Genomic DNA, 70055 nt, shown 5'->3' with positions numbered 1-70055 from the left:
ATCCAGGCCTGAGGAACGGGCTGGGCTGGTGGTGCAGGAGTGTATTCGTCCCTGGTGTAAGTATCTGCGGATGCGACCGGACCCTCTGGGCGTCCCCAGGGGCATTCACGTTTAAAGTGACCGGGTTGTCCGCACTGAAAACAATTTCCTGGTGGCTGGGGTTGCCAGGACCCTCTCCCCCGAGCACCCTGAGATCCCCTGCCACGGCCACGGCTCCTGCCTCGAATACCACCGCGAAAAGCTAAAGCCATCAACTTATATTCTTCCTTTTTCTCTTTCTTTTTACTACTTTCCCTTTCTTTCTCCCATGCAAAATCAGCTACATCCAACACTGAAGTGACTGACTCACCTCCCCAACCAGGGCGAAACTTTAAGAAATAATCCCTTACAGGGGGCACTGACTGATTCACAAAAAATGAAATAAGAGTAGGGTGGTCTGCTTCTCTCTCAGGATCCATCTGAGTGAACATTCGGGCCCCCTCCAATAGCCTCGACCAGAACTTTCTGGGTGGCTCATCAGATTCCTGCCGAATCTGCATGAACTTAGCCTGATTAGGCGAGCGGCGAGCCATTTCTTTGAGTCTCTCTAACAATCGCTCTCGATCTATCCGCAGCTGATTCAGCCTTGGCTGATTCCAGTCTAGGGGATTCCAGCCAGCGGCTTGATCCCGCCTATCCATCCAAGTGGTATTAACCACATTGCTATCCCCCCATGTCCTTTCTGCCATCCACAATCTACTACGTTCCTCTCCGGTCAAAACTCTGCTTAACAACTGATCTACATCCGTATAAGTAGGATTATGACTTAAAAACAATCTTTCTAAAAGTTCAATGATCTTTCGGGGATTTTCCCCAAAGGACCCTGACAACCGTCCCCATTCTTTCAAGTCCCATTCTAGCCATCCTTTATATTCCACAATATTGGTATGTTGTATCTCGCCATTATTGTTCACAAAAGGTTGGTCGTGCACCTGTAAAGGCATTTCTCTACTCACAAAAGTTTTGGCAGGGGCAGCCTCTTGACTATCCTCAGGAGAGGGGTGTGCACCCTGCTGCATCTGCTTGATCTTTTGCCTAGTAACTACTCCTCCCGGGGTGTGCTCCTCCATTTCCTCCTTATCACCCTGCAGAGATTCCAATTTGGAGTCCTGCAGATTCCCCTCTGCGCCCTGGAGAGAGTCCCCTTGCTGAGGAATAGGGGCAGGTGCAGTGGGGACCAACTGACGAGTTAAAACACGCCGTGGTTTACACCCTTCATCGAAATAACATGGAGGGGGTTCACTCTCGGAAGAATACCTGACTGCCATAATCTTTAAAGATTTCCACAGCTCTGCTGCTGTGTCCCAACAAAACCAGTAACATAACTGTCCCGGATGGTCTTTTTCGATCTGGCTCCTTACTCCTCTTAAGGCAGCCTGTTCGAAAGAGCCATACGAAGGCCACCTCATCTTCGGGTCGGCCAATACCGCGGTATACCCAGTCCAATTCCTTACACACAGTGTGTACAACTTCCTCCTAGACATTCCTGTCTGTACTGGGAGTTTCCCTTCAATCCATAACTTATTTACAATCCCCAGCGGACTCTCAAGAGGCACGCTAGTCCCTTGACCCATGGTGTCTGACAGGAGCCCTCCAACTGGCGTTTATCCTGCTGTCCAGTACACAACCCCTCAATATTGAATTGGCTGGGAGAAATCTCCCGTGGCGCCTGCCAATTCGTATATGAGTGGTCTGACCACTGGACAGAGGCACCGCACCAGAAGGAATCCCGGACGAGCCCCCAAATTGTTAGGTAAAAAGCAAGTCCTACTCACCTCTCCAGCACCCGAGTTAGTGCGGAGTTGGTATAAGGCTCAGAGATCTGTCAGAGACCAGACAACAATTCGTTGATCAACGGGCTCACACCATCCTTAGCTTAAGAGCCAAGCTTTGGAGTAAGTGTGGCAAGTTTATTAGGGGTGAGCATCAATGTTTATACACAGAAGTAAACAAAGTGATTAACAGATCATAATGGTCATGCATAATCAATCAAGATTCTACAGGACAAAACAGGTTAAAATGTAAATTGGAGAAGACAAAAGAGGAGATGGCTACTTATGGCTACTTATTGGGAGGGGAGGGGTCATGAGTAGTTCGCAGGTCAGAGTTTTTTGATTAAAAGTTTCAGACAGAGACATGAAGTCTGAGTTAAGTTTCAGTTCATAAAAAGTTCAGACTCAACACTCCCACAGTGGGAGCTGCAGAGCACTCCTCCGCAACACACACACACACACACACACACACACACACACCGCTCCTGGTGTTGGGAGGGGAACAGGTGAAAGGACAAAAGAAACAACAGACAAAGAGAAAGGAGGAAGGGAGGGATGGAGGAAAAGGTGAAACCAAAAGGACAAACCCTAATGTCCCCAGTGATTCTAAGGGACAAAATCCCAGGTGTGGAATAAAATTCTGCCTCCTTAAGCTCGTGTTTTCCATGCCTAGAATTCAACTGTCACCAGATGGATCAGACTGAACAGGATTCAAACCTCGAGGAGGCTCTTACCTTCTAAACAGGGACGGCTGTTTTCTAGTAAAATCAGGAAAAGGGAAGGAGAAAACTCGAAAGAGGTTCCTCCTGGCACTCATGTACGTGAACCCGAATACTCTCTCAGTCCTCAAAGAGAGACCTGGAGAAGGAGACTTGCTGAAGCAAAGCCACAGGGGTCTCTGAGGTTTCCCTGGCCCCTCACCCCTCTCCTGCCTGGCTGATGTCAGCATCTCTCTGTGAGGTCACCACCTCCCCACCACCTTTGACCAATAGTCTGAGGTCCTGCAAAAGGCCTTTGTGATGTCACTGCCACACCCCTCCATTGCTGTGCTAATGTCCTGCCCCTGGCCAGGCACTTTGGAGGTTTGAGCTACTCCCTGTGGATCACCCCACTCAAGGAGCGTTCGTTCTAGGAAGTAAGCCAGGAGTTTTGGATCATCTGCATATTTTGTCAGCTCACTGTTTAGCAGGTCGTTTATGAATATGTTGACTAGTCCTGGTCCCAGTACAGACACCACTGGTTACCTGTTTCCATCCGGAAAACTGACCATTTATTCCTACCCTTTGTTTCCTATCTTTTAACCAGTTATTGATCTGCGTGAGGACCTTCCGGAGGTGAAAGTAAGCCGGTATGTTCCGGTATGGGGTACCGGCAAGAGCCGTTACGCTGTGCCAGCCCGGCCCGGCTTCCCCAGGCTGGTGATTTAAAGGGCCCAGGGCTCCCTGCAGCGGCCAGAGCCCCGGGTCCTTTAAATCACCTCCCGAGCCCCCCTGCTGGAGCCCCAGGGAGCAAATCACTGCCGTGGATTCTGCTCTCTCCTGCTCTGCCAACACAGAGCAGGGGCGGCAGAAGCTTCCTTACAGTGGGGGGGGCACCGTTGTCCGAACTGTGGCACCCCCATGACACCCCTTCCCTAAGGACCCACACTCACACCACCTCTCCCCCCGAGGCCACAGCCACAGAACGCCTCTTCCCCAAGACTGCACCCTTCACCCCCCCCTCCATCATTTGTCCTAACAGCCAGTAAAGAGTGGTGGGGCCATGGCCCTCTAAACCCCCTGTTCCAGCACCCCTGAGACAGAGCTAAGCAGGCAGCAGTGTGTGTGTGTGTGACAGAGAGTGCTGTGCTGAGCTGAGCCAGTGAGAGAAGGTGGGCTGATGTCGGGGCTGTCCCCTGCCTCAGGGCTGGTTGCTTCCAGCAGCTGTCTGAACTTAGAGACAGTGTGCCGACACACTCACTCTTCCCCAACGCACACACTGTCTCTCCCCCACACACACACATGCTCTCTACCCCACCACGCACATTGCAGTTGAAAAGCAGCTGGCAATCTAGTAGGATGGCCATGGACCAATCGGATAGAAACCTGCATCATGTGATGCTGTACCAGCCCATGAGGCATTGCAAACCCTTCCCAAAGCACCCTGCAGCCAGCTGCACAGTGGGATAGCTACCCACAGTGCACTGCTCTCTGTGGTGACCCAAGAGATGCTAGCATGGATGTGCTCTGGTGACACAGGGGCATAGGGCCGACATGCAACAGCTGTTCAATTAAAACACTTTAGCTAAAGCCATGTTAATCTTTCATGTAGACATAGCTTGAGAGTGAACCACAACTTCCTGCATAATTGGCAGGATTTGAACCTGCGCAAGGAGACCCCAATGGATTTCTAGTCCATCGCCTTAAGCACTCGGCCACAACTACTTGCTGGATATGTGGCTCTCACTACACTCTAGTTCTGTTCTCACTGAGTGATCAATTCCACTTGTTTCCTCAGACCAGCTTCCACAACACACACACTGCTGTGCCCTTGTGTAAGTGTGTCTATGGCTGAACTGCAAGAATTCCTGCTCCTTTCCCTTCTGGCTGGAGCACGAGGAGAGTGCGTTTGAGGCTAATGACGTTGCTGTAGATTGTTGTCCATTTCCTGCCTTGATCATTCAGACAGTCCCTTTCCTGTCATATCCCCAGCACATCAGTGATTGCGATAGCAGGGGGCAGGTTTTCTCTGGGGCACTGAGCTTTGCCAGGGGGTTGGTGGCTCCTTTCTTTCCTCACCCTGGAGTAAATTCAGCTTTTTATTCCATCCTTGATGTTTCAAGGAATAACAACAGATGACCAAAGAAAGAGGTGGGCAGGGTGGGTCTCAGGGAAGGGGCAGAGAGGTGTGGGCGGTGGGCAGGTCAGGTCAGGGGGCAGAGAGGTGTGGGTAGGACGGGTCTCAGGGGAAGAGCAGAGTGGTGGGGGTGATGTATTGGGCGGGTCTCAGGGAGGTGTGGGAGTTGGGCAGGGCGGGTCTCAGGGGAGGGGGCAGAGAGGTGTGGGTAGGGTGGGTCTCAGGGCAGGGGGCAGAGAGGTGGGGGCGATGCGTAGGGTGGGTCTCAGGGGAGGGGGCAGAGAGGTGTGTGCAGGGCGGGTCTCAGGGGAGGGCTCAGAGAGGTGGGGGCGATGGGCAGGGTGGGTCTCAGGGGAGGGGGCAGAGAGGTATGTGCAGGGCGGGTCTCAGGGGAGGGGGCAGAGAGGTGGGGGCGATGGGCAGGGCAGGTCTCAGGGGAGGGGGCAGAGAGGGGGGCAGCAGGCAGACCTTGGGGTAGGGGGTGGAGAGGCGCGAGGAGGCCCTGGAGGAGGAGAGGAGCGAGCGACCAGCAGGCCTCAGCCAAAGAGCAGGGGTGGGAAGTGGCCAAATGGGAGTGAGGGTGGCGCACAGGTGGGTCCTCGGAGGAAGGAGAACGAGGGAAGGGGGTCGAGGAGGGGGACAGCACCACAGTCTGGGCAGGGGCCGCCCACAGGATTCAGGTGGCCTGGGGCAAAACAATTTCAGGGGCCCCTTCCATAAAAAAAAAGTTGCAATACTATAGAACCCTGTATTCTCCTGGGGGCCCTGCAGGGCCTGGGGCAAATTGCCCCACCTGCCCCAGCTCTGGGTGGCGCTGCCCTCAGCCTCTCCTCGTAAGTCCCTTGCCCCCTAATCATTTTTGTTGCCCTCCCCTAGACTCTCTCCAATTTGTTTCTGTAGTGGGTGGCGGGGGAGGGGGAACTGGATGCAATGCTCCAGATGTGGCCTCACCAGTGCTGACTAGAGGGGAATAATCACTTCCCTCGATCTGCTGGCAACACTCCTACTAATCCAGCCCAATATGACCAGTTACCCATATTGAATGCAGACACAGCAATATTTGATACATTGGTTCCTGTCCATTCAGGAGGTTATTTCCCACCTATTCATAAATAATGAAGCTGCTCTAAGCAGAGGGGAGAGAGCTGTCCTGTCCGTGCAGTTAACCCATCTCCCCGAGAGGTGGTAGCTATGTCAGTGGGGGGAAGCTATGTTGGTGGGTGTGCAAGCTGTGGTGTCTACATGTGTATGTAAAGTTTAATCAAACCCCATTTTTAAAACCCCTGTGGTCTGGGAATAGAAAAGGAGCTCTCTGAGGCAGAGCCCGTCCTTCAAAATCCTTAAGATCACTGACTTGCCTATGCAAATATCATGGGGGTAGAGCTCAGTGGTAGAGTGTTGGACTGCAGATCAAGTGGTCCTTGGTTCAAATCCAAATGCTCCCTTACAAGCCTGTTTCTTCAATAAAAATAATTCCATTTCCAGTATGCTCAGGAGCTCCACTCAATAGGGGTCCCTGAAATGAATAGACACACTCAATATTTTCCTGTGCAAATGTATAAAAACCTTGCAAACATGTTCCCCAGCCGAAATCAGTTCCAATCCTCTAAGGGTCTAGGTTTGTTTTAATCAATTAAACAAAGGCACATGAAGACACATTTGCAGGTCCTTGGCCTCCATGGGCTACAATGTGCAGAAGAACAAGAACCACATCCACTTGGGAGGAATGGACTAGTCTGTATTACATTTGGTAAGTAAGTTGCCATTGGGACTGAAAATTCTACTGGGGGTGGACAGGAGCCTGTTACAAAACTAAAATAACCAAGATTTACCAAACTCCCTGTTACACATTCAATCCTCTATTTGTGCACACGGCATCAATTGGGGCTCTAATAAATGGCAACCTTCCTTTAGCACCGATGGTTGTTCCTTGTGACTTTCAGATACATTCGAATGGCAGCTGTTCAGCGGTCATGTGCTGCTAGTTCATGAGCAGTAGCAGAGTCTCTGTACGTTTACCAACCGTAGAGCTGGGTGTGTCTGCATCCAAGTAACTGCAGAGTCAGTGTAGTCCCAGACAGTTAATTGCACAGTCTCACTTTCTGGTCTCATTGATCATTTGGGTAGAACCAGCAACGGTTTGGTGGGTTTTGTTTGTTTTTTCTCCCTTCGTTTTCTCCTAAGGAATGTGTGATCTTGAGCATGTTAGTTTCAGTTCCCTGTGGGTCAGGAAAATTCCATCTCCTTGAAATAGCTGGGGAAGTGACCTGTTTGTATAACCTAAAATAAAGGAACTTTTAAAGAAGAAACTGCTTTACAAATATGCTGGGATAAAAACAGTAAATTCCACGGCCAGACACCAGGCCAGGATCAATTGATGGGGCCAGGATCAATTAATTACAGAAGAAATAAACTCTTGGGAAGTAGCTGTAATTTGTCCCCAAACCTTTCCTTGTTCTCATATGCTATCAGGGATTCTCTTCTATAGGGCAGAGTTAGGGTCATCTGGGCATGTACCCTCACTCTGTATTCCCTGTTTTTCCAGAGTTTGAGTTTTACTGAACTCGATGTTCTGGAAGGTAAGAGATATTCACAAAGTTAATTCTCTGTTAACAAAGGTTTTGTTAGTGACAAATAATGAGACTAATCCCTCACTGCGGTAATTCCACTGACTTCAGCGTACTCTTTCTCTATTTCTAGTTCCAAAAAAAAATAAGCAAATTAAAACAACCTTGAGAACTAAAATGCTGTAAGAAAGTGGAAATTTTAGTAGCTCAAATAATTCAGTTTCTTCTGTGTCTTGTGCATGTGTAAATGGCACAACACATTAATTTATAAGCACATCTTTCTTAACTTCTTTAAATATTCTGTAGTACATTGACTAGATCAAGTGGGTTGTTCAATGCAGTGAGGTTTTCATGCATTGCCTCATACATATTTTTCATATTATGTAAATGAACACAACTCATTGAACACAAAATTGTGTATTTCATGCTGTGAACTGTGTCGGTAGCTCAAATTAATAGGTTTATTTTCTCTCACTCTTTCTCTCTCTGTGAGGCACAACAAAATAATTTAGTGATGCTGAAAATGTTCCTTTCTCCTCCAGAACTGCCTTGGAATCACCTTCCCTTTGTAGATTAATCTGCCCCTGTGTCTCTACAAGGAAAATATAGTTTCTATGAAAAAAAACACAATTTTTTAATTAAAGGGACTGACAGAATAGGTTACTCAGACACAGGTTAAGGGTTTGTTATAGAAGTGAGTGGGTGAGATTCTGTGGCCTGCATTGTGCAGGAGGTCAGACTAGATGATCATAATGGTCCCTTCTGACCTTAAAGTCTATGAGTCTTTGAGAATAGCCACATGAGGGTGACACATCAGGAATGCAAAGCAACAGGTTCCTGGTTTGCACATTGATGGTGACAAGGGATTGAACTCGACTCCCCTCTTTTCACAGACACATTTGTTTTATTCTCTGAGGTCAAACATAAGTTTAAATGTTGTACTTAGTCCTCTGCCTTGTAGCTTCAACAGCCGCAGATGAAGATGAGTTACTGCAGCCTAGACCTTGTGTCCGTGTTTAGGTGGTTTTCACCTAAACGTTCAAGCAGCTCACAGTAATATCCCGAGTTCCCCAAGTCCCACTGACAGCTGAGCTCTTCCTGCCCGCTGAGCCCAGCCCAGACAGTGGGTGGGGGGTGAGTTTGTACCCAAATAACTGACAGAGCCAAGCAAGGACCAAAGAAATGTTTGCTTCGGTCACTAGGTCTCTGTTTCTATTGCTCGTTTGCTCTCTCCCCTTCTCTGATAAGGAGCAACGGTAAGAGAGGAAGAGGTTAAACCATGTGCTAGGTGGTGGCTGGGTTTGGATGACAAATTTAAAACCATCTCAGCGCCCTCTAGTGTGACACTGACACCATCAGATTCTCACCTTTCACTCACACTTTATTAATAACAGTTTCCCTGAACTACTTTGCTATGATTATTTCAATAGCTCCTACACCGATACCTGCTGTCCCTTCTGGCTGGTTAATTGCACTATTTGGAACCTGCTCCTAAAATTACACCCTTCCTGGGAGCAAGGTTCAGAACTGCCCAAGGAAACCCCATTGGGTTTCAAGTGCAGCCCAGGCAGGGTGGCAAGGGGACAGCACAGGGGTCTCAGAGCTTCTTCTTCCTCCTCACAGAGAAAAGGTTAAGGGGGGCCACTAGTTATGACTCCTGGGTTCTAGTCCTGGCTGTGGGAGGAAAGGAGTGTTTAGTGGATTAGAGTTGGGAGTTTAGGAATCAAAGAGGAAACATCTCCCTTTTCAGCTTCAATGCACATTGAACAAGAACATGGCTTCTCATCTCTTCGGTTTCAGAGGAGCAGCCGTGTTAGTCTGTATCCTCAAAAAGAACAGGAGTACGTGTGGCACCTTAGAGACTAACAAGTTTCTTAGGTTCTGTTGCCATCATGTGGCCATTTCATTTCACTTCTTATTGTTAAAAGGTCTGGGTACTTCAATGAGGCTAATCATATAGTGGAACAAGCTCCGCAAGGGATGTGGTTAATTCCCCATCACTGCCCTGTGTAAATCAAGACCGCAGCTCTTGCTGCAAGACACCTGGTGTGTGGGTGTCCCTGTTCCCCCTTCAGAACATCTAGTACATGGTGCTTCCCTCCTCCCAGTTCAAGATCCCCATCATGTGGGTGCTCCCATCCAGGATCTCTGGTGGATGTCTCTGTCCCCCACCCCATGAACTAGCTCCCGTGTGTGGTTTCCCCTGCCTGCCCCCATCCGGGATCTGTGGGTGTCTCTGTTCCCCTTTTCAAGATCCGTGTTGCTTGAGTGCATCCCTCCCCCCAAGTCAGAATCCCCAGCGTGTGGGTGCTCCCATCCCCCCATCCAGGCTCTGTGGGGGGTGTCTGTATAAAAAGAGACCGTGTCTCACTGTCTTGCCCAGGCTACGCTGCAGGGGCTATTCACAGGCGTGACCCCACTACTGATCAGCACGGGAGTTTTGACCTGCTCTGTTTCCGACCTCGGCCGGTTAACCCCTCCTTAGGCAACCTGGGGACCCCGACCTTCCCCGGGATCACCATATTGATGCCAACCTTAGTGCGGACACCCGATCGGCACAGCCCCCTGCAGCCTACAACTCCTGAGCTCAAGCGATCCGCCGGCCTCAGCCTCCCCAGGAGCTGGGATCACAGGCACCAGCCACGGAGCCCGGCTTGTTTGGGGCCCTGGCAGCTGGAGCTTTAAACTCTAAGCCTGGTCTCCCAGATCACAATGGAGGCTGCAGCATCTGACCCAGGAAGCTGAACCCCAATATCCTGAGCAGAGAGGGACAGAGCGTTTGAGCAGCTTCCCTCCTTTAGCTCTCTGGGGAGAGCAGCTAATGAGAGAATTGCTGATCTCATTTGTCCCACTGTCCATGACTCTGGATTAACAATGTTCTCAATGAAACCAGATTTCAGAAAGAAGGAGTCCAGAACGCTGTGGAAGAGACCATCGTGTGGCATTTCTAGCCCCCTTCCCACCTGCCTCACCCTCCAGATCTAGGACAAGGAATCGGGGCAGGAATTTTCCCAGTGGAACCCTGTGGATAGAAAGTTACCAGGGTGAGTGGGCCTGGCCGGGGGCTGCCTGGCCGCGCTTGGAGCCAGGATTATGGCACAAACTGATCCGGGAGCAGGATCAGGGTTAGCAGCAGCCCCCAAACACCCCCCAGTGCCCAGACCCCCCCCCAGCCAGGGTCCTGCCAGATCTTCCCTGGCCCGGGGCCCCAGACACCCCCAGAGCCCCCCCAGCCCCAGGGAGAGCTGGACACTGGCGAAGGGGAGAGAAAATGGGGCACAGTCGGGGGGGGGGACAGGGAACTTCTCAGGGGTTGGGGGAGGGGGGGTCACCCTGGGGGCTGCTCGTGGCTCTCTAGGGAGAAAGGGGGCAGGACGGGGGGGGGTGGGGGGTCCCCACGGGGGGGGGCAGCGGTAAATCCGAGGGGATCTCAGCCCCCCCCTTTCTCTCCCCGCTCCTCGGGGGTCACCGGCTCCTCCCCCCCCCGGCTATCCCTCTCCCCCCCTTATGTCATCAATTGCATAGTTTCTGATATGTAGTCTCTGCAAATCTAAAAAATTATCTTAAGCCCCACTTTTTCTCTATTTCTAAATGACTATGGCCTGAGATTTTTCCTTGTCTCTCTAAATATAAAATACTAAGAAAATCTCAGATTTACACCTTTTCTCAGATTCCTGAACATGGATATAAAATGTTGGCAAATGTTGCCCATTTTCTCTCTATTCAGTTATCAGATATTGATGTGAAACACTCAGATTTTACCTCGTATCAACAACTGATATAAAATCCCTCTGATTTTCCACTTTCCTCTCTAAACGGATTTAATACCCATCAAATCCAGAGGCCTCCCCCTGTTTGGGGGATCAGTGGTTCCCAGCTGGTAACAGGAGAGTTGGCTGGACCCTTTTCTTTTCTCCAGCTGGCACTGGGTGAGGAGGTCACTCTGAGTGCAGCCTGGGTCCAGCAGTGTCCCAAAGCCCATGACAAATGGTCTCTGGGAGGGGCTGCTTCCCGCAGTGCGAAGATGTAGCTAGTGACAGGGCATGGACCTTTCTTGCCCTCCAGGCCTTCCATTCTCCTGTTAAAGCAGCACCCCCCAGGGATCCCTCTGCCCGGGTGACTGGCCAGCAGGGGGCAGTGATAACTTTCTATCCACTTAGCAGACACAGTGAGGTAACACTGTTGCTGGGGTAGGGGGTGAGGTGTCTGTGTGGGGAGAATGCAGCTGGAGCTGAAGGGGCATTGTGGGAGGAGGAGGCCTCTGGGTGACTGGGCAGGGGGTACCCTAATCAAATTGGTGGGTTCTGGAGGTTTGGTGGGGGGGAGGGGTTCTGATGTGCCCAGCCCTGAGGCTATGGGTCCTGGAGGTGGGTAGCACTGGGGACTTGTTGGTGCAGAACAGTGAGGGTGGGCATCTCTTGGGGAGGCGGGGCAGGGGGTTAGAGGGAGCCTGGTGCTGTGCCAGGGGCTCAGTCATGCCCAATGCACAGACCTGGGTGGGGGAGTGCCAGGCGCTAGGTCGGGATGCCAGGCAAGCAGAGGAAGGGTCCCGTTGTAAAGCATCAGGGGTCCCAGGCAAACGGCCTGGCAGGTCCTGCTGGAGGACAGGTGGGGTCCTAGGCAGGCAGTAGGGGAATCCTGGGCAGGCAGTGAGGGACTGAATTCCCAGTGAGGGGTCCCCTGGGGGGGTGGTCCCTGGATGTTGGGGGCTCTTGGTGGGGGGAACCTTTAGGATTCCCAGCCTGCCAGTGATGGTCTGGTGGGGGTTCTCTGGCCAGTGGGATGCTGAGGGGTATCTGGAGTCCCTGTTCAGGGATTTTGGGGGTTGGGTCCCAGGGAATATCTGGTGGGACTCTGGCTGCGGGGTCTGGGCTCTGGGTACTGGGGGTGTCTGGGGGCCCCTGGATGGAGGCTCTGGGGGCTGCTACTAACCATGCTCCTTCTCTCTGATCAGCTTGTGCCAGAATCCTGACTCCAAGCACATCCCAGCATTCCCCAGCCAGGCGCAGTCACCATGATAACTTTCTAGCCACTTATCAAACATCTTGAAAACTCCAGGACCTTCCAGTTCCATTGGGAAAATTTGTGCCCCGAGTCCTTATACTAGATCTGGGGGGTGAGGCAGGTGGGAAGGGGGCTAGAAATGCCACACAATGGTCTCTTCCACAGCGTTCTGGACTCCTTCTTCCTGAAATCTGGTTTCATTGAGACCATTGTTAATCCAGAGTCACTGCATGGAAAGACAAGGAGTGACTCCAGATGCACAGTGGGGCAAATGAGATTAGCAGTTCTCCCTGTGAGGAGGGGCTCTCATTAGCTGCTCTCCCCAGAGAGCTAAAGGAGGGAAGCTGCTCAAACGCTCTGTCCCTCTCTGCTCAGGACATTGGGGTTCAGCTTCCTGGGTCAGACGCTGCAGCCTCCATTGTGATCTGGGAGACCAGGCTTAGCAGCTGCTGCTCCCCCAGCGGGGTTGTGTGCTGGGATGTGACCTCAATTAAAGCTTTTTCTCTGCCCGGCCCAGGGGATGACTTTCTGCAGCTGGTACTAGCCCCTTGGGGCAGCCCTGGGCCCTGTTAATGCAAATTCTGAGCTATGGACCCCAGGTTATTGAAAGACCTCAGGGAAAGTGCTGGGGACTGGCAAGAAAGTGACTCTGCACAAACAGCCCCTGGTCATTTCTCCTCCCATTAGCAATTGCCAGGAGCAAATCCAGCCATGGGAGAGCAAAGCCCCCAGGAATGGGACTGTCCCAGCCAGAGGGGCAGGCAGAGAGGACAGGGGAAGGAGAGACTGAAAGGGGCAGTGGGAGAAATGAGTGGGGGGGAGAGATTTCCAGCTCTCTAGTGCACCCAGACACATATATTGCAGCATCCCTGGGCAGAACCACTTTCCAGTGAACAAGAATAGGCTCAGAGAGAGGAAAAGCCAGTTCCTGACTCCATAATCCCCCTGCTGGGGTGTGGCTGCCCTGGGGTCAGTGTCTGAGGGAATCCCCCACAGTGACTCCTTTGGTTCTGCTCTTTTCTAGCCTTGTGTTCAGAGACTTTGTTACGGGATCAGGGGAGGCAGAAGGGAGGTTAAAAATGTCTCTGTGGGCTTAGCCTGGCAGGAGGGGCCAGGTCTACATTGTAATAAAGAGATCAAGCATGTTCCCAGCATGGCAGAGTCTAGGATGCCTGTCTGGAGGGAAAGGGCCTGGGGGAATCGTGATGTGAAATTAACTAAAGCCTGTTCTGAAACCTCCACAACTGCCCTTCTCACCCTGCCAGGGCTGCAGAATGACGTCCATGTTTTTCTCCAGCTCATCCCATCCTCCCATGACACAGGGAAGAGAAATGGCTGCAGTGGAGCCAGCTCAGGTAGGGATTATTTTTTTGAGGGGGGGGTTGGTAAGTTCCTACAGAAGGGAGAGGGACAGCAAGTACACCGGAGATGGGCAGGTTTGCACAGTCTGGTTTGGAGGTTGGCGCGGGGCAGGAAATGCACAGGGTGGAGAAAGGGAGGAGGACAGGGTGTGACAAACCTGCTGGGAGTTGTTTAATAAGTGGCCTAGATTCTAGGAACAGACCCGTGAGGTTCAGAGGTGGAAATGCTCTAGTTTGTGGAGCAGAAAATAACCCAGCTACATGGGGCTGGGAAAACTGACCAGACTCCCAGTGCTGGAGCCTGACCCGACTAACCAGTGGCTGCTGTGAGATATGAAGGGGGCACCCACCAGTGAGGGTTAGGGGAGATTCCCCTCCCTTCATATCCAGCTCCTCACAATGAGGAGGGTGTTGGGCTTCCTACCAGGGAGCTCTCCCTGGTCCCTGCTAGGGGCTCCCTCTCCTCTATCAGTCTGTGGCTAGTAGGTGTTGGTATGTGATGGATCTGCTGGGAGAGATAAGGGGCTCTCTCTTTGTCCCCTCACTCTGATGTTTCCGGGATGCTCTGAGCAGGGTGGGGGTGGGACTTTGTTGACTGCAAGCCACCCAGGGCTTCCCTTTGATGGGCTCTTCTCCTCACAAGTAGTGGGGCTGTGAATGGGGCAGCAGGTATTGAGTGTTGGCCTTTTGCTCTTTCAGGGGCTGGTGACCTTCGAGGAGGTGGCTTTGTATTTCACCAGTGAAGAGTGGGCTCTGCTGGACCCCACTCAGAGAGCCCTCTACTGGGATGTCATGCAGAAGAACTATTCTAGCACTAGAAAAGGTTCAGAAAAGGGCAACTAAAATGATTAGGGGTTTGGAGAGGGTCACATATGAGGAAAGATTAAAGAGGCTAGGACTCTTTAGCTTGGAAAAGAGGAGACTAAGGGGGGATATGATAGAGATATAAAATCATGAGTGATGTTGAGAAAGTGGATAAGGAGAAGTTATTTACTTATTCCCATAATACAAGAACTAGGGGTCACCAAATGAAATTAATAGGCAGCAGGTTTAAAACAAATAAAAGGAAGTTCTTCTTCACGCAGCGCACAGTCAACTTGTGGAACTCCTTGCCTGAGGAGGTTGTGAAGGCTAGGACTATAACAATGTTTAAAAGGGAACTGGATAAATTCATGGAGGTTAAGTCCATAAATGGCTATTAGCCAGGATGGGTAAGAATGGTGTCCCTAGCCTCTGTTCGTCAGAGGATGGAGATGGATGGCAGGAGGAAGATCACTTGATCATTGCCTGTTAGGTTCACTCCCTCTGGGGCATCTGGCATTGGCCACTGTCGGTAGACAGGATACTGGGCTAGATGGACCTTTGGATCTGACCCGGTACGGCCGTTCTTATGTTATGTATGTATGTGTGCATTTGGTGCAAGGCGCTCCTGGCCCTCAGAGACCGTGTGGAGGCTTTGGAGGCCAGGGTGTTGGAACTGGAGGAGCTAAGGGAGGCAGAGAAGTATGTTGATGAGGCTTTCTGGGACACTATAGAATTGTCCCAACTCCGGTCAGACAGCCCCCGCACTGTTGAGGAGGATGGAAGGCCCAGGGAATGAGAGCAGTCAACGGGAGCAGAGGGAAAGCTTCTCATAGTTGGGACCCTCACCCCAACACTATCTGGAAGAGCCTCTTGCACTGAGGTTACCTCACCGCGGGAGGGAACTCCACTCATTAAGAAAAGGCAGCTGTTAGTAATGGGAGATTTGATCATTAGAAACAAGGATATCTGGGTTTGTGATGACCGGGAGAACCGTATGGTGACTTGCCTGCCTGGTGGGTAGGTTGCGGATTTCTCAAGGCATCTAGATAGATTTATGTGTAGTGCTGGGGAGGAGCCAGTGGTCATGGTACATGTAGATACCAATGACATAGGGAAGGGTAGGTGAGACGTCCTGGAGGCCAAATTTAATCTGCTAGGAAAGAGACTGAAATCCAGGACCTCTATGGTGGCATTCTCAGAAATGCTCCCAGTTCCATGCGCAGGGCCAGGTAAGCAGGCAGAGCTTCGGAGTCTCAATGTGTGGATGAGATGATGGTGTAGAGAGATGGGGTTTAGATTTATTAGGAACTGGGGAAACTTTGGGGATGGGGCAGCCTATACAGGAAGGATGGGCTCCACCTAAACCAAAGTGGATCCAGACTGCTGGCACTTAACATTAAAAAGATTGCAGAGCAGTTTTTAAGCTAAGAGATGGGCGGGGGAAGCCAATGGCTGCAGAGGAGCAAGTGGATCGGACAGAGACTTCTCTTAGAGGAGAGTGTAGTGACAGAGATGTTTCTAGTTTTAGTCAGGAAGAGAGGCTGGAAGAGGATAAAGTAGGGGCCAGATCAGATGAGAAGCATTCACACAGAAAAGAATCTGACACATCAGAAAAGGGCAGACAAATAAACAGTGACAAGTTTTTAAAGTGCGTGTACACAAATGCTAGAAGTGTAAATAATAAGATGGGTGGATTAGAGTGCCTCGTGTTAAAAGAGGATATTGACATAATAGGCATCACAGAAACCTAGTGGAATGAGGATAATCAATGGGACACAATCATTCCAGGGTACAAAATATATCTGAAGGTCAGAGCAGGTCATACTCGGGGGGTGGGGAGGGGAGTGGCACTGTATGTTAAAGAAAATGTAGACTCAAATGAAGTAAAAATCTTAAATGAAACCGCATGTTCCATAGAATCTCTATGGATAGTAATTCCATTCTCTAATAAGAATATAACAATAGAGATCTATTATCGACCACCTGTCAAAGACAGTGATAGTGAGGATGAAATGCGAAGGGAGATTAGAGAGGCTATCAAAATAAAGAACTCCATAATAGAGGGAGATTTCAATTATCCCCATATTGACTGGGTACATGTCACTTCAGGACAAAATGCAGAGACAAAATTTCTCGATACTTTAAATGACTGTTTCTTAGAGCAGCTGATACAAGAACCCGCAAGGGGAGAAGCAACTCTCCATTTAGTCCTGAGTGGAGCGTAGGATCTTGTCCAGGAGGTAACTATAACAGGACCGCTTGGAAATAGTGATCATAATATAGCAGCATTTAACAATGGGCCATCAACATTTAACAATGAGCCATCAAACAGGCTAGACAGAACTGACACCAACTTGTCTGGGGTGTTCCCTGGAAGCAGAGCACAAGTTTGAAATACGGGCAGCACAGGGCCAAGATTCATAACGTCAACTACAGAAATGATACACATCTAGAGATAGCATCATTATAATCAGCCAATCAGAACCTCTCCATAGACCCCTTACACGACAACCTTTCTACAATATTGGCTGCAAATATAGAACAGTGGTCCCAACGGTGATCTATACAGTTACAGATTATGTCAATAACGTGATAGGAGGTGACACGGCATCAGTGAGACTGATACTGGAATACTGCCTCCAGTTCTGGTGTCCTCATTTGAAAAAGATGTTGTGAAATTGGAGCTGGGGCAGCAAAGAGCCACCAAATGTTCTGAGGGCTGGAGAAAAATGCCTTCTAGTGAGCTATTGAACGAGCTCAACCTGTTTAGCTTATCAAAAGAAGATTGAAAGGTGACTTCATTGAAGTGTTGAAGTGCCTTAATGGAGAGAAAATATTGGGTATTAATGGGCTCTTTAATCTAGCAGAGAAAGGCATAACAAGACCCAATCGCTGGAAGGTGAAAAGAGACAAATTCATATTACAATTAAGGCACAAAAATTAACCAGCGAGGATGTTTCACCACAGGAACAAGCTACCAAGGAAAGTAGTGGATTCTCCATCTCCTGATGTCATTTAATGAAGGCTAGATGCCTTTCTGGAATGTGTTTGCCCCAAAAGTAGCTCTTGTGTCATACAGGAGGCCTGTGATATGCAGGGGGTCAGATTAGATGCTCTAATGGTCCCTTCTGGCCATAAAGTCGACTAATTCCTGAAAAATTGAGTGTAGCATTGGGAGCAGTATCTGATGTTTTCCTGTCTAGCCGGCTTGCATCCTAGAACGAACGTTCCTTGAGTGGGGTGATCCACAGGGAGTAGCTCAAACCTCCAAAGTGCCTGGCCAGGGGCAGGACATTGGCACAGCAAGGGAGGGGTGTGGCAGTGACATCACAAAGGCCTTTTGCAAGACCTCAGATTATTGGTCAAAGGTGGTTGGGAGGTGGTGACCTCACAGAGAGATGCTGACATCAAGCAGGCAGGACAGGGGTGAGAGGCCAGAGAAACCTCAGAGACCCCTGTGGCTTTGCTTCAGCAAGTCTCCTTCTCCAGGTCTCTCTTTGAGGACTGAGAGAGTATTCGGGTTCACGGACGTGAGCGCCAGGAGGAACCTCTTTCGACTTTTCTCCTTCCGTTTCCCTGATTTTACTAGAAAACAGCCGTCCCTGTTTAGAAGGTAAGAGCCTCCTTGAGGTTTGAAACCTGTTCAGTCTGATCCATCAGATGACAGTTGAATTCTAGGCATGGAAAACACAAGCTTAAGGAGGCAGAATTTTATTCTGCACCTGGAATTTTGTCCCTTAGAATCACTGGGGACATTAGGGTTTGTCCTTTTGCTTTCACCTTTTCCTCCATCCCTCCTTTCTCTTTGTCTCTTGTGTGGAAGCAGGGAAAGAATTAACAAGGATTTGAAGGGGATCTTAATGCGTGTCAGTCAGTTAGCAAGAGTCAAGCTAATAGTTAGCAAAAGTCAGGCCACACTGTAACCCCAATGACGTGAGACTTGCAGAAGCGAGGATGGTGTGAGGCGAGAGGGAAAGAAACTGTGTAAAAAGTTATTACGACCTTGCAACTTGATAACCAAATATGCAGACTGGTGTCTTCTAGGAGTGAGAAAAACAAGATAGCAGGATGGCTTATGTATAAACAAAATGCAGTTGTTGCTCTTTATTGTCTGTATTATTGCTAGTTATTGTCTGTAACAAAGGTATAAAGGCTTGCTGTAATTGTTTACCAGTTGAGAGACCTGTCCGGGACTGGGGCGACCCTGTGTCCTAGGGCACTCCCTCCCTCCCTCTATTGTAATTACTAGAGAAATAATAAAGTATTTGATTTTGCTGCACCCAAAGAAAAAGCGAGAACTGAGTTTTTCTCCGACACTTGCTTCTTTTGTCCTTTCTCCTGTTCCCCTCCCAAGACCAGGAGTTGTGTGTGTGTGCTCCCCCATAACACACACACACACAGTGTGGTTTTTCCCCGTGTAGCCAGCACCAGACCTGGCACCACCCCCAGCTCTGCCCCTTTCCTCCCACTGCATCCCCATCTCACCTCCTGACCCTGGCTGGGAGCCCCCAGCCCCTCATAGCAGGGAGCTGTGCAGGGGGGTCTCCTTGCAACCATGAGTGGGTGTCTGGTGGGTGCCGTCACCTCTGCCAGAGACCCCCCAAGAAACTCACTAGCTTCCTCCACATGAGGGGAGGGGCTCCTACTTTCTGTCTTGGGGGGGAGATTCCATGATGTCAGAGCCTATGGTGAGAGGGGTTCGAATCACGAGTCTGGAGTGGCAGGGCAACCCCCTCCCCCAGTCAGATTCTGCTAGGGGGCTGGGCTGGGATCTGTAGGGAGGGAGACACAGGAAAAAGCAGCCGCCACTATTGAACCCAGGAGTCCTGGCTTCCAGTCCCCCTGCTATGACCTCTAGACCCACCTCTGCTCCCAGAGCCAGGGATAGAACCCAGAGGTCCCTGGCGCCCAGCCCCCTCCCTGCTCTGACCACTAGACCCCACTCCCCTTTTAGGCTCGCTGCCTCTTCTATCCACCCAGCCCACCTGTCCATCCCTTTGTTGCAGGTTTCTGGGGTGTCACCCTGCTCTGCGCTCCCCCAGTGCAGCCCAAGGCCTTTCCTCCCCCCAACCACACATCCTCTCCCCCCTCGTGCTGGATCATCTGCTTGGCCCCCAACCACCTCTCGAGGTGCGCTGTGCGGCGTGGCTGGGGATTGTGCAATGGCCCAGCACCAGGCAACGCAGAACGTAAACCACAGGCCCTGCCCTGCCCTGCCCCACCGCACTGGAGCTGCCTTCCGAGTACATTGGAGCCCAGCGCCCTGCACCTGTTCCCTCCTGCCCCACAAGGGGTGAGCTGCAGTCCCCACCACGCTCTGCAGAGGGGAGAAGGGTCAAGCCAACCAGCCCATTTAGGATGGGGGAATCAACACCCTTTTTTCTGCACAGCCACTGACCATCAGCAGGATTCCTCCTCCCTCCTGTGCCTCAGTGCAGCTAAATCTCTGTACCTAGACAGCTGGTCCATCCACTGCACCCCAGTCCCCCATGCCTGAGCCTCCCTGCCAAAGCCCTGCACCTGGCTCCAGACAATTAAGTCTCACGTGTCGCTGGGATCTCGACTTCTTGTGCCCAGAGAGTCTCAACCCCCCTCAGTAGATGACCTGAGTCTGAGAAACACAGTGCTCGTCTTCTTTAAAGAAGTACTTGGAGAGATTTTTCTTGTGTGACCATGTGGCCTAATGGATAAGGCATCTGACTTCGGATCAGGCAATTGAGGGTGCGAGTCCCTTCGTGGTTGTGCTTGTGCAGTTTTACCTTTGGGCTGAACGTCCTGCTCCCTTCAGGGCTGGAACCTCTTCTTGGCCGCTCAGGCTAATGGTCTGGCTTCAGCTAGAGCCCCAGGAAAGGAGTTGGGGGTTGGGTGTCACAAAGGCTGGGGCATGAGCCCCAGGTGCTTCCAGTCTCGCCTTTGCCCTTCCTGACTTGCCAAAGAAAATGGGCGGCTGCCCGGGCTAGCGTGTGGAGCAGTTTCCCTCTTCCAAGTGTGCGCCTGTCCCTGTGCTGGAGGGGGGTTGCTACATAGCGCCTTGGGAGCCTGGGTGTTTCTCTGCTTCTCGCCAGCTGGGGAAAAGCCTCTTGGGGTAAAATCTCCTGCCCCACTGCAAAAGTGAACACCTGGAGTGGGAACGGTAAGAGGCCCCACCACGGGGGCTGGCCCTGCTTTCCTACCGTCTTCTGATGTTGGCCACAGAGCATCAGCAGCCGCCCTGCATGCTGGTCTGTGGGTGGCCTTCAGTGGGTGTTTGGCATGGCAGGGAGCAGGCTGGCTAGGGGTCTTTGTCGCTGTCTGCTGGCCACGCATAGGCATGGTCCTCCCCTCCTCTGAACAGCCAGAGTTAGTCTGTGCTTAGAAAGCAGAGACACAGGAGACTCAAGGCAAGAGGGTGAGAAAGATTGAGAAAGGACCTATGAAGACAGCCCACACTACAGAGACACTGCCTGGTTAAGGGACGTGGAGGCACCAAATTGCCCCAAATTTCCTGGTGCCCTACGCAGCTGTGTACTGCTCCAGCGGCGAACTCCATCCCCCGGCTGGCTGAGCCGGCCAGGAAAGCTGCCCCTGCCCCTGCTCCGCCTTTTCCCCACAGCCCCCCACCCCTGGTCTGCCCCCACCACCCTTTTCCCACCCCTGCTCCACCCCATCCCCCCCCCCACTCTGTCCCTTCCCCTGAGCTACATCCCGGTGGACTGCAGGAGGGATCAGGCGCCCCCTGCACTCACCGGGCGGTGGGAAGTGGAACGACCTGGCCCCAGCCTGCTCTGCTCCACCAGCTCCCAGCCGCGCCACTGGTGAGTGCTGGGGGGCATTTCCCCCCCAACCCCAAGTTCCAAGGCTGGGATCAGAGTGCAGCAGGCTGGGGCCGGATCACTCCACTTTCCGCCGCCCCATGAGTGTGGGATCAGGCCTGCCCTGCAATTACCGGGCGGCGGGAAGTGGAGTGACCTGGCCCCAGCCTGCTCCGCTCTGCCAGCTTGGGCTGGGGGACGGGGGAGCCGTGTAGGGCACCAAAATGTCTAGGGACAACCCTGAATAGATCATTTTCCCACAGGGACCGATGGCTGTTAGACTAGAGATATTCAGGCTGCCTGTACAGGCCTAGACTTTAAGAACTTAGGTGTATTTTTATCACTTAGCTAGTGACAGGGGTATAAAACAAAGACCCAAAATCCCAGTCTGCCTGTGTCTGGGCCTTCTCTCCCTCGGAGAGTCTGAGCCTTGTTCGTAGGCGAAGGCCTTTGGCTAAGCAGCAGGGGCAGCCATAAGCTGGGAAGCGAACGGTCCCATCCTCACCTCCCAAACCCGTCACACTGAACTAAGGTGGGGCTGGGCTGTTAGGAAGACGATCCTGTCCCGATAGTGCCCATCACCAGATAACGAAACAGATCTTAAGGGAGCATCCAGTCTGGCACGAAATCCCTTCTCAATGGTTGTGGTTGTGAAACCCTCATTTCTGTAGGGTTTATCTTTCTGGCCCCCACTTTTCTATTGTCAATCTGTCTGGTTCTCTAATTGTTTCTGGCTGCTGCCGAGTTAATTTTGCTGGGTGTAAGTTAATTAGGGGAGTGGGATGTAATTGGTTAGAGAATTCTGTTACAATAGGTTAGAATTGGTTAGTTACAATGATTGGTTAAGGTCTAGCTGACAATATTACTGTGTAAACTGGGGTCAGACAGGAAGTGGGCGGGGAAATTGGAATCATGCTAATGGGGGGGATGGGAATAGGGAACGGGGAACAGGGACACAGGCAAGACTCTGCGGTGTCAGAGCTGGGAAGGGGGACATGGGGTAAACACTCTGCAGTGTCAGAGCTCAGAGACTCATCGACTTTAAGGTCAGAAGGGACCATTATGATCGTCCAGTCCGACCTCCTGCACAACGCAGGCCACAGACTCTCACCCACCCACTCCTGTAACAAACCCCTGGCCTATGTCTGAGCTATTGAAGTCCTCAACTTGTTGTTTAAAGACTTCAAGCTGCAGAGAATCCTCCAGCAAGTGACCCGTGCCCCACGCTGCAGAGGAAGGTGAAAACCCCCCAGGGTCTCTGCCAACCTGCCCTGGAGGAAAATTCCTTCCCGGCCCCAATATGGCGATCAGCTAAACCCTGAGCATGTGGGCAGGACTCAGCAGCCAGCACCCAGGAAAGAATTGTCTGTAGGGATGTGGGGTAAACGCTCTGCGGTGTCAGAGCTGGGAAGGGGGACACTGGGGAACAGACTCTGTGGGTGTATAGAGATAAGCCTGACTGGTGTGAAGGGCTTCGGAATCTGCTTGCTGGGAAACTAACCCCAGTAAACATCCCTTTGTCTGCGCTTCCGACTTCTGGTCTTTTGCTGCTTGCTGTCTGTGTGACAAGAGCCAGGGAAGTGGGTGGGGGAAGGGAAAGCCTCTAACAATGGCTCCTTGCTCCTCTCCCTCCAGGCTCAGGGGTCAAGGATGGGCAGGACTCCAGGCTCTGCTTGAGGGATCGTGGCACAGGGGCTGCAGGAGGGAGGGGGGCAGAAAGGATTGCAGGTTCTGACTTGTGCTCTGGAGAGGAGGTAATAGGTGAAGGGGGCATTTTTGACTCTTCCCCTGCCTCAGTGTCCCCAGGGCTAGAATTCTACCTTCCACAGGGCCAAATAAGGGGGTGAAGCCGTTTGGCTAATGAAAACCAGTGCACCAGGTGAGGCTTGAACTCACAACCTCAGCATAGCTCCTCTCAGCACTGTGCGCTAACCAATTGCGCCACTGGAGCACCCATTAATTGTGATTTTCCAAAATCCCTAGGTTGATACAGGCAAGGAGTGACCCCAAAACATTCTCAGTGGAGCTGAGAGCAGGTAGCGACAAATGTTGTACTTGGTGGGGTGGATCCTTCTTAAGGCTTCCAGGCACCATTTCACCCTTTTGTTCTTCTCTGTGTAATAACAGAGCTGGTTAAGACTCAATGGAGAGTCTTGCTGCAGACCAACAGAGCTGAAATCACTGATAACCAGCTCTAAGCATTAGTCCTGCTTTGGGACAGTGTCTCTCATGCAAGAAACTGCCCAGTCTGCGCTAGCAGTGAGGCTCCCTCACTAACAGCTGAAATCAGGGAGAGCTGTGTGAAGTGCAGGGCCCCAGGGGTGCTTGAACAGGGGGGAAAATCACCCCAGGACTTTTCAAAATGGGAGGGCTCTGCCTTGCCACTTTGTAATGACCGTAAGGGCGGGTGAGGGTGGGGAGGGGACGGAGATCAGTGAGCGGGAAGTGGGGTCTGGGGGGAGGAGGCAGCATAGGAGTGGGTCCTTGGGGAGAAGGGGTGGGGGCGTGGCGTTGAGTGGCAGGGGTGGGGCTACTGTTTGGGCTCTGGTGGCCGCTCCTTTTAGGGAGCCTGTTCCGCTCCTGGTGGGACCACAAGACGTCCCAGAGGAGAGAGGGTGGCCAGCAGGGCGGTGACAGGGTGGAACGGCAAGTGGCCGGCAATGTGGCCAGACAGTGGAGGGAGAAAGGGGCTTTCCCCCCAGGAGGTGAGAAGTGAACTCTGGGTTTTCACTGACCCAGGACAGCAGCTGTGGGTGAGGTGCAGTGAAGGGAGGGGCACATCCACAGAGCTTCTGGTGTCTGGATTTAGGAGCCCGAGGCAAAAGGCCACTGCCCAGCGCACTGTGGGTGGGTGTTTTGCTCATAGTGTTGTGTTATGAATCCTGATTGTGGTGTTTTCCCAAGTTAATAGAAGGTGATTTTCCTCCTTTTTCTTAAAGTTTCTTTTCTACACTCAGTGCGTGTGAGTGGGGAAAGTATCGCCTCTTAGAGGCACCCAGTGGCCAGGGTTAGTTTCCCCAGGTTACTGGGTGGGGGCTTAAGCAGATTGTGTGTTGTATTGTTGAAGAGGAGCCCCAAGCACCCAAACAGGGAATTGTAACTTAAACCTTCAGAGTAAGAGCCAGAGGTGCTGCCAGCTGAGCTAGCCAGGCCGCCTAAACGTATTAACCCCTTTCACCGCAAGAGCAAACACCGGGTACTTCTGTGCTTCTCAGCAGCTGGGAAAAAGCGTCTTGGGGGAAATATCTCCTGCCCCACCGCCAAAAGGAGCTCCTTGAGTGGGAACGGTCAGAGGCCCCACTGGGGGGTGGCCCTGCTTTCCTACCACCTTGTGATGCTGGCCGGCCGCAGAACGAATGCTGGTCTGTGGGTGGCCTTCAGTGGGGGTTCGGCATGGCAGAGAGCAGGGAGCAGGCTGGCCGGGTGTCTTTGTGGCTGTCTGCTGGCCACGCATAGGCATGGTTCTCCCCTCCTCTGGCCCTGACCTCGGTTGCTCTGTGGCTTTTAAGCCTTCCCTTGGAGCTGTCAGCACCAGCCGCCTCTGCTCCAGGTGCCCAGAGGAGGAGAGGTGTGTTGGGCTCCAGCCTGGGACTCTTCCGCCCTCCTGCCTAGCCCTGACTATGAAGCCTGGCCCTGGCACTCCTTCCTTTAAATGCCATGTGGGCAAGAGGAAGAGTGTGGCAGCTGCAGGGACCAAAGTTATGGACATCAGGTGAAGCAGCGAGAAACAACCATATGATCAATCCACAGGACTCTCTAGCTGGACTGTTAAGTTCTAGGACCCCAACCAATAGCCGCCAGCCCATTGAAGCAGCTCGACCAAAGACCTGTCTCCCGTGGCCATCAGTCACCCAGCAGGAGGGGAAAAACTCCCTCTAAGAGAGGGTAGCCCAGCACACTGAGCTCAAGGGCTTTGCAGCAAACTAACATATCTCCAGGAAGCCCCACTGAGATTTGAACTTAGATTCCAGGATTCAAAATCCTGAGTGCTGCCCATTACACCATGGGACCTGTAGCCATTTCCTTTTTTTAAGCTCCTATGACTCTCAGCTGGCTGGCTTCCACTCTGCACTTATTGCTTCCCACCAGTGGCTTCCTCTCACAGGACTCTCTCTCCTCCTCCAGAGACTGTGGTCCTTGTTGTGTATTTGGTTGTCATGGTTTTTGTTGCTATGGCAACTGAGTTAGATTATTAGGGGATAGCTCAGCCTGTTTCGGCCAGCTGAGTTAGCTCTATATCTGTAAATAAAATGGTAGTTTGTTAGCTGTCTGCTCTCTGGCCTCAAGTGATTTCTTCCTAAACCGGCTGCCCCCAAGGATATAACAAGTGGCGATGATGGATGGGATCCCGGTGCTGCTCCAGTAACAGAGGAAGTAGAAGTCAAGGTAAAGAACAAACAAAAAACCTGCTTGTTTGCACTGACTGTGAAAGTGAAACTAAAAATCATGGCTACTCTGACCAGGCCACTGGAACCTTTTGATGAGAATATAGAGCAGTGGCATGTGTATACTGAGCGTTTTGAGCTTTTTGGTATTGCAAATGACATTACAGAAGCGAAGAAGGTGCCAATATTCTTAAGTGTGGAAGGGGCTAAAACCTACTCCCTGCTACGCAGCTTACTACACCCTGTTAAGCCTGAGACTAAATCTTACAGTGACATTGTGGAAATCCTGGGGTCCCATTTTTCCCCAAAACCACTGGTAATTGCTGAAAGATATAGGTTCCACAAAAGAGACCAAAAGGAAGATGAAACAGTTGTACAATTTGTAGCAATTTAAAAAAAGCTAGCAGAACACTGTGAATTTAAAGAGATGTTAAATGATGCCCTGTGTGACAGGTTAGTGTGTGGCCTGTACAGTGAAGCTATACGGAAGCGCCTACTGACAGAGGCTCAGCTTACATTACAGAAGGCTGTTGATATTGCTGTCTCCATGGAACTGGCTACAAGGGAGGCGCAATACATCGGTGCATCCCCTAGGGTGCAAAAAGTGTCACAAGAACCGACCCACAAAACTGTGCAGAGTCAAGAATGTTACCGCTGTGGTAAGCCGGGTCACCAGGCATCAGAATGCTGGTGTAAGGACCTGGTGTGTTGACACTGTGGCAAAAAGGGACACATTGAGTGTGCCTGTAAACAAAAGAAAAAGAGGCCTGTGGTCTGGCCGAGAAAAAGAGGAACCCTGCATACCCTAGAGCAGTCCCAGGATGATCAAGGTGACACCTCATCGCAAGAGGAAGTGCCACTGCATGTTTTGTCTTTGGCAATGGGCTCACATGAATACTGGGTAGCCCCGTTGTTGGATGGCAAACCTATACGCATGGAACTGGACACCGGTGCAGCCGTCTCGCTGGTCTCCGAGACTGTGTATAAAGAAAAGCTACAGCATCTTCCGCTTAAGGCAACAAAAACTGTTCTGAAGACGTATACGGGAGAAGCTGTGCCCATGTTGGGCACTATTGATGTTAAGGTGGAGCTCAATGGACAGGCTGCTAAATTGCCACTGTTTGTGGTGAGAGGTAACTACCCAGCCTTAATGGGTACGTCTTGGCTTGGGAAGATTCAGCTGAACTGGGCAGAAGTGCACTGGATGACTAAAGAAGAAACCAGTCTAACCCCTATACTAAGGAAACATGCTGCTGTTTTTGGAGATGATTTGGGAAGTATGAAGGGAATCACTGTGACATTGAACATTAAACCTGACAGTCCACCAAAATATCTGAAAGCCCGAACTGTGCCATATGCCATCAGGCCAAAAGTTGAAGCAGACCTGGAGCACCTGGTCACCAATGGAGTCCTAATACCAGTTACCCATAGCTCATGGGCCACTCAGGCCAATGCTCTGGCTTCAGCTAGAGCCCCGGGAAGGAGTTTGGGGGGTGGGCGTCACAAAGGCTGGGGCATGAGCCCCAGGGGCTTCCAGTCTAGCCTTTGCCCTTCCTGACTTGCCAAAGAAAATGGGCGGCTGCCCGGGCTAGCGTGTGCACCTGTCCCTGTGCTGGAGGGTACTTGCTACTTAGTGTCTTCGGAGCCTGGGTGTTTCTCTGCTTCTCGCCAGCTCAGGAAAAGCCTCGGGGTAAAATCTCCTGCCCCACTGCCAAAGTGAGCACCTTGAGTGGGACCAGTCAGAGGCCCCACCATGGGGGCTGGCCCTGCTTTCCTACCATCTTGTGATGTTGGCCACAGAGCATCAGCAGCCGCCCTGCACGCTGGTGACTTTCAGTGGGTGTTTGGCACGGCAGGGAGCAGCCTGGCTGGGTGTTTTTGTGCCTGTCTGAAGGCCACACACAGGCATGGTCCTGCCCTCCTCTAGCCCTGCCCTCAGTTGCTCTGTGGCTTTTAAGCCTTCCCTTGGGGCTGTCAGCACCAGCCGCCTCTGCTCTAGGTGCCCAGAGGAGGAGAGGTGTTGCTGGGTCACTTTTACAGATGCCCCTTCCCTGGTACTGCCCTTGCTCAGCTGCACAGAGGAGCTTCCATCCACAATCCCTGCCTGTCACTGCCCAGCAGCCCTCTGGCACCCTGCCTTGCTCTCTCCCTGCAATGTTGGGAAAGACAGCTCCCCTCTCTCCTTGTTAAAGGTCAGGTGGGTCAACTAGGGGCAGAAGCCCCTTCTATGTTTTCCTACTGCAGAGCCCAAGCTCAGGGACTCACCTTGGGTGCAGGAACTGCCGTGCTCCCAGAAAACAAGCCACCCCTGCAGAAAGAGGGATGAAAGGGCCTGCCAAAGCCTGGGATTGAACCAGGGACCTTTAGCTCTTCAGTCTAACGCTCTCCCAACTGAGCTACTTTGGCAGCTGCATGGTACTGTTTTGGCCTGTTGCTTCTCTGTCTGGGATGTTTTTGTCAGCAGTTGCACACAAAAAGGACAGGAAAACGAACGGCTGCTCCACACCCCCACCGGAGGAACCCGGCGCCCTTAGCTGTGGGGAGTAAGAAGTGGCTGTTGGCTGACAGGGCCTGTCCCCGAGGAGCTGGAACAGCAGCTGCCGCCTCCCCCTCGGCTCCAGGCTGTGGGAAATGCTCATTGCCTGGCTGCATGGGCGGCTGCTGCTCCGTGCTCTGGAGAGCGTCTGTATTGCTCTGTCAACCCCCCGTCTTCACTGAGCCAGTCTGGTAAGGTCCCAAGTGCCCCCTCCGGCCTGGCAGCTGAGAGTCTGTGCAGACATCAGCCCCCCTGCCAGCCCCACAGGCAGCAGCAGCACCAGCCCCCCAGCACCACAGGGGCACTCAATGCACTTCCTGTGGGGAAATGGCTCCTTGGCGTCCACCTGCTAGAGTGAGAGCCAGGGGAGAGCAGTGTCTGGCTCAGCTTGGGGGAGAGAAGAGACCTGGTGAGTGCGGATCTCCCTCAGCCTCCCCCGCAAGGCTGGTCAGTTGTATTGTCACTGTGAGAGTCAGCGCTTCCCTTCAGGGCCGGCCCTAGAGGGGTGCAGGGCCCAGGACAAATCCCCCCTTTCCTCCCCAGGCCCTGCCCCCACTCCACCCCTTCCCCCAAGCCCCCACCCCTGTCCCATCTCTTCCCACCCTGCACCTTCCTACCCCATTCCTCTCCCTCCCCCACCTCTTCCTCTCCCTGCTCCTCCCCCTCCCCACCCAGCCCACTGAAAAGCTGAAAACTTTTTTTTCTCTGTTGGTTCTGCAGCCCCGTAGCTCCCATGGAGTCGCTGACTCAGCTCCTTTCACACTCTAGAGAGAGGAGCAGAACCAGGGCTATGGCTGATCTATGGGGCACCAGGTGAATGGCAGAGGCTTCAGGTGCTGAGAGTTTGCCTGACCCCTCAGGGCAGGGCCGGCTCCAGACTCCAGCGCGCCAAGCGCGTGCTTGGGACGGCATCCCGCGGGAGGGCGGCAGGCGGCTCCGCTAGACCTCCCACATGCATGTCTGCGGGAGGTCCACCGGAGCCACAGGACCCGCGACCGCCAGAGCGCCCCCCGCAGGTTGCCGCCATGCTTGGAGCAGCCCAAATCCTAGAGCCGCCCCTGCCTCAGGGACACAGTGTGAGGGGGTGCCCCAGGGATCTCTATAAAAGGAGCAGAACAGGATTTACTTGGGGGTGGGGAGAGAATTGAGAGTGTCTCAGGGGGTTGTACAGAGGTGTTGCCCGGGTGAGAGATTGGCTAAAACACAGGCCTTGCTGTGAGCAGGATTTGAACCCATGCAGGAGAACCCTATTGGATTTCAACTCCAACACCTTAACCACTTGGCCATCACAGCTGTAAGCACAATGATGCCTCAATGCCAGATAAACTGGTAAATAATCCCAATGCCCAGGTGTGATGTCATCTGAACTACAGGATTCCCACCGTAAACCTGGCTCCCAAAGCACCGGGGGGATTTGGGGTTTGTTCTCTTTGCTTAGCCATGTGCAGTCGCACAGCAGGATGTGGCTGGTGGGACAGGGATACTGAATGCTCAAGGGTCAGACCCAGGAAGGGTGAAGCTGCATAAGCTTCTTGCCCTGCAGACAGCCTGCTCAGAGAAAGGAAACTCCCGCAGGATCCTGACTGGCTGTGTATAGCACACTGCCACAGCACTACCCAGCACCCCAGCGACAAGCCAGAGCTGTGGTCTGGGAGTGAGAGGCACCGGCAGAGCGCTGACTGGGAGCTCAGGGCTGGGATAGCAGGGGCTGCGGGCTGGGAGTCAGGGGCACCAGCAGAGCATTTAATTGAACCGATTTAAATCTGAGGTTTGATCAATCCTGGGACTGGACCCAGCTACGACTCTCAGGCATCACTGAAGTGTTCTTGAAATCAGGTTCCAGCTTTGTCCGGCCCCCTCCTTTTCTGAGCTGGGCTGCAGCCCCTGACACAGCCACCGGCCCGCCGGGGAGAGCTGGGCCCAGCAGAGGACCCGGCGGGGACTGGGCGGCACTTTGGCAAGGGCCCCTCGTGGGGCTGGCGGCCAGGCTCTCAGTACCGAAGAGCCCGGGCTGGCCGGGGGAGTGCGCCGGGCCGGGAAGGCAGGAGAAGGGGCCAGATTGGAGGGCTGGAGCTGCTTGAGCAAGTGTGGGAGCAGAGCATCATGGGAAAGGAAGCAGGAGTAATCCAGTGTATTTTCCTGTTTAGTTTGCATCAAGGACAGAGTAACTGTACTTGGCATTTGAGGCCTGAAAGCTTAACCCTTGCCTGAAAAGTACTCACCATTAAGGGGTCTGGGGTCCAAATGCCAAAACCTTGTGAGAGATAGAAATGGTTGTATGTTTTGTTCTTGTATGTGCTGTTCCTTGTGTGTACAGACAGAGGCATTTTTAAATCTCTTAGAATTGTTGTTAGTGATGCAGTGCTGAAATCACTCGCCCTAAGCTTATGTTATGCGATCTCTTTCACGGTATGTTTTGGCCCTGGGAGGTAAAAGGCTGCTCTCTGTGTGGTGTTATGGACTGAGATAGCAAACATTGGTTGCAGAGGTGGTGCATGTGCTACCAAAGTTATGGCCTCTCCCCCAGCCCAGCTCCGGTCCCAGAGTCCAGTATTTGCATAAACCCACCCACTGACCTGTGACTAACAATCTCGCTCTGCTAACTCTTCCAGCAAAACAGGCCAAACAAAGTGTATGCAAGCGCTGTACCGCAGCCCCAGTGCTCTTTTCGTTTCCTTTCCACAGAACTTTCACTCCATCCCAGTCCAGTTCCTTGCTGTTGCTTGGCTAACCACTGCATGCATGTGCTATACCGTACCCTGAGCTGATTCCCGGCTTTTGTGCTCACTACAGCCTTAGCCACCCATGTCTCTGTGGCGCAATGGGTCAGCGTGTTCGGCTGTTAACCGAAAGGCTGGTGGTTCGAGCCCACCCAGGGACGGTGCTAAGCCCGTGCTACTTCCTTGCTTCCCCGAGCCCTGCGGGGAGCCTCAAAGGTCCCATTTTGCTGCCTCTTGGCCTCAGTGCTTTCAGCTGGCGATCCAAAGAGCGGGCTGGATGCCATTCAGAAACCCATCTCCCAGCAGCCGTGCCAGAGGCTCAGGCTTAATCCTCAAGGCCGAGCACAAAAACTTTCAGCCGGGAACATTTCGCTCCCTTCCCGCCTCCGCCCAAGCGGCAAGGGAGAAGCGGAGGAGACAGGCCGGCTCAAAGACGCCTCCCTCCCACTTCCCTGTACGCTGTGCAAAGCTCTTGGCCCGCCTCATGCCTCGTCAGGAAAGCGCGGCCATGCGGCCCAAGCCTGAGTCACGTCCGCAGCCTGGCCCGCCCCGGCTGACGGCGCGCAGAGCCACGCGAGTCAATGGCAGGTCGAGTCGGGAGCCTCGGCTCTTTCCCCTGACAGCCACACACACAGCGCTGCCTAGCGCCCCGAGAGCCTCCCTCGTGTTCTCCCGCAGCAGCCGCCTGCCAGGGTGGTGGGAAAAGGGGACCAGGAAGCACTGCAGCCTCATTCCGGGACAGGAGGCCCTCGCCACGCCCAGGCCTGCCTCTTGCCTTCAGCCCAGGCAGCCAGAGGTGCCGGGGAGCTCCCTGGCAGGCCGCCGCTTCGCCTCAGCCACCTCTTGCCTCATGGCCTAGGCTCTTGGTGCTCTGCTGGTCACCGGCTCGCTTGAAGGCCCAGAGGGAAAAGAAACAAGCGCAGGCCTAGCAGAGGATGGTTTCGATCCATCGACCTCTGGGCCCAGCATGCTCCTGCTGTGCCACTCTGCTGGTTCTTCACACCCTCCCACTGCCACCCAGCCGCCACTCTCCGGATTAGTGCCTTACGTGCTCTCGCGCTGGCAGGCAGATGCCCAGGCTGCTAGGCAGCTGCCCTGGTCACAGGATTTTACAGCTTCTGCAGGGTAAAAGGGATCTGTTTGGGGTTTGGACCCCACTGGGAGCTGGGTAGCTGAGTGCCGCAGACGGGAGCACTTCTTAAACTGTTTTCAGTTAAGCCTTCAGCTTGTGGGGGATGAGGTTCAGCCCTGGATCCGTGGCTGCAGCAGGCAAGCGCGTCTGGCTCAATCCCGCCCGCCGCTGTAATAGCAGACTAAAACCCGGAGCAAACGCACACGCCTTACAAAGGAACAGGAGCCGGGATCTCGAACAAAAGTCAACATTTTATTAAGATGACGTTCAAAGAAAAAAAAAAGTGTATGGTACAGCGTTTAGGCATAGAAGTTTCTGGTGCTCAGGGAACAACGTACAGCTTACCCAAGGGGTGCATAGTTCGGTTTAAGATCGGGTGGCGTAAGGAATACATAATCTGCCATAGCCCCGACTGGGGGCAAAAGGTTAATGTACAGACACTGAGTTAGGAGGGTATGTTGTCCATAGGAGGGCTACGTTCAGGTGTGGAGTATAATGAGCGGATTTGACGATAAGGATGGATTGACCCGCGTTTGGTGAGTTTTAACGTTCGGTGTTTTGGAATCTTTGCCATAATCTAGTTGAAGGAGGGTCAGTAGGAAGTCTACCCTGCCAGCTGTTGGTGATGTGTTGTCAAGGCCTTTTGGGGCTGATGTCATTTGCATGGTTACACCCACCCCGGATTGCATGATGGGAGTGCTTGTCCAAATGGTCATTTTAGGTGCTGCGGGATCCCCAGTCTCTTTCTTATTGGGGCAGGAGTAATCCAGTGCATTTTCCTGTTGATTTTGGATCAAGGACAGAGTAACTGTACCTTGCATTTGAGGCCTGAGAGCGTCACCCTGTCCTGGAAAGTACTCACCATTAAGGGGCATGGGTTCCAAAGGGCAAAACGGGGTGGGTGGTAGGAATAGATGTTTGTTGGTGTTTTGCTGGTGCTGGTCCTGGTGTGGAAAGACAAGAGGTTGTTTTGAATCTCTTAATTCTGTTGTTAGCGCTCCAGGAGCTTGCCATAAGCTTATGCAGTTAGATCTCTTTCACGGTGTATTTTGGTCCTGAGAGGTAAAAGGCTGCTCTGTGTGTGGTGTTATGGAGTGAAGGAGCAAACGTTGGTTGCAGAGGCGGTGCATGTGCCACAGAAGTCGTGCGCCCCTGCTGCCGCTCCCCTCCAAGAGTCCAGTATTTGCATAAACCCTCCCACTGACCTGTGACTAACAATCTCGCTCTGCTAATTTTTCTAGCTAAAGTGTTCTGCCTGGTTCAGCTTTTAAGTGAGAGCAGATAGTACCACTTTAATTATATCTAAAATTTATATCTAAGTGTCAGTGATTTTATGGGTGTTTTATAGAACATTTTGTATAATAGGATCATAAATAACTTTATTTTAAACTAAGGAGAGAAAAGAATCATAACATCTGCATTTAGAAATTTAAAAAGAATCTCATAGCACTAATTACAAATAATGATTTTCAATTTCTCTTAATTTACTCTGATTTGGAGCCCATGTCCCTTGTATAACAAGTTTTATGTAGGTTCGGGTGAGTCCCAAAATCAAGAACTGCTACGTATCGCTCTACTGTCCTTGATTCCTTTCTCCAGGATTACTACACTTTATTACTCTTGCCCTAATAAGAAAGAGTTTGGGGATCCCACAGCAGCCAAAATCACCATTTGGACAAGCACCCCCATCATTCAATGCGGGGTGGGTGTGACCATGTACATCAGCAACAAAAGGCGTTTACAACACATCACCAACAGATGGCAGGGTAGAGTTCATTCTGACCCTGCTTACATCCTCCCGCCAGCCAAGAATTGGTGGTCCTGATAAATCACACTCCCTGTTATACCAATTCATTGGTATTGAATGCTGAAGTTATGGCTAGCAAATGTAGCCACCCATCTCTGCCCTGTAGCATCCAGCTTAGCCCCTTGTTAACACATAAGTCAGTGGATTGTTCTCTGTCTATATTTGAAATTGAGCACCAGAGAAGTAGCCTCCAAATTTCTCAGTGATGGCCCATTTCAAGGCCAAGAACTGCAGCTGGTGGGTGGGATAGAGAGTTTCACTATCAGACAGTCCTCAGCTGGCAAAGGCCACAGATTTACATTTAACTTCCACTTCCTGGTAGGAGAGTGCTCCCATACCCTAATAATATTAATTTGGAAAATATGATGAAAATGTATTAGCTTACATTTTATTTAATTTAATTGAGTTATAAAGTTACAGTTGCATTACTGCTATTCAAAAGATGCATATGGCATTATATGCAACAAAGTTTTGGTTAATATACTCACACCCTTCCTTGATAACCTGGTGGTAAGAGACACAGGACCAGCCTTGCAGTTCAGGTTTCTCAGTTCTTGAGTGAAAGATGCAGTGCTTAGAAAAAGCTAATGTTACTTAGGGTTTACTTGACTAAGTTAAACTTAAAATCAAAACCTAATAAACAAAGAATAAAAACTTAGGGAAACCGAGCTTAGCCAAGTTCCCTTGAAACTTAACGTTTAAGAACAAGTACAGCCTACTGATAATAGAGAGAGAGAGAGTGGAGGAAGTAAGTCAGAATGATAGAGCGAAGTGCTCGAGCGAGGTGGGTTACCTCTTTTATAGGGCACAAGAGCCAGAAATCCTTCCTCCTATGCCCAAATTTCATTCCTTACCCACAAAACATTAGGGTACGCTTACTTCATAGTTTAGTATGTTTGTGCCTGTTGATGACATGTACATATGCACATAAGTTCCCCTGTGGTGTACCTGTTAAGTCTGTGGGTACAACACTGAAACCCCCCCACATGCCATTCTCCATTGTCGATTGGTCTAGGTAAAGGCCTTAGACAGGTGTGGGTACTTATCTATTTAAGTAACAAGATAAAGGTCAATTTTCCTTTCTGAGTAAAAGGTCACAATATAGATATGCTCACTTTGCCTTAGCTTAACATACAGGATATGGCCTGTAGGTCCTCGTAAGCCATGTGCCCCAGCCCCCTAATCATTTTTATTGCTCTCTGCTGGACTCTCTCCAGTTTGTCCACATCCCTTCTCATGTGGGTCCCAGCCCCAAAAGTACTCACATTTCACCCCAATGGCCCCCAAATGCCGGCTTTTAATATGTAAATAGAGTGCTGCCATGGTCAAGTCACTCTTGAGCTCTCCAGTGGAGCCTGCTGGCAGGAACAAGGTGAAAATTAGCCAGGACGTCGCTCAGTCAATTCCCTGTGCTCCCAGCAGGTGGTATTGGAAAGCTCCAAGATCGCTCACTTCCCTTTCTCTCATCAGCTTCAGGCCCCAGGGTTACAAATGCACAAACCAGTTGGGATTCTCCCCTGGGCTCAGGGTGTGGGGCTGTTCTGAGGGGATGGACTTGCACACTTGGGATATTAGTGCAAAGATACAATTTCAATTTCCCATAGAGAAAACTGAGGACAATTTACATTTGGTAACAATCGTATTTAGTGAAAGGAAAGCTGCAGTGACAGCCTGGTTACTGGGGTACAAAACACTTTCCTCCTGGGAGAAAGAAGAAGTTAGAATTAGAAATTTACATCATTTGTTCCAATGTTGGCACAGGTTTAATTTTGCTTCTGTGTAGGTTTGTTTCAGGCTGTGACCGTTTTGGTTTATTGGGTTGTTTTGTTTTTTTTTAGTTGGACTGGAGCTTTAATTGACATTTGCTGGATTCGAATGGCTGACCTGCAACACCAGTTTTGACATAGTTCTGCATATTTTATACAGATTTGGCCAGTATTCAAGGATTCGATTCCTTTATGGGAGGTTTTAGTGTTCAGGCTTATTTATTTTATGTTATTTTCTCATCCTGCTGTAGCACACCTTTTTGATAAAATGTTGAAATTATTAATTTATGGTATTTGTTAGTTTTTATTTTTAAAAACAAAGTTTTTCTTAGTGTTTGGGTTTTAAATTAAGCATTGTTTTTGGTTTCAATTTTTTATTTTGGCTTTGGTTATTGATGGGATCTTTAAGAACTTTGAATTTAATACTAAAATTTGGACAGATTTAGATTATTTAAAGTAAACCCTGTTTACTACTTTATTTTAATAAAGGTTTTATTGCTCTAACCCCTGGCCGGGGGGAGAGGCAATGAGCTTGGCCTTTAACTGGGAAGGAGCAGAGGCATGGGAGGCATGGCCCCGTGAAGGGTGGGGCAGGTGGTGGGGGGGCACAGCCCCCTCAATTTTTTTGTCTAGCCCCCCTCAGCCCTCCACCCAACCGAGAAGAGTCTGATGCCACGTGCTGCTCCATTGGAAACATGCTCTGTGCATTACCCAGTTCGGTGGGAAACACACTCTGTGCATTACCGTGACTGGTCTGTTGGTGTCACTGCTGTATCAAGGGAAACACCTTCTGTGCATTACCCGGAATGACCACGAGGTGTCACTGCCGCTTCAAGGGAAACATGTTCTGTGTGATACCCTGATTGGCCACTGAGTGTCACTGCTGCGCCAAGGAAAATACCTTCTGTGCATTACTCTGACTGCCCACTGGGTGTCACTGCTGCGCCAAGGGAGACATAAGAACGGCCAGACTGGTTCAGACGCAAAGTCCATCTAGCCCAGTATCCTCCTGTCTTCTGCCAGCCGCCAGTGCCAGGTGCCCCAGGGGAATGAACAGAGCAGGGAATCAGCAAGTGATCCATCTCCTGTCGCCCATTCCCAGCTTCTGGCAAACAGAGGCTACAGGCACCATCCCTGCCCACCCTGGCTAATAGCCCTTGATGGACCTGTCCTCTGTTAATTTATCCAGTTCTTTTTTTTTTAACCCTGTTATAGTCTTGGCCTTCACAACATCCTGTGGCAAGGAGTTCCACAGGTTAACTATGCAACTGCCCTGAGTTTACCCTCCCCACACACCCCGGGTTGTATATGGAAAAGAGGATAAGGCTGAGGAGAGCCATGATGTGTCTGTCACTGGCTGGTGCCTCAGTTTCCTCTAGGCAGCAGTGCTTTGGGCTCCTTTGGTCAGTGCCCATCCAACTATGTCAGGGGAAGGGGGAGTAGAGGCTTATGCTCCCCAGCCCCACGCCCCTCCCCCAGCAGCTGGGGAATCCAGGCCAAATTTAACCCTGGTAGCTGGGCCGGGGTAGGGCTGGGGAGGAATTGCGGGGGGGGAGACAGATGCTGGGAGGGGAGGGGGGTTAGTGGGTAGAGTGAGGGAGGGGCAGGGCTGGGATCCAGGGCTTCTGCTTTTTCTGGTTTTCTCCACCTCCTGCAGCTGTCTTGGTCCTTTCAGTGCATTTTCTGTTCCAGATTCATTTGCTGACTTGTGCAACTCACCCCAGAGGTGGCTGCATCTCAGTGTTGGGTGAGGCATCCTTGGCTGCATCATCCCCTAACCACGTCTCTCTCTCCCTGCAGGTGACCCTGCAGCACTCGGCAAACATCCGCAAGATCTTGGGGCGCTTTGAGCATTGGGCAGGCAGGGGCCAGGTGCCCAGCCCCCTGCCCTCAGAGAATGGGACCCAGCCCCCCCTACCTTTTACAGGGATTAAAGAGGGGGAAAGGGGGGCAAATCAGAGGAGGGGGGTGGCCAGGGTTTGAGCAGGGGTTGGAAATTGACTGGTCGGGGGGTCAAGCAGCTGGAGGCAGAGTTAGGAGAGGGGCTGAAGGGCAAAGTCAGGGAGGGGGAAGGAGCTGGAGTTAAGCCCAGGGGGAGGCGCTGCCAGAGGGTTAAACCCCGGCACAGGCAGGGGCAGAGGGGTAACAGTTACCCCGGGGGGCTGAGACTCCAGTGTTTGCAAAGATGCAGGGGGGAGCAGAGGGGCTTTTCTATTTCCCCTCCCACAGGCAGCACCTCTCAGCATGGGCTTCCCAGGGCTGGGCTCTTAAAGGCACAGGCATCCCACTGCCTAGACACTGCAGCTCCTCTCTGATGTAACCTACTGAGGTGCTGCAGTAGGAGACTCAATTCAGTGAAACCGGCATTTCCTATACACCCCCCAGCCAGGGGGCTGTGCACCCCCTCCCCTGAAATTCCCCAACCCCCCCCCAGTGGTCAGGTAGTTACATGCAGCGCTGCCAATGTTGTCACTGGCTGCAAATCTGAATGGAAATTGAAACGTTAACACACAGTTTAAAAGCAGATCCAATGTATGAAAAATACTTGTACCTGAGAAAGTAAAATAGGTTTGAAAAGTCTGGACAAAGTCGGGTTTCCTCACCCAGCTGTTGTGTTTGCTGACAATGTCGGTGCATTGGCTTCGGCAATGTTGGCCAACCTCAGAATTTCAAATGATGATTTGGAGGCAAGGTGTGAATGAGCTCTGCCCTGACAGCTAGTGACGAGCCAGGGTTGGGGGAGGCTTTGGGACCAGACTGTATTTACATGAACTCACCTACTCTGCCGAGGTGTCCAGCAGACAGAGCTGGGCTGCCTCTGCTCTAGGTGCCCGGCGGAGGAGGGAAGGTGTGTGGGGCTCCAGCCTGGGGCTCTTCCTCCCTCCTGCCAAGCCCTGACTATCAATCCCGGCCCTGACCCTCCTTTCTTCAAGCGCCATGTGGGCCCCAGGAAAAGTGTGGAAGGAAGCACCAAGGCCAAACTTGTGGGCATCAGGTGAAGCAGCGAGAATCCCAACCATCAGCATGGCAAGTTCTAGAGCCCTAACCCATTGTGGCCATCCCAACCAGAGACCTGGCTCTAGGAGGTGTGAGTCACCCAGCAGGAGGGGAAAGACTGGCTCTTGTAGAAGTGGAGACAGAGAAATTGAGCAGTGGGAGCTCCAGGGCTTTACCACAAGCCAACACAAGGCCCCACTAAAAGTTGAACTCAGATTGCAGGATTCAGAGTCCTGAGTGCTGCCCGTTACACCATGGGACCAGCTCATGCTGCCTTCTCTGCACATCAGTGACGCTCATGGGGCTGGCTTGTGTAAGGGGGCTCTTGGCCCTTTACTAAAACTTAGTGTGTGTGTGGGGGGAGTTTGGTTGCCTAGTTCCCAGCACCAATAGAGGGGGGAAGGGCCAATGGGAAATCAGGCCCCTGAGACTGACAGTCCCCAGGGGCAATGGGGAGAGGCCAAAGCTCCAAGTTAGCCGCACTGACAGGCCAGGCAGTGTAATGAGGGAGTCACCAGGCCAGGGGGTCCCATCCTCCGTGGGAGCTGGAACTGCCTGGGCCAGAGTGGGGCGGAGCTAAGGAGAGAGCAGGAGCCCGAGAAGAGCCGGGGAGCAGAGCTGGGCAGGTGTAGTGCCAGAAACTGCTCCCTGTAGGACTTTGCTACCTGTAGCAGTTACTGAGACCTGAGGTTGTTCTTCTTTGCTGCCTTGTCCTAATTGGCTAAAACTTGACAGTGGTTTCTCTAGCAAAGGCCAGTCCCTGGCCCCTTGGTCCAGACATCCTCACTCACATCAGGCTGCAAGTTGAGAATCATTTCCCCTTCCCACTCTGTGGGAGGGGAGACTGTTAAACACGCTCTCTGTGCGACTGCACATGGCTAAGCAAAGAGAACAAACCCCCAATCCCCCCCTGTGCTTTGGGTGCCAGGTTTGCGGTGGGAATTCTGTAGTTCAGATGACTTCAGGCCTGGGCGTTGTGATTCTTTACCAGTTTCTCTGGCGTTGGGGTAGTTTTGTGCTCACAGCTGTGATGGCTGAGTGGTTAAGGTGTTGGCATTGAAATCCAATAGGGATCCCCTGCGCAGGTTCAAATCCTACTCACAGTGAGGCCTGTGTTTTAGCCAGTCTCTCACCCGGGCAATACCTCTGTACAACCCCCTGAGACACTCTCAATTCTCTCCCCACCCCAAATAAATCCTGTTCTGCTCCTTTCACCGAGATACCTGGGACACCCCCTCACACTGTGTCCCTGAGGTGTCATGCAAACTCTCAGCGCTTGAAGCCTCTGCCACTCACCTAGTGCCCCATGCCCCATAGGTTAGCCATATTGATGTGCTCTCCTTCACGTAAATCCGCTCAGTGCGACTCCTGGCCTGTCCCTGCAGAAAGGTGTATCCCCTCTGCAGCTGCTGTGAGCTCGGGTCAGAGGACTAGGAGGCTACCGCCCACCCTCCACTGGTTCTGCTATGGAGAAACAAGTCCTCTAAGCCAACCTCGCTACAGACCTGCGCCAGGTAGTGCTCATTGTAAAAACGTTTCCTCTCACAGTCGAGAAAACAGGACCAGCGGTTCTCAGGCCGGCTGAGACAATTAAAATCCGCCCCAACACTAAACACTGTGTGGTCCAGAGGAAGGGAGCCAGTTCCTACCATAGATCTTTCTTTTCACACCTTAACATCAAGTGCCTCCTCTTGGGCCTCTGAATCCCTGCCACATTCCAGGTGCCAGATGCCCCTTCCCCAGTACTGTCGTCACTCAGCTTTGCAAAGGAGCTTTCCTCACAAGTCCCTGCCCCCTCTGGCACCATCTCCGAGGGCCATCCTGCCTAACTCTGTTCCCGCCATTTTGGGTCGACAAATAAGTCATGTGGGAAAGACAGCTCCCATCTCTCATCCTTATAGGTCAGGAGGGCCAACTAGGGGGAGAAGCCCCTGCTCTCTGTTGTCCTGCTAGGGAGCTCAAAATCAGGTACTTGCCCCAGATAAAGGTGCTGCTGCCACCCTCCCAGAAAACAAGCCCCCCCTGCACAAAGAAGGATCAAAGGGCCTGCCAAAGCCTGGGATTGAACCAGGGACTTTCAGATCTTCAGTCCAACACTCTCCCAACTGAGCTACTTTGGCAGCTGAGTAGCAATGTTTTGGCCTTTTGATTCTCTGTTCGGGATGTTTTTGCAGCAGTTGCACACAAAAAGGACGTCATTGTGAGCGGCCCATGAAGACAAGACTCGCTTTTGCCTGCCTTGCTCAGCTTGACTTGCTGCCTCACCCCGTTCCTGCCCTAGTGCCCGGGTTGACCTGGTGGTGGAAGGGGACTGGGGGCCAGTGGTGCGGGGAGGAAGTTGAGCTGGACCCTGAGCTAGACTAGACCCTGGCGGTGAGAGTCTGGCCACCACCTGCTGCCCCCGCCCCTGTTGTCCTGGCTTCCCCCACTGGGCGTCATGTCGGGAGGGAAGTGGGGCTTCCGCCTCCCCTCCCCGATTTTCACACCGCAGAGGAGTGCGAACAGGAAAACGAACGGCTGCTCCACTCCCCCACCGGAGGAACCCGACGCCCTTAGCTGCTCCCCCTGCTCCCCCCCAGCTATGCTACTGAGTGACAGCGTCCTGTGCCCATCACACAGAGGTCGATTAATCAAAACCCTCTTCTGCCAGCACCAGGCCTCCTTCTTCTTACACTGGGCCTGCAAGCGAGGGGGCGGCTGGCACAGCGCCAAGAGTCTAACCTGTGTGGGAGGAGGAGGCTGATGCCCGCAGCCTGCTGGGGAGCTCCCAGAAGTTATTAAGGGACAGAGACTCCTCAATGCCCTTAGTAACAAGGGTTTGGGGTCACCAAAGCCAGTATGGGGGTCACTATTTCGGCCTTATAACCCTGGGTGTCAGGTCGCTGTGCAGCTTTGATCTAGAGCTCGGATCCCAACAACCAACCAGCAACCCACAGCCTCCCCCTGGGTCTGCCCCATCTGGTTACTCCTTACAGGCCGACCTTACCCCCCTTCCAGCCCCGGATTTGCCCCCAATCATCCTACTGCCGCTCAGAGCCACAGCCGTGGAGGTGCTGAAGGAGGGAGGGGTGACTCTAGGGTGGGGTTCTTCTCTAAAGATGGCTGGCAGAAAGGTGGTGCTTAGCTCTGTCAGCGACCTGCCCAGTTGCCTCGCTGTCAGGGGATGCAGACGTTTCTGTAAGGCCATTAAATGGGGTATTTGGCATCTGAATGAATGTGAGGAATGTGCAATCCTGAGAGGGAATTTCCATCCCTCTTTCTACTGGTTTTCAGGGCCCCAGTGGCCTAATGGATAAGGCATTGGCTTCCTAAGCCAGAGATTGTGGGTTCAAGTCCCATCTGGGGTGAAAAACTCTTTTCTTCTTGTACATTGCAAAGAAGCCTTGGTGCTATTTTCACCAAGGAAACTGGGAGACGTTTGAACCCAAAGTATTGGATCTTGGGAGCAATCCCCCAGAAACGGTATCTTCCACTTGACAAATGCTTTCTAGACCCATCAGTAGCAAACACTTAATACTAGTGTTTGTCTGAGAATAGAAGGAAGGGGAGTGTTTACTCCGACACCTCAGTGAGTGAAACAGACAGAAAGAGCAAGGCTGTCCTGAAAGAGAATGGATCTGTCTGGAGACAAAGCAGAACCTGAGAATGAGCAACAGTGTGAAAAGAAGAACTTCAAATGTGTGTTAGGTGTCAGTTAGGTTGGTCTGACAAATTTCAAGAAAATACCAATGCTCGTAGACTGATGCGGACACTGGCTGTTTCTGATCTTTTACTGAGAGTTCATTGAGAAATATTTTCCTTAACTAGGTTATGGAATGTTGGGTGGGCTATGAAGGCACCATTCCTCCTGCTTTCGCCCTTGGAGACAACACGGCTACATGGCATGCGGCCAATGCTCACCTTCCAGTCAATTGCTAGAGAAGACAACACAGACAGGGATGGCAGCAGGGCAGCCTGGAGCTCCATGGAGATGGTGGGACCAGGTGTCATCAACAGGGAGGTGGCCACCCCACCATGCACAAGGCTGAGCCAGCAAGTGTGGTGTGTGCTTCACTGTGCCCCTATTCACTGCACATGGTGGTGGAGGGCTGTCCTGCCTGGCTGATGTCAGCATCTCTCTGTGAGGTCACCACCTCCCCACCACCTTTGACCAATAGGCTGAGGTCCTGCAAAAGGCCTTTGTGATGTCACTGCCACACCCCTCCCTTGCTGTGCTAATATCCTGCCCCTGCCCAGGCACTTTGGAGGTTTGAGCTACTCCCTGTGGATCACCCCACTCAAGGAGCGTTCGTTCTAGGCAGCAAGCCGGCTAGACAGGAAAACATCAGATGCTGCTCCCAATGCTACACTCAGTATGATGACTTTCACCTCCAGAGAAACAATTACCTCGCAAGGACACGCTCGCCCTAGCCAAAGCCTCCCCTGGGGCCTGCACGTGGGGGCACGTTTCAGAGCGGCAGACAGAAAAAGGGACAGGCATGGGATTGGCTTCCTCTATTTTTTCCTTTGCTCAGGATTTTACCTGTGACTGTAATGGGGAGACTTGAGAAATACCCGTGGCCGCCGGCCGGCCCGAGAGCGCAGACCTGAGCATTTTGTGCTGGGCTGCTACCAGCACCTGGCTGTGATCGTATAGTGGTTAGTACTCTGCGCCGTGGCCGCAGCAACCTCGGTTCGAATCCGGGTCACAGCATTGCTTTTTGGTGGGGAGGGGCTATCCTGCAGCACGCCTCGTGGCTCAGTCTGATGGCGTCCGTTTGCAAAGAGAGCCATCGGCCGGTCCTTAGTTTCTGCTTGGTAAAGGCAAGTCAGTGGGATCCATCCGTCAGAAAAAGTGTCCCAGGACTTCTTGCTGGGCGCCAGGGTCCAAAAGCGGCACGTTCCCTCCTGGAAAGGGCTGTGTTTGGAATGTCCGTCCAGTGCGCGTTGAAGGGAAGGATCTGCGTGCCTGGGAAGCTGCGTCCCTCCAGAGGCGCTTGAGAAGCCAAAGGGGCGTGGGTGAGTTTGTGATGAGGTGAGTCTGAAGTGTGGAAGCGGGAGGGTGTCTGTCACGGAGTGTAGGGGAGTCAGGCCCTGCACCCCCGGGCTCCCTGCCGATTCACAAGGACTCTCAGCCAGCCAGTAAAGCAGAAGGTTTATTTAGACGACAGGAACACAGTCCAACACAGGTGTTGCAGGCACAGATAACAGGATCCCCCCTGTTAGGTCCATCTTGGGGCCCCGGAGCGCCACAGCCCCCCTTTGGGATCAGAGCCCTCTCTCTCTGCCTCCCCTCTTTTCCCTAGCCAGCTCCAGTCTGCCCAACTCCCTCCGGCCCCTCCTCTCTGCCCAGCTTCTTTCCTGGGCCAGGAGGTCACCTGACCCCTTTGTCTCCAACACCTTTAGATGCACCTTTGCAGGGAGGTGCCCAGGCCATCAGTTGCTAGGAGACACAGTGTCAGGCATTCGGTTGCGCAGGCCTTCTGCTTTGCTAGATACTTAGAGGCCTGCACCCAGCATTCCCAGCCCCCAGTACGAACAGTCCCACTTCGTCACACCTCTCCCCCCTTCGAGACCGAACTGAGCGGGGTCACTCCAGCCAGTGACCTGGGGAAGTTCGAACCCACCTACATTCCCATGGCTGCCCCAGGGTCCCCCCCGTTATGGGGGAAGAGTTACCCCAGGTCATTCCAGTTTCCTGCCCCCCTGTAGGTCGGGGGGACCCGAGGGCACTTGCAGGTTGCAGGGGGGAAGCCTTATGCCGCCCGTGCCCTTTCCCCACCCCAGTACCCCTGGGGTGCCCGCTGGGCTGGGGCCTTCTCCCCATGTTCCAGTCTGGGGGTCTGTGATTCGGGCTCTCTCGGTTCAGAGCCCCCCTTTTGACCCTGGCCCCCCTCTGGACAGGCTCCTCGGGGCGGGGCAAGGGTCTTACAGCCATCTTCCCCCTGTCCCGGGCCTTCCTCCCCCTCTGGCAGAAGTCACAGGGGCGGCAGTGCTGCCGGACATGGGTAAAGACCCCAGGCCAGTAAAAGCTCCGTAGCAGCTTCTGCTGGGTACGCCAGGCTCCCTGGTGCCCTGAGGGGGGAATGTCATGGGCCTGGCACAGCAGCTGGTGGCGATACTCCTGGGGTACCACCAGCTGCCTCCTGATCCCCCCTGACTCCATTTTCCCTGGGGGAGCCCATTCTCGGTACAGGAACCCCTTCTCCCACAGGAACCTTTTCCGGCCACCTCGTCCCATGGTCTGTCCCCCCCCCCCAAGGTTGGCCAGGTCCCCTATCCTCCGCAAGGAGGGGTCTTCCCGCACCGCGGCCTGGAACTCAGCCGCTGGGGCAGGGACGGGGATCTGCTCTCTCTCACCGGCTGGGTCTGAGGCCACAGCCTCTCTGAGCCCTGTCCCTGGGCGTTCCCTCCCCACTGGGTCAGGGTCCTGCGCCTCGGGCAGAGTACCTTCCCCGGTGTCAGGGTGCAGAGCCCTGCGTCGACTCTGACTACGGTTCACGGCCAGGGCACCCCGGGTGTTACTTGGCCAGTCCTCGAGGTCCCCCCCCCACTAACACCTCCGTGGGCAAAATTGGGTGCACCCCCACGTCCTTGGGGCCCTCCTTGGCCCCCCACTTCAGGTGTACCCTCGCCACAGGCACCTTGAATGGGGTCCCGATCACACCCCTCAGGGTCAGGTAGGTGTTGGGCACCATCCGATCTGGGTCCACCACCTCGGGCCGGGCCGGCGTCACCTCTGCGCCCGTGTCCCAGTACCCAGTGACCTTCCTCCCATCTACCTCCAGGGGAACAAGGCACTCGCTCCGGAGGGGCAGCCCTGTGCCCACCCTGTAAACCCAAAACTCAGGGCGGGGAGCATCCAGCCCCTCGGAGGGGTCGGCCCGGGGCCCCCCTCCCTCCTTCGCAGGTGGTACGCGGCCAGCCCCCCTTTCCTGCGAATGCTGCCCCTCATCCGACTGGGTCTCTACCAAGTTAACCCAGTGGGGGGTCGGTCTGCTCAGTTTGTCCATGGGTCTGGGGCACTGGGACCGCAGGTGGCCCCTCTGGCCACAGTGATAGCAGCTCATGTCCCGTTGGTCCATTCGAACTGATTGGTTGTCCCTGGCGCTGGCCGTTCCCTTTGGGAGGGGGTTCTCCCGATTCCCCTTTTGGGTGGTCTCAGGATGACTCTCTCTCTGCGTCGCGATGGGCCTGTTCCTTTGGGGCTCCTCCCTGCCATCCCCCAACCGGCTCTTCACATAGTCATCGGCCAGCCGCCCTGCCTGTCGCGGGTTCTCTGGCTTTTGGTCCCTTAACCACAGCCTCAGGTCGGATGGGCACCGCTCATACAGCTGCTCCAGTACCAGCAGTTTAACCAGGTCCCCCTTCGTCTGGGCCCCATCTGCCCACTTGCTGGCGTACCCCTCCATGCGGATGGCCAGTTGCATATAGGAGACCTCAGGGGTTTTATCCTGACTCCGGAACCTCTCCCGGTACATCTCAGGAGTCAGCCCAAACTCGTGCAGCAGGGCCTGCTTGAATGGTTCGTAGTTCCCTTTCTCCTCCTCTCCCAGCTGGCCGTACAATGCCACGGCTTTGGGGTCCAGTAAGGGGGTGAGAACCCGGAGCCTGTCCGCAGGATCCACCTGGTGCAGCTAGCAGGCCGTCTCAAAGGCATCTAGGAAGTCACCCATGTCCTCCCGCTCCTTGCGCGGGGCCAGGATGGACTTATCCAATCTCCGCGCAGTCCTGGCCCCCCCTTCACTCACCATCGCCCGGGGCCTGCTGCCCCCCAGCCTCTCCAGGTCCAGCTCATGTTGACGCTGTCGCTTTTTCTCCTCCAGTTCCTGCTCCCTCTGTCACGCCTCATGTTCCCTCTGTCTCTCCTTCTCCTTCCGGTCATGCTCCCTCTGTTCCTTACGATCCTCCAGCTCTCTCAGTTTTATCTCTCTCTCCCATTCCAGCCGCTGGCGCTCCACGGATGAGCGTCACCGGGACGATCTCCTGCTGGGGGGTGAGCTTCGCCGGGAGGATCCCCTGCTGGCCGGGGGGGTCACGGCGCTCTCGGTGCTCGCTGGGCTCCTCCTCCCCCTCCCCCTAGGCATAGGAATGGGGGGGTCTCGGGACGCCCTCAGCAGCCGGCAGACCACTCCCAGCCGGGCCAGACACTGGTACCTGTGCTGCATCTGCCTGGCTGCTTCCCTCAGAGACAGGGATCGGTTCATTCCTGTGATCTTCCTCCTCCAGCTGGGCAATCAGCTGGTCCTTGGTGAATTTCCCACTGCGCAGCCCCCTGTGCTTGCAAATCTCCACCAGGTCGCACTTGCGCCGCTTGGCATACATCTTCCTGCTGGCCACTCGCAGGCCGGGGTGCTCGCCGCTCCCCACAGGTTCCAGGGGGACCCCTAGTGTGCCAGTCCTTGAGGTCACCCCCTCTCTGCCAGGGTCGAGCTGCAGACTCCTCCGCCCCTGGGACCATTCGCTGTGATCCCCCGGGTGACCCTGTTACTGCAAAGTCCTGCTCTCTGGTCACACTCTCCCAGGGGTTAATCGCCCCTTCGTTTTACTGCTCCCCAGTCACTTACTGCAGGAAGCGCCGTCCACAGGGTGCAGTAGATCCCACTGCTACCACCAGATGTCACGGAGTGTAGGGGAGTCAGGCCCTGCACCCCCGGGCTCACTGCCAATTCACAAGGACTCTCAGCCAGCCAGTAAAGCAGAAGGTTTATTTAGACGACAGGAACACAGTCCAACACAGGTCTTGCAGGCACAGATAACAGGATCCCCCCTGTTAGGTCCATCTTGGGGCCCCGGAGCGCCACAGCCCCCCTTGGGGATCAGAGCCCTCTCTCTCTGCCTCCCCTCTTTTCCCTAGCCAGCTCCCGTCCGCCCAACCCCCTCCGGCCCCTCCTCTCTGCCCAGCTTCTTTCCTGGGCCAGGAGGTCACCTGACCCCTTTGTCTCCAACACCTTTAGATGCACCTTTGCAGGGGAGGTGCTCGGGCCATCAGTTGCCAGGAGACAGAGTGTCAGGCATTCGGTTGCGCAGGCCTTCTGCTTTGCTAGATACTTAGAGGCCTGCACCCAGCATTCCCAGCCCCCAGTACGAACAGTCCCACTTCGTCACACCGTCAAGAGGAGGTTTTGAGAGGAAAAAAGGTGCTGCTGAGCTGGTAGGTGAGGGCAAAGTCCCAGGCGGGTGTTGTGTGAGGAGCTGTGTAGGCCCGAAAAGGCGTGGTGCTGGGCAAGGGCAGGTGAGGAGGGCCAGGGCTTTTCCCAGGGCTGTTGCTGCGGCCAAAGCCTTTGGGAAGCAGAAGAGGGCCAGGGGTGCTGTTGCCTGCTGGGGCCCATGCGACGGTGTAGGTGTACGCTGACCGTAGCTGGTCTGTGGGAGCTGGGGCCACTCACTGTACCCCTTTCCTCGTTAATATAGTGGTGAGTATCCCCACCTGTCACGCAGGAGACCGGGGTTCGATTCCCCGACGGGGAGGATGACCCCTTTTCAAGGGGGGAACAAAGAAATCCCTGGCCTGCCCACCACATGCCTTGCATTCTCCTTCTATGGCCACTTCCCTTCGCACCCCGAACTGATGACTTTCACCTCCAGAGAGACAATTACCTCACAAGGACATGCTGGCCCTAGCCAAAGCCTCTCCCTGGCCTTCCGCCCCTGGGCCCTGCACGTGGGGGCACGTTTCAGAGCGGCAAAGGGAAATAGGCTGGCCAGGGGCATGAGGACAATGGCCCAGACGAACGGGGAGGGACTTGGTCCAGGGGTGGAGGAAGACAGAAAAAGCGGCAGGCATGGGATTGGCTTCCTCTATTTTTTCCTTTGCTCAGCATTTGACCTGTGACTGTAATGGGGAAACTTGAGAAATACCCGTGCCCGCCGATGAGGTAGGTGGCCATCCCGAGAGCGCAGACCTGAGCATTTTGCAATGAGCTGCTGCCTGCACCCCCAGCGCCTGGCCGTGATCGTATAGTGGATAGTACTCTGCGCCGTGGCCGCAGCAACCTCGGTTCGAATCCGGGTCATGGCATTAATTTTTGGTGGGGAGGGGCTATCCTGCAGCACGCCTCGTGGCTCAGTCTGATGGCGTCCGTTTGTAAAGAGAGCCATCAGCCGGTCCACTCAGCACTGCTATTATAAGTCCTGTGCACTAACCCATTGCACCTCTGGTGCCCACCTGAGGGTCTTGTCTCCTTGATTCATGGATGGATTAGCGGAGTGGGGGGGTTCCATTAGCTAAAGCAACTCCATATTAAAGGCTGCAGGATGGCAGCAGCAGAGGTGAGGAGCCTCCTTCCATGTGATAGAGCTGGTTCCCCCTTCCGTTGCTCAGGGGAAGGTTGGTGCTTTGAGCCCACCCGGTGCTGGAACATCCCATGGGTGAGATTAACAAGACTCTTGAGAAGAGAAGAGAAGGGAGGGGAAGTCTTTTCTATCCCTGCCTAGCTCCATTGGTCTCCTGTGGCCCTTTCGGCTCTCTGCTCCCCTGTTGAGGCTGTGTCCCATGGCGTGTGTGGGGGAGAGGGGGAGGGTTGGATGGGGCTCAAGGGGAGAAAGTTGTGTGTGACAGTGTGGGGGGGAGGGGGAGGGTGTGTTCCTTAGGATAGAAATGATAGAAAACACAGGGGCAGTGACAGTGAAGCCCCGTGTCTGTATTATAACCCTGTGTGGTGCTGCCGTTCACCACATGCCTCAGCTACTGAGTGTCCCTCTTAGAGACGCCGAGGACCGGAACTGATTTCAGCTGCTGGACAGCTCTGCTAGGTCTTTTTTCATTTGTACAGGAAAATGCTGAGTGTTTAAATTCATTTCAAGCCCCCTGCCCCCATTCGGCGAACTCCTGAACATACTGGAGATGGGTCTGGAAATCGATTTTCATTCGAAAAGTTTTTAAAGGGAATCACTTGGATGGGAACTAGGAACCTATTACCCTGCAAGGAAACATTCACCCACTGAGCTATACTTGCAACAAAGAGTGTCATGCATAGCCCACAGCAGGAACAGCTTTGAACCTGGGGGTGAGTAAACTTTATCTCTATACAAACACCACAGCTTACAACCTCCCCACCCCCGCTCTTTGTCACCAGAGCACAACAACAACTCTCCTTGGGGCACACACAGCTCCCCAGCTCCCTGCCCGTCAGTCTCTCCAGCGTTGCTCCAATCCCTTAAAGCAGGGTCTCAACCACAATTTACCTTAGGGCCAGTCCCAGTCCTCCAGTCCTTCCAGTGGGCCAATAATGTCACTCATACCGCCCAGACCCTGCCCCCCAAAACTCCACCCTCCACTTGCCTACGGCTCTGGGAGGGAGTTTGGGTGTGGGGAGGTCTAGGGTGCAGGCCCTGGGCTGGGGATTGGGGTGCAGGGTCTGGGAGGGAGTTTGGGTACAGAAGGGGTGAGAGACTGGTCTCTGGGAGGGAGTTTGGGTTGGGGAGGGGTTCTGGGGTGCAGGCTCTGAGATGGAGTTTGGGTGCTGGGTGCAGGCTCTGGGCTGGGGCAGGGGGTGTGTGGAGGGGGGTGCAGGCTCTGGGAGGGAGTTTGGGGGCCGGGGAGGTGTGAGAAGGGGGGGAAGGCTCTGGAAAGGAGTTTGGGAGTGGGAAGGGGTATGTGGGGAGGGGGTGAGGGTGCAGGCTCTGGGAGGGGGTCAGGGGTGCAGCGCTTACCTGGGGCTCTAAGGCAGGGTGGGCTGAGGGGCCTCCGTGTGCTGCTGCCCCCAGACACCGCCCCTGCATCATCTCATTGGCTGCAGGGGTGCTCGGGGTGGGGGCAGCGCGCAGAAGCACAGCCCCACCCCGCCCTGCCATGCGGAGGGGCCGGCAGCCACTGGAGCGAGCAGACAGATGCTGCTCAGCTCCGCTGCACTGCTGGGGCCCCTGGGTGGGGGAGCGCCTGGGGGTGGCCGGTGTGGCCAAGGGAGTGACCCGGTCCCAAAACTGCTGGAGCCCCACGGGCAAGACCTGGGAACCAGGACTGCCAGCCAGACAAACACCTTTAAGAGGAGGCGTCACTCTCCCTGTCAAAAACTGATCTTCCTCCTTCAGTTCAGCGACAGCCTGAATTGTGCCTTATCCTGACAGAGCCAGAGGATTGAAAGCAGCAACATCAAACCCCTGTGTAGCTCGCAGGAATGGACATAAACACTCCCTGGTATCTGAGGAGATGTTCAGCTTTGCCCTTGGTCAACTACAAGGCTAAAGGGAAAGGAGGTGGCGCCAGGTATAAAGAGTGAAACACGACACATCATAGTTATGTCCAAGGTGGCTGCAAAATCTTTTTATGTACTTCCTGTTATCAGCAGTGTATTGTTTTCTCTGGAGTCTAGACCTTGGCCAAGAAATTTGTATCTTGATAAAATAATCGACTGCCTCTGGTGAAGGCAGTGGACTTGACACCCACTGGGGTGTCCCTACACAGGTACAAGTACTAACAACAGTGGCTGCCTTTTAGCCATAGATTTTAATCAGGGCAATAAATACAACCCCCTGTTAAATAATTTCTCAGCCCGAGTCCTTCACCCACATACCCTAGAGCATTGGGCCGCCATGTGGATGTTTCATTTCTGACCTCAGTTTCACACAGAGACAAAATTTCCTTTGCACAGATCCATGAACAGAAAAATCTTCCTGTGTCTCTTGTCTGAGCCAGGGCATTCGATTCCAGTGACCCCTTCTCTCCTGCAATGGCGATGGTCAGACAGAGGGGACGTGGCACCTGCATCCCTGCCAGGGAGATGTTGACTCGGCTCTTTCTTTCTGCTGCTGTTGTTAGTCCATGAAACATCAAGGGTGGAATGCAAGGCTGAGTTCACGCACCAGCCCTCAGTGCCCCAGAGAAATCCTGCCCCCTGCTATTGGAACGATGTGCTGGAGATTTGACTAGGAAAGGGACTGTCTGAATTGTCAGAGTGGGGAATGAACAACAATCTACAGCAATGTCATTAACACAAACTCACTCTGATCATGCTCCAACCAGAAGGGAAATGGGCAGGAATTCTCCCTGTTCAGCCCAGGACACACTTACACTGATGCGCAGCTGTGAGTGTGTTGGGGAAGCTGGTCTGAGCAAACAATTTGAAGTGACAATTCAGTGAGAACAGAATTATCATGTAGTGAAACAGATGCACGGCAAGTAGTTGTGGCCCAGTGGTTAAGGCGATGGACTAGAAATCCATTGGGGTCTCCCTGCGTAAGTTCAAATCCTGCCAACTACGCAAGCACTGTTGTGTTGCTTTTATTGTAGTCTTAGTATGTGAGCATCCACAGTGTGAACTGGAGCCAGATCTAGTTTCACTCTGTCTACAGTTAAAACACTGCTATGGCACTTTGGAGTAAACAGTGACTGGAGGGTTTTTCCCATCTTTGTAATAGCTACATGGACAGAACAATTCTTCCTTTTCTTTAGCACTATCTAACCAGTGTTTAGGTCACCTTAACTCTATGGGTTTGGGGGGGGTCACACGCTGAGAGACGTCGCTCTGCCAGTTCAGTGCCCAGCGTACACCAGCCCTTAGATCCCTCTGGGTATTTCAATGCAGGCACTGACCTGTGAGAGGAAAACATCAGCTCACAAACACAGAGACTGAATTCCCCACATTTAATCTCGCTGCACTTTCCAGAAAGTCACAAAATTCAATTCATTCTTGCTAGGAGAGAGAAAAAATAAGTGACACTAAGTTTTTGGCTTGGTTAAATAAAATTAAGTGTTTAATTAATATAGTAAAAATCTGTACTGATTCCTCTAACTAACACCACAGCGTGAAATAGGAACAGAGACAAATCTTGTCAGTGACGACTAATTTCGCAAATGATCTTCCCTTATTAATTTCCACGCTGCCCCCATTGGAGGTCTGGGCATCTCCAGTGTCATTGCTCTGCATTCACCTTCTCCTTAGACTTGTTCTCGGACATTCACCTTCCTCTGCAGCGTGGGGCTCGGGTCACTTGCTGGAGGATTCCCTGCACCTTGAGGTCTTTAAGCCACGATTTGAGGCCTTCAATAACTCAGACATAGGTTAGGGGTTTGTTACAGGAGTTTGTGGGTGAGATTCTGTGGCCTGCATTGTGCAGAAGGTCAGACTAGATGATCATAATGGTCCCTTCTGACCTTAAGTCTATGAATCTATTCCCAAATTTGGAAAATGGTGCAGTTCAGAATGTGAATAGTGACCCCATCTCCTTCCTGCACCTGCTCTACATTGCTCCACAGCATCTTCTCCCGTGCAGAGTCATCCCAGCATGGCAGTGCAGCCGCCCAGGGTTCAGCAGGGGCCCCTGGCAAGGACCGTGGGTGCAGCTAACAGCCCGGTGTGCCTGGCAGTGAGGCAGCTGTAAAAAAGCAACCCCCCTCCCCAGAAGTACAGAGACTGAATTCCCCAACTTTAACATCATGACCCCCTGTAGAAAGCCAGATGTGTCAGTTGTATTTTCACAGGGAGATGCAAAAATGAAGTGACACCAATTTTTAAGTTGAGTAAATAAAGTTGAGGAGATAGTTATTAACCTCCCAAAAATACACTAAAGATCCCTCAACATAACACCTGAAGGTGAAATATGAACAGAGACAAACCTTGTCAGCAAAGGCTCATTTCCCAACCAATCCTCAAAATGACCTGTGCTCTAGAGAGGAGGTAATAAGTGAAGGGGGCATTTTTGACTCTTTAGTGTCCCTGGGCTGGAATTCTACATTCCACAGAGCCAAATGAGGGGGTGGTGCCACTTGGTTAATGAAAACTAGTGCTCCAGGTGAGGCTTGAATTCACAACCTCAGCATAGCTCCTCTCAGCACTGCTCTATAAGTACTGTGCACTAACCAATTGTGCTACTGGATCACCTGTTAATTGCTATTCTCCCACTTCCCTAGGTTGATAAAGCCAAGGAGTGACCCCAAAACATTCTCAATGGGGTTGAGAGCAGGTAGTGACAAGTGTTGTACTTGTTGGGGTGGATTCTTCTTAAGGGTTCCAGGCACCATTTGGCCCTTTTGTTCTTTCCTGTGTAATAACAGAGCTGGTTAAGACTCAATGGAGAGTCTTGCTGCAGACCAACAGATCTGAAATCACTGATATCCAGCTCTAAGCATTAGTCCTGCTTTGGGACAGTGTCTCTCATGCAACAAACTGCCCAGTCTGTGCTAGCAGTGAGGCTCCCTCACTAACAGCTGAAATCAGGGAGAGCTGTGTGAAGTGCAGGGCCCCAGGGGTGCTTGAACAGGGGGGAACAACACCCCAGGGCTTTTAAAAATGGGAGGGCTCTGCCTTGCCACTTTGTAATGACCATAAGGGCGAGTGAGGGTGGGGAGGGGACGGAGAGCAGTGAGCGGGAAGTGGGGTCTGGGGGGAAGAGGCAGCGTAGGAGCGGGTCCTTGGGGAGAAGGGTGGGGCAGGGGCGTGGCCTCAAGTGGAAGGGGTGGGGCTACTGTTCGTGCTCTGGTGGCCGCTACTTTTAGGCAGGGCTACCCGGGGGTGGTGACAAATGGGGCAATTTGCCCCAGGCCCTGACCCCGCAGGGCCCCCGCGACCCCTGGCCGAGAATCCCTTCCCTGGCTAGAGGCACCTTTTTAATTTTTACTCACCCGGCAGCAGTCTGGGTCTTCGGTGCTGCCGAAGACGCGGAGCGAGTGAAGGACCCGCTGCCACTGAAGACTCGGATGCTGCCCAGTGAGTACAAGCGCCGCAGCAGGTGGGGCCTTTTTTTGTGTCCGCTCCCCGACTTTGCCCCAGGCCCCGGATCCTCTGGGTGGCCCTGCTTTTAGGGAGCCTGTTCCGCTCCTGGTGGGACCACAAGACGTCCCAGAGCAGAGAGGGTGGCCAGCAGAGCGGTGACAGGGGGGAAAGGCAAGTGGCCGGCAATGTGGCCAGACAGCGGAGGGAGAAAGGGTCTTTCCCCCCAGGAGGTGAGAGGTGAACTCTGGGTTTTCACTGACCCAGGGCAGCAGCTGTGGGTGAGGTGCAGTGAAGGGAGGGGCACATCCAAAAAGCTTCTGGTGTCTGGATTTAGGAGCCCGAGGCAAAAGGCCACTGCCCAGAGCGCTGTGGGTGGGTGTTTTGCTCATAGTGTTGTGTTATGAATCCTGATTGTGGTGTTTTCCCAAGTTAATACAAGGTGATTTTCCTCCTTTTTCTTAAAGTTTCTTTTCTACACTCAGTGGTTGTGAGTGGTGAAAGTATCACCTCTTAGAGGCACCCAGTGGCCAGGGTTAGTTTCCCCAGGTTACTGGGTGGGGGCTTAAGCAGATTGTGGGTTGTATTGTTGAAGAGGAGCCCCAAGCACCCAAACAGGGAATTGTAACTTCAACCTTCAGAGTAAGAGCCAGAGGTGCTGCCAGCTGAGCTAGTCAGGCCGCCTAAAGGTATTAACGCCTTTCACCGCAAGAGCAAACATCGGGTACTTCTGTGCTTCTCAGCAGCTGGGAAAAAGCCTCTTGTGGAAAATATCTCCTGCCCCACTGCCAAAAGGAGCCCCTTGAGTGAGAATGGTCAGAGGCCCCACCTGCTTTCCAACCACCTTGTGATGCTGGCTGCAGAACGAATGCTGGTCTGTGAGTGGCCTTCAGTAGGGGTTTGGCATGGCAGGGAGCAGGGAGCAGGCTGGCCGGGTGTCTCTGTGGCTGTCTGCTGGCCACGCATAGGCATGGTCCTCCCGTCCTCTTGCCCTGCCCTCAGCTGCTCTGTGGCTTTTAAGCCTTCCCTTGGAGCTGTCAGCACCAGCCGCCTCTGCTCCAGGTGCCCAGAGCAGGAAAGATGTGTTGGGTTCCAGCCTGGGACTCTTCCTCCCTCCTGCCTAGCCCTGACTATGAAGCCTGGCCCTGGCACTGCTTCCTTTAAATGCCATGTGGGCAAGAGGAAGAGTGTGGCAGCTGCAGGGACCAAAGTTGTGGACATCAGGTGAAGCAGTGAGAAACAACCATATGGTCAACCCACAGGACTCTCTAGCCAGACTGTTAAGTTCTAGGACCCCAACCTATCGCGGCCAATCCATTGAACCGGCCGGACCAAAGACCTATCTCCAGTGGGCATCAGTCACCCAGCAGGAGGGAAAAAACTCACCCTAGTTGACCCTGAGAGAGGGTAGCCAAGCACATTGAGCTCCAGGGCTTTGCAGCAAAATCATATATCACCAGGAGGTCTCACGGAGAGTTGAACTCAGATTCCAGTATTCAGAGTCCTGCCCATTACACCTTGGGACCTGCGGCCATTTACTTTTTTTAGGCTTCTGTGACTCTCAGCTGGCTGGCTTCCACTCTGCACTTGTTGCTTCCCACCAGCGGCTTCCTCTCGCAGGACTCCCTCTCCTCCTCCAGCGACTATAGTCCTGCACTACCGGATCCGCAGGTCCTGCCCTGAGTCCCCACATCCCCCTGCTTTGTCTCCGTTCCCTGCAGGCTGCAAAAATGTCTTCACTCGATGCTCCCGCTCATGTCGGCCAGCTGCAGCCTCATCTCCTGGAACTCGGGCAGCTGTCGCTTGATCCGGTCGTACAGTCACACGCTGACTGGCTCCCCTGCCTGGATGCTCTTGCGGAAATCCCACAGGAGACACTGCAGGACTTGGCACTGTTGGTTTCTTTAATGTTGTGATGTTTCCCCAGCCCTCGGAACAAAGCCGCCAACTCCTCCCTCACTGACTCCCATCAATCCCCCTGGTTACCACAGAACCCTCTGATGCTTTCCTGTTCTGCCAACACCACCAGGCCTCGCCCCCCTGCTCCTTTATCTTGCAAGCTCTGGATGTTCAGCTTCCAATATCCTCTGCCCTGGGTCAGGGAATTGCCCACATTGAGCACACGGCTAGAGCTGCATGATCCGAACAGTCCATAGGCACCACTCTGCACTGGGCTGTCGACGTGCTCTCCTACATGTAAATCTGGTCAGTGCGACTCCTGGCCTGTCCCCGCAGAAAGGTGTATCCCCTCTGTGGCTGGTGTGAGCTCGGGTCAGAGGAATAGGAGGCTACCGCCCGCCCTCCACTGGTTCCGCTATGGAGAAACACGTCCTCTAAGCCAACCTCACTACAGACCTGCGCCAGGTAGTGCTCATCATAGAAGAGTTTCCTCTGATGGTCAGGAAAACAGGACCAGCAGTCCTCAGGCCGGCTGTCACAATTGAAATCCCGCCCTGATGCCAAACACTGTGCGGTCCAGAGGAAGGGAGCCAGTTCCTTCATAGGACTTTCCTTTCACGCCTTAACTGGGAACCATACCCACTAATATAGCCGTAGCCAGTGCCATGGAGCACAAAGCCCACCAGTAATCACCTCCCTGGTCCGAGCTCCAGCCCCTTCTGTACTCACACCATGAATGTGAAGAACAAGACCCCAGCCCCATCATTCTTCGCTGGCCCGGAGGACCAGAGGGGTGGGCTCTTCCTCCAATCACCCTCTGCCCATCAAGCTACCCTAGAGTTGTTAATGTGCATTTCCTGAACACCCACCTTATCCAAGTCCAGCTGCTCCAAGGCACTGAACATCAAGTGCCTCCTCCTGGGCCCCCAAACCCCTGCCACCTTCCACAGGGCCACTTTCACAGATGCCCCTTCCCTGGTACTGCCCTCACTCAGCTGCACAGAGGAGTTTTCATCCCCTATTCCTGCCTGCCACTGCCCAGCAGCCCCCCATAGCGTCAGTGACATGGATCCTTTCGCACTTTAGAGAGAGGAACAGAACCAGGGCTATGGCTGATCTATGGGACACCAGGTGAGTGGCAGAGGCTACAGGTGCTGAGACTTTGCCCGACCCCTCAGGGACACAGTGTGAGGTGGTGTCCCAGGGATCTCTATGAAAGGAGCAGAACAGGTTTTACATGGGGTGGGGAGAGAATTGAGAGTGTCTCAGGGGGTTGTACAGAGGTGTTGCCCGGGTGAGAGACTGGCTAAAACACAGGCCTCGCTGTGAGCAGGATTCAATCCTGCGCAGGGGAACCCTATTAGATTTCAATTCTAATGCCTTAACCACTCGGCCATCACAGCTGTGAGTACAAAACTCCCCCACTGCCAGAGAAACTGGTAAATAATCACAATGGCCAGGCTTGAAGTCATCTGCACTACAGAATTCCCACAGCAAACCTGGCTCCCAAAGCACAGGGGGGATTGGGGGTTTGTTCTCTTTGCTTAGCCATGTGCAGTAGCTCATGCTCCAATACGTCTGTTAGTCTATAAGGTGCCACAGGACTCTTTGCTGCTTTTACAGATTAACACAGCTACCCCTCTGATACTCCTAGTGACACTCTCCAATGGATCCCCATCCTCCACCCACCGTGAGGTAGGTAGGAGCGGATCATTATTATCCCTACTGGAAAGAGGGAGAAGCTAAGGCTGCGAATGGAGAATTGACTTGTCTTAGGTTACACAGCCAGCCAGTGGCAGAGTTGGGAATAGGACCCAAGAGCCCTGATTTTCAAACTAACCATCAGATCTTGAATTTCACACATTGAATGACCTGAATAAAGTGCTCTCAGATGAGCTCAAGACCAACAACAGTGCACAGTAATTATTCAGCAAGTATTTGAGGAGAACTGCAATGTTAGAGAGAATCATGAACTGCTCAGAGACTATTAATGCAGCAAAATTTGTCAAACATATAACAGGTTATGACTTATTTCCTTGGTCTTAAAAGAGAATAACAAGGACCTGAGTCTCCTCCCTGTCAATAACCCCCTGCTCAGCCAATCAGGGTAGAAACTGAGGACGGGAGGCTGAGGGTTCTCACCAGAGAGCCCAAAGGATGGCCCAGGTCACTGGTGGGGATCACTGCCCGAGCACTATTTCAGCCCCATATTTTTGGTTGGACCTTCCAGAGTGGGAGCTGCAGAGCGCTCCCCTGCAACACACACACACACACACCTCACTCCTGGTGTTGGGAGGGGAACAGATGCAAGGACAAAAGAAGCAAGAGACGAAGAGAAAGGAGGAAGGGATGGATGGACGAAAAGGTGAAACCAAAAGGACAAACCCTAATGACCCCAGTGATTCTAAGGGACAAAATCCCAGGTGCGGAATAAAATTCTGCCTCCTTAAGTTCGTGTTTTCCATGCCTAGAATTCAACTGTCACCAGATGGATCAGACTGAACAGGTTTCAAACCTCGAGGAGGCTCTTACCTTCTAAACTGGGACGGCTGTTTTCTAGTAAAATCACTGAAAGGGAAGGAGAAAACTCGAAAGAGGCTCCCCCTGGCACTCACGTCTGTGAACCCAAATAATCTCTCAGTCCTCAAAGAGAGACCTGGAGAAGGAGACTTGCTGAAGCAAAGTCACAGGGGTCTTTGAGGTTTCCCTGGCCTCTCGCCCCTGTCCTGCCTGGCTGATGTCAGCATCTCTCTGTGAGGTCACCACCTCCCCACCACCTTTGACCAATAGTCTGAGGTCCTGCAAAAGGCCTTTGTGATGTCACTGCCACACCCCTCCCCTGCTGTGCTAATGTCCTGCCCCTTGCCAGGCACTTTGGAGGTTTGAGCTACTCCCTGTGGATCACCCCACTCAAGGAGCATTCGTTCTAGGAAGCAAGCCGGCTAGACAGGAAAACATCAGATGCTGCTCCCAATGCTACACTCATTTTTTCAGAAATTAGTCAACTTTATGGCCAGAAGAGACCATTAGAGCATCTAATCTGACCCCCTGCATATCACAGGCCTCCTGTATGACACAATAGCTACTTTTGGGATTAACACATTCCAGAAAGTCATCTAGTCTTCATAAAATGACATCAAGAGATGGCGAATCCACCACATTCCTTTGTAGCTTGTTCCTGTGGTGAATCATCCTCGCTGTTGAATATTTGTGTCTTATTTGTAATATGAATTTGTCTCTTTTCACCTTCCAGCCATTGGGTCTTGTTATGCCTTTCTCTGCTGGATTAAAGAGCCCTTTTTATAACCAATCTTTTCTCTCCATTAAGGCCTTTCAAGACTTCAGTGAAGTCACCTTTCAATCTTCTTTTGATAAGCAAAATAGGTTGAGCTCGTTCAATAGCTCACTAGAAGGCATTTTTTCCAACCCTCAGAACATTTGTCATCAGACTCCTGAACTGCAGCTGGATGTGGTTCTTGTTTTTCTGCACAACATAGCTCCTGGAGAAGAGGGATCTGCAAATGTACATTCGTATGATACCTTTGTTTAATTGATGAAAACATAAACTAGACACTTAAAGGACTGGAACTGATTTCAGCTGATGGACAGCTTTGCTAGGTTTTTATGCATTTGGACAGCGAAATGTTGAGCGTTTACATTCATATCAAGCACTCCCGTCTAGAGGAGCCCCTGAACATAATAGAGAATGGAAATGAAAATGTTTTCCTTTTTTTTAAAAAAAGAAAGAAGGTTATAAGAGAACACGGGGGTTTGAACTGAGAACTACTTGAGTTGCAATCAAGCACTCTACCACTGAGCTATACCCCCATGACAACAGGAGTATGGAATCGTGATCTCCAGGACTTTGAAGGACAAACCCTGATTCATCAAGCTCCTTTGCCATTCCCAGACCACAGGTGGTTTTAAAAATGGGGTTTGATTAAACTTCTTAAATGTGGCAAACACCACAGCTTGCGCACCCACCGATATAGCTTCTCCCACTGACATAGCTGCCACCTCTTGGGAAGTGGATTAACTGCACCCACAGGAAAACTCTCTCCCCTCAGCATAGAGCAGTGGTTCTCAAACTGTGAGTCCGGACCCCAAAGTGGGATGTGACCCTGTTTTAATGGGGTTGCCAGGGCTGGCATTAGACTTGTTGGTGCCCGGGGCTGAAGCCAAATGTCTGAGCCCCACCACCCAGGGCTGAATCCCTCAAGCTCTGGTTTTGCCCTCCCCTAACTGGGGCAGGGCTCAGGCTTTGTCTCCCCTGCCTCTGCCCAGTGGGGAGGGGTTTGGTCCCTCTTTCCAGGGCCATGTAGTAAGTTTTTTTTTTTTGGCAGAAGGGGGCTGTAGTGAAAGGAAGTTTGAGAAACCCTGGCATAGAGCCTCTGAATATGTCTAGACTTGGCTCCCTGTGGCAGATCAGACACTGTGGCACCATGGAGACACCACACACCAGCCTTGTCTAGCAGGCAAGAATCAAACCTCCACAGAAAGACGCCCGTTGCTTTCTAACCCATCTTCCTAAGCCCTCAGCCACCACCACTTAACAAAGGGGCTTTTCTACACGATGGTTCTGCTCTCACTGAAGGGTCATTTCCAATTGTTTGCTCAGACCAGCATTAGGGAAAATGGTGCCCTGGGCAAAGCTTGTACTTTGGCACTTCCCCATTGCCCCTGGACGATCCCCACTCCCCCTTTACCGCTAGCTCCTGCACTCCCAACCCTTGCGCCTCCTTCACCCCTAACTCCTGCCCCCTCCTGTGCCCCCTTTGCCCTTAACTCCCTGGGCCACCAGCCATTGCCCCTCTCCTGCAGCCCCTTCACATGGTTCCAGTGCTGGGGGCCCCGCACTTGTTCTCCCTTTCCCTGGGCTTTGGCATCACTAGCCCCTGATTAGCGAGTAGGGTTCAGTGGTTCCCAAAATGTGGGGCATGACTCCTAGGGGGACACAGAGGAACATTCATGGGGGCACCTCAGGGCCTGAGCCAGCCCCCATGGAGGGAGTAGCACTCAGCCCCACTCTGCCCCAGCTCTTCCCCAACCCCACCCTCAGCCTGGGCCTCTGGCTCCCAGCTCGGCCTCGACCTCCTTACCCCTGTCCGCACCCCTCTTCCCAGCAAGCAACAGCCCCACTCCCAGCCCCGGTTCTTGACCGTGGCTTCCGAGGGGCCACAGCCATGGCTAAGAGGGCACAGTGTGAAATGTTTGGGGACCACTGGGTTAGGGTGACGTTCTCAATCACTTCTACAAAGTCCAGTAAAAGCTATTCCTCACCCACCGACCCCTCGATCAGGACTGACTAGGTATGTTCTGCTGCCCTTCACTCATACAGGACAGATAATAACATTTCATTCCATTCAATCCTAAAGTGATTTGTAACCCACCACCAGCCAAAACTGGTCATTTTGGGGAAGCGGCCCCATCATGCTGCATAGCTAGGCAGAGTAGGTGTGTCCATGCAAACACGGTCTGTTCCTGAAGTCTTTCCCCCAGCTCTTCACTAGATGTGAGGGGGGAGCTCATTCAGCCCCTGCTTTCACTTAGTATTTAAAAACTCCTTATTGTCCCTATCTCTGCTGGCCTTAGATTTCTCCTCCTGTCTCTTTCTTGACAGGTCAGATGAGGTGGCTGAGTGGTTAAGGTGATGGACTGCTAATCCATTGTGCTCTGCACGCATGGGTTTGAATCCCATCCTCATCGGATGCATTTAGTCTTCATCCCCCCCTTTATAGACAACCCTCTCCCCCTTTGGTACAATGACAGATCAAACAATGTTGCTTCTTGCAAACAAAAACCTTCTCAGAAACTCACAACTCCCTTGCTTTAAATAAAATGTCTAAATCCCAGATTTCTTAAAAAAAAGGTGGCAAGCTTGTAGAAATTTTGGTGGTGCCCAGAACCCCCCCCAACTCCACCCCCCAAACTCTGCCCCCACCTGCCTAAGGCTCTGGGCGGGGTTTTGGGGGGAGGTCTGGGGTGCAGGTCCTGGGCTGGGGATTAGGGTGCAGGAGGGGTGCAGGGTGCAGGCTCTGGGAGGGAGTTTGGGTGCTGGATGCAGCTCCGGGCTGGGGCAGGGTGTGGGTGTGCAGGAGGGAGTGAGGGGTGCAGGCTTTGGGACGGAGTTTGGGTGCAGGCTCTGGGCTGGGGGTGGGGGTGTAGAAAGGGGGAGGTGGTGCACGCTCTGGGAGGGAGTTTGGGGATAGGAGGGAGTGCAGGATGAGGGCTGTGGGGCTGAGGATGAGGGGTTCATGCTGTGGTGGGGCACAGGGCTAGGGCAGAGGGGTGGGGTGAGGGCTGTGGGGCTGAGGATGAGGGGTTCATGCTGTGGGGGGGCACAGGGCTGGGGCAGAGGGGTGGGGTGAGGGCTGTGGGGCTGAGGATGAGGGGTTCATGCTGTGGGGGGGGGTCAGGGCTGGGGCAGAGGATCAGGGTGCAGGGGGATGAGGGTTGGGGCTGGGGATGAGGGGTTCATGATGTGGGGGGGGCTCAGGGCTGGGGCAGAGGATTAGGGTGCGGGGGGATGAGGGGTTCATGATGTGGGGGGGCTCAGGGCTGGGGCAGAGGATTAGGGTGTGGGGGGATGGAGACTCTGGCTGGGGCTTGGGGATGAGGGGTTCATGATGCAGAAGGAGGCTCAGGGCTAGGGCAGAGGTTTGGGGTGTGGGGTGAGGGCTCATGATGTGGGGGGACACAGGGCTGGGGCTGAGGATCAGGGTGCGGGGGGGTGAGGGCTCTGGCTGGGGTTGAGGATCAGGGTGCGGGGAAATTAGGATCAGGGTGCAGCGGGATGAGGGCTCTGGCTGGGGATGAGGGTTTGGAGCATTGGGGAGGCTCAGGGCGAGGGCAGGGTAAGGGCAGCCTGCCTTGCCGTTAGTGGCGGGCAGGCGCTAGGACCCTCCGGCAGCACAGAGCAGGCAGGGGAGAGGCGCGCGCTGCTTTCTGTCAGGCAGGGACGCGGCGGGGGGGAAGGGACACGCGGGGGGGGTGGCAGGCGGGGGCTGGGACCTGCTCCAGGCAGGGATGCAGCGGGGGGGGGGGAGAGGTCCGCGGGGGCCGGGGCCTGATCCAGGCAGGGCTGGGGGAGAGACCCAGCTCCAAATATTGCTGGAGCAGGGCACCCGGCATGAATATTCCTGGAGCCCAGGCACCGCACACAGATATAACCTGCCACCCATGGTTGACCCCCCTCCCTCTGGGGCAGGTCTGGGCTCTCACACCAAATGGCTCATTGTAGCTGCCAGAACCTTTGGGCAGCTCATTTAGTTTCCAGCTCGTTTAGTTTACGACAAAGGTTGAGTCCTGCTTTGTGCACCGTGTGTGAGAATGAAAATCCTAAACCTCCCTTTGAAATAACAAATGCAGCAGGACGTATTATTGTCCCTGCCCCAAAGCAGACAGACCAATGGAGAAATGCCATTGAGTCCAGGGTAATACTCCACTGCCATTTTACCTTTTTTCCCTGCTAAACTCCCTCCCAACCTTGAGGGCTCCCAGAGCCCAATATTGAGCTTGAACTGAGATGTCTACAGTGCAAATTTACCACCCCACGGCCCTAGCCTGGGAGCCTGCACTGGCACTTGGCTTTGGAACCCCTGTCCCCTGCCTAGCAAGTGCTATTGAATTGAGGGTGAGTCCCTCAATCGGGCTCTGCCAAGCACAGTTGTGCTGCCCTCAATTCACACAACAAGGATAACAACCCTTTATTTCTCCTGCCCCTATAACATGGAGACTGGGAATCCAACACCAGCCACAAGTGATCATTTCGGCAAGCAACCCAACATATTTCCAACATACTGTAAAATCCACATGCAGACTCATACAGGAAACCTTGCAAGAAAATCTTCCTGAGGGGGTCTGATGCACCTGCTGCTGGAGGGAAGGAGGGAGCTGTGGGTTGGGATTGAGGGACACTGGGAATAGGAGGGGGCTGTGAGTTGGGACAGAGGAGAAGGGTGAAGAGGAGCAGGCTCTGGTTGGGACTGAGGAGCAGTGAGCATAGGAGGGACTGAGGGTTGGGATTGAGGGGCACTGGGAAAAGAGGAGACATGAGTTTAGGCAGAAGAGCATCTTCATTTGGGGATCCAGCAGGAAAGGGGAAGGCAGCAGGTGATTCTACTTCCTTAGGGACATTCTGTGTGTTTGTCTGTGTGTGTGTGTGCAGGAGAGAAACATGCTCTATGCCCAGAGGCCTTTATTCCTCCAGGATGCAAGGACAGAGGGGCTGTCAGGAAGTTGCCCCTTCAAACCCACACACAAAAAGGCCCTTCTGAGAAAAGGGAAAATCCTGAAGAGAAAAAGTAACATCAAAGAGGATGTGAGAAAGACAGTTTAAGACCTTTGTGAGTAACTTATCACCTGACCAGGAACTTGAACCCTGGACCCTCAGATTAAAAGTCTGATGCTCTGCCAACTGAGCTAGCCAGGCTCATAAAGCAAAAGAGCAAGTTGGTGCAGAGGAGAAACTAGTCAAGAAAACAAGAGCGGGAAACAATAGGAGAAACCTGCTGCTCTCTCTGGCCCTACGAGTTTATATCGAATTTAGCAGCGTTAAATCACATTAACCCTGCACCCATCCACACAACGGAGCCCTTTATATCAATATAAAGGGCTCTTAATACCAGTATCTGTACTCCTCCCCAACGAGGGGAGTAGCGCTGAAATCGGTATTGCTATTTCGGATTAGGGTTAGTGTGGCCACAATTCAATGGTATTGGCCTCCAGGTGCCATCCCACAGTACACCATTGTGACCGCTCTGGACAGCAATCTGAACTCGGATGCACTAGCCAGGATGACAGGAAAAGCCCCGCGAACTTTTGAATTTCATTTCCTGTTTGCCCAGCATGGAGCGCCGATCAGCACAGGTGACCATGCAGTCCCAGAATCAAAAAAGAGCTCCAGCATGGACCGTACGGGAGATACTGCAGCTGATCTCTGTATGGGGAGATGAATCTGTTCTATCAGAACTCCGTTCCAATAGACGAAATGCCAAAGCATTTGAAAAAATCTCCAAGGCCATGATAGACAGAGGCCACAGCAGGGACTCAACACAGTGCTGAAACTTAAGGAGCTGAGACAAGCGTACCAGAAAGCCAAAGCATGAAATGGACGTTCATGGAGGGAGGGGTGACTGACGTCTGTAGCTATCCCACAGTTCCCGCACTCTCCGAAAACCATTTGAATTCTTGGCTGAGTTCCCAAAGCCTGAAGGGTCAAAAACATTGTCGCGGGTGGTTCAGGGTATATGTCATCGCCCCCTATTCCCCCGTGAAAGCAATGTCACTGTATGTCTACTGGATGCTGCTGGCAGACATGGTGCTGCAGCGCTACACAGCAGCATCTCCTTCACTTCCCTTCCCTTGTGGACGGCACATGGTACAGTAGGACTGGTATCCGTCATCGTCGTCCCGTGAGTGCTCCTGGCTGGCCTCGGTGAGGTCGCCCGGGGGTGCCTGGGCAAAAACGGGAATGACTCCCAGGTCATTCTCTTCTTTAAGCTTTGTCTAAAGGAGATTCAGTCCTGCCTGGAATATCATAGCAGCTGGAGGCTGCCTGCCCCTCCCGCTTTGAGCTCTACTTGCAGAGGCAATAAAGTCAGTGTTGTTTCAAATTCATGCATTCTTTATTACTTCATCACACAAATGGGGGATAACTGCCACAGTAGCCCAGGAGGGGTGGAGGAGGAGGGAAGCAACGGGTGGGGTTGTTTCAGGGGCACCCCCTAGAATGGCATGCAGTTCATCATTACTGTGGGATGTCTGGGGCTCTGACCCGGAGCGGCCATTTGCCTCTTTGGTTCTTTAGTAGGCTTGTCTGATAGTCTAGACAGGACTGACTCTCCCTTTAGACAAAACATAAAGAAGGGAATGACCTAGGGAGTCATTCCCATTTTTGCCCATGCGCCCCCAGCCGACCTCACCGAGGCTGGCCAGGAGCACCCATGACAGCAGCAGATGGTACAGTATAACTTGCAAAGCAGCAGACGGGACGGTATGGCTGGTAACCATCTTTGCTAACTTGCAAAAGGCAAGGGGATGCTGCTGTGTAGCGCTGCAGTACCGTGTCTGTCAGCACCATCCACTAGAGATACGGTGACAGTACAAAAAGGCTGAACGGGCTCCATGGTTGCCGTGCTATGGCGTCTGCCCGGGCAATCCAGGGAAAAGGGCGCAAAATGATTTTCTGCCGTTGCTTTCACGGAGGGAGGATTGACTGACGACATTTGCCCAGAATCACCCACGACACTGTTTTTGCCCCATCAGTCATTCGGATCTCAACCCAGAATTCCAATGGGCGGGAGAGACTGCGGGAACTATGGGATAGCTATGGGATAGCTACCCACAGTGCAACGCTCTGGAAATCAAAACTAGCCTCAGTACATGGACGCACACCACCGAATTAATGTGCTTAGTGGGGCTGCGTGCACTCGACTTTATACAATCTGTTTCCAAAAACCGGTTTCTGTAAAATCGGAATAATCCCATAGTGTAGACATACCCTGTGGTTAACAACTTTGGTGGCTAATTGAAAGGCTGATTGTTCAAACCCAAGTGAAGATGGAGGTGGTTTTTTTTTTAGTGATGAGAATCCAGTACATTTTAACAGGCAGAAAATCTCCTCAATGCTGGTCTAGCCTCATTGGACAAGCATAAGTGGCACTTTTGTCAGATGCAGTGGTGGTATAGTGGTGAGCCCAGCTGTCTTCTAAGCAGTTGATCTGGGTTTGATTCCCAGACAATGCAGGGATGTTATGTTTTCTCCCTTGGGAATTGGTTTAATTTCAGTCACATTGTATCAGTTTAGCAATGGAATGAGAGAATCAATGTCCTGCAGGTCATTCAACACACAATGGAGGAAGAAAGGGGCAGGACTATACAATGAGCTGTTGGAGTTATCCTGGTATTACAACGTTTGGTTTATTTTTTTAAAAAACTTCCTTTACTTCCCTCTCCCTTTTAGACTCAGAGCCTTTAAGGTCAGAAGGGACCAGTGTGATCATCTAGTCCGACCTGCTGCACCTTGCAGGCCCAAAGTCCCCACCCACCCACTCCTGTAATAGACCCGGGAGGGGAGGCAGCTCTGTGCACTGCCCCTACCCCAGGCAGCACATGGACAAGCTCTGCTCCCCTCCCCAATGGGTGTGCAGAGATGTGCCAGCAGCACTGAGGTGACTCCCTGTGCACTCTGCCTCCATCCATCCGTGCCGCTCCCAGAAATGGCCGGCATGTCCCAGCATCCCCTGGGGCGGAGGGAGTGTCTCCATTCATTGCCCCTGCCCCGAGTACCAACTCCACAGCCCCCATTGGCCAGGAACTGCAGCCAATGGGAGCTCTGGGAGCGGCGCCTGCAGGCAGTGGCGCACAGAGACCCCCTGGCACAGCCCACCTGGGAGCTGCTGCCGCAGGGTTGTGTGCACTGGTCACTTTAGGAGCTGCACTGCCCGGGGTAAGCGCCACTCCTCCTGCACCACAACCCCCTCCCCCAGCGCAGAGCCAGCATCCCGCACCCAAATTTCCTCCCATAGCTTTGCTTGTTTTCCTTTCACCCAGAACTGTCCTTCTCCTGGGCTGCAAGTAGCCATCCCTGGGAAGCCAAGAGGCAGGCACAGGATTCTACCTCCCAGTAGCCAACCGCACCTCCCCAGGCTTTGCAGAACGAATGGTGACACTCTACTAACCCCACTTAGCTGCACTGAGGCGCTTAGTTTCTGCCCTGCCTTCCTCAGCTCGACTTTCCTGTTTTGCCCCATTCCTGCCTCACTCCCTCCTTTGGCAACTCACGCAAAGGAGGCCAGCAGGAAGAGCCAGCCGCCATAGGCCAACCTCCAAGGGCAGAGGAGACCAAGCCACAAGGCTTCAAAAGGTGACCAGCCAAGATCCTCTAGCTTTCCCCTGCTGATGCCAAGGTTTTTTCCTCAGCTCATTTCACCACCTTCTGCCATGCAGGGGTTGGGGTTATCGCAGGTGTTACCCAAAATTGGGCCAGTTAGTAAGCGTAGGGAGGACTAATGACCCACCAGAGTTTGGCAGAAAGCAGCACATTTATTATACTGACAGCTAACCTCAAAATAAGCGGGGGGTGGGGAGGGGTCACACTCGCATACTCACGCTCCCAGGACAGGCACAGCACTGGAGATGTCAGGATTCTGCAAGGTAAGTGTCCCACAGCGCAGCTATGGACGGTGCGATGAAGGTAACTCTTCCTGAGGCACAATGAAATACAATGCAGAGAACCACTGGCCAGGCGGTCCTGGCAAAGGGCATTCACTGGAGGTACAAGCTTGTGAGTGCTCTCCTGAGCACAGGGCCCCTTCCCCTTTTAAGGGCCTGCACCTCATGGCCTGCGACTAGAGATGACTTGGCTGCATCTGGTTGGTCACACTCCACTTTGGGCAGTGTCCATGCTCTGGGTGTGTGAGCGCTGCCTAATTAGAGTCCCAGACACCTTGTCTACCTGGGAGCTCTTCTGCTCTTCAACCAGAACATTCATCCCATGAGCATTCCAGGGGGGAGCGGGAAAGGGGAAGCCACTTCACAGGCATTCAGAGAGGGAGAGGAGACAAAAGCTGGAGCAGGGGAAGTATAACAGACCTTCTGAGCATAGAAATCACTGCTGCTCCTACAACAGCAGGGACAGGCCAGTAGGAGCTCGGAAAATTAAGCCATCATGTTTCTACCTGGCTTTGAACCAGGGACCTTTCGCGTGTTAAGCAAATGTGATAACCACTACACTACAGAAACTCTGTTAGAGGACTTTGCCCCTCCCTTCATAAGAACGCAAGAATGGCCATACTGGGTCAGACCAAAGGTCCATCCAACCCTGCATCCTGTCTGCCAACAGTGGCCAATGCCAGGTGCCCCAGAGGGACTGAACATAACAGGTAATGAGCAAGTGATCTCTCTCCTGCCATCCATCTCCACCCTCTGACAAACAGAGGCTAGGGACACCATTCCTTACCCAGCCTGGCTAATAGCCATTCATGGACTTAACCTCCATTCATTTATCTGCAAAAAGAAAGACGAGTACTTGTGGCACCTTAGAAACTAACAAATTTATTTGAGCATAAGCTTTTGTGGGCTAAAACCCACTTCATCGGATGCATGCAGTGGAAAATGCAGCAGGAAGATATATATATATATACACAAGTATCAGAGGGGTAGCCGTGTTAGTCTGGATCTGTAATGTACGCCATCATCACCATTACACCAGTGTAATGTACGCCATCGTGTGCCGGCGATGCCCCTCTGCTGTGTGCATCGGCCGGGCTGGACAATCTCTAAGGAGGGGGATGAATGGACACAAATCAGATGTTGGGAATGGCGATGTGCGGGGGCCTCTGGGAGAGCACTTCAGCCTCCCTGGCTGCACGGTGGTGGGTCTTGGGGTGGCCATCCTGCGGCAGGGGGGCTTCGGGACCGGACTTCGGGGGGGGGCTGCTGGGCTTCGGTTCATCTGCGGGTTTGGCACCATCACCTGAGGATTAAATAAAGACTGTGAAGGGCTTGCCAACTACAGAACCAGTTTCTCCTCCCTTGGTTTTCACACTTCAACTGCTAGAACAGGGCCTCATCCTCCCTGATTGAACTAACCTCGTTATCTCTAGCTTGCTTCTTGCTTGCATATATATACCTGCCCCTGGAAATTTCCACTACTTGCATCTGACAAAGTGGGTATTCACCCATGAAAGCTCATACTGGAAAATGTCTGTTAGTCTATAAGGTGCCACAGGATTCTTTGCTGCTTATATATACACAGAGAACATGAAAAAATGGGTGTTGCCATACACACTATAACGAGAGTGAACAGTTAAGGCGAGCTATTATCAGCAGGAGGAAAAACCTTTTGTAGTGATAATTGGGATGGCCCATTTCCAACAGTTGACAGGAAGGTGTGAGTAATGGTAGGGGGACAAATAAACATGGGGAAATAGTTTGACTTTGTGTAATGACCTATCCACTCCCAGTCTTTATTCAAGCCTAATTTAATGGTGTCCAGTTTGCAAATTAA

At 52.9% G+C, this 70055-nt stretch overlaps 8 non-coding genes across 8 annotated transcripts; 4 read left to right on the top strand and 4 right to left on the bottom strand.

Moving 5' to 3' along the window:
- Positions 1-23044: 23044 nt before the first annotated feature.
- TRNAL-GAG lies at positions 23045-23124 on the bottom strand. The gene is given in 2 exon segments: positions 23045-23080; positions 23087-23124. It is a non-coding gene; the product is annotated as a tRNA-Leu (tRNA).
- A 4767-nt stretch (positions 23125-27891) lies between these two features.
- TRNAF-GAA lies at positions 27892-27964 on the bottom strand. Its single transcript has one exon. It is a non-coding gene; the product is annotated as a tRNA-Phe (tRNA).
- Positions 27965-29305: 1341 nt separating this feature from the next.
- Positions 29306-29387, bottom strand: TRNAS-UGA. The gene has a single exon. It is a non-coding gene; the product is annotated as a tRNA-Ser (tRNA).
- A 1514-nt stretch (positions 29388-30901) lies between these two features.
- TRNAN-GUU lies at positions 30902-30975 on the top strand. Its single transcript has one exon. It is a non-coding gene; the product is annotated as a tRNA-Asn (tRNA).
- A 10815-nt stretch (positions 30976-41790) lies between these two features.
- On the top strand, positions 41791-41863 carry TRNAR-CCU. Its single transcript has one exon. It is a non-coding gene; the product is annotated as a tRNA-Arg (tRNA).
- Positions 41864-51615: 9752 nt separating this feature from the next.
- On the top strand, positions 51616-51697 carry TRNAS-AGA. The gene has a single exon. It is a non-coding gene; the product is annotated as a tRNA-Ser (tRNA).
- Positions 51698-57365: 5668 nt separating this feature from the next.
- TRNAS-UGA lies at positions 57366-57447 on the bottom strand. Its single transcript has one exon. It is a non-coding gene; the product is annotated as a tRNA-Ser (tRNA).
- Positions 57448-61668: 4221 nt separating this feature from the next.
- On the top strand, positions 61669-61750 carry TRNAS-GCU. The gene has a single exon. It is a non-coding gene; the product is annotated as a tRNA-Ser (tRNA).
- Positions 61751-70055: the final 8305 nt, after the last annotated feature.

Source organism: Mauremys mutica, unplaced genomic scaffold (assembly GCF_020497125.1).
Source record: "Mauremys mutica isolate MM-2020 ecotype Southern unplaced genomic scaffold, ASM2049712v1 Super-Scaffold_100199, whole genome shotgun sequence".
Classification (NCBI taxonomy): Eukaryota; Metazoa; Chordata; order Testudines; family Geoemydidae; genus Mauremys; species Mauremys mutica.
Note: the sequence above shows the minus strand (reverse complement) of the source record. Positions and strands in the feature narration are given on the sequence as shown.